This window comes from Mus musculus, chromosome 3, assembly GCF_000001635.26.
Source record: "Mus musculus strain C57BL/6J chromosome 3, GRCm38.p6 C57BL/6J".
Lineage (NCBI taxonomy): Eukaryota > Metazoa > Chordata > Mammalia > Rodentia > Muridae > Mus > Mus musculus.
The window spans coordinates 8,645,274-8,716,337 of NC_000069.6; the positions used below are offsets into that span (position 1 = coordinate 8,645,274).

The following is a 71,064-nucleotide window of genomic DNA, read 5'->3' on the forward strand; positions in this document are numbered from 1 at the left end:
CCTTCTAGATAGTGAACTTCTAGATAGACAAAATCATGCCCTGTGCCCTAAATGCCTGGCAAATAGCTTCACACATAGGACTGTCCAGGAGTTCTTTTTAGAATGAATACTGAGGAGAGAGACTTTGTCAAGCCCCTTCACAGCTCTGCTCCGTTTTCTTTGTGAATCTACAACACAGCTGATGTCTTGAACTCATTCTAATACTTCTCTGATTCTTGCCATCCAAAATGGATGTGGCTTCACATCACTGAGTCAGCCTGGCATGTACAAGGCAGGAATAAAAGGAGCTGATCTGCCAACAAGATTAAGTTCCCTTCTCAAATGAAAGTCCACAGATAAAGTATCCTTGAACTCAAGTGAATATAGAGGGCTCAGCTGCCTTCTTTCCGTATAGCCATCCTCAATCCAAAACCCATGTCATGGGTACAGACACTATGTCCTTCTCGACCAGTGGGAAGAGGAAGTGCAGGCAGACAAGATGAGAGCAGCTTTTGCAGCTCAGTTAACTTCACTCCTGGAATTGCCCCTTGGCCTCATGCTCACGCATCATTGGCTGGACTCTGGTCGGGTAAAATGTTACCCAAATACAAATAGCCCATCGTTTGGTTATCAACACAACATGGGAACCCCAGCATAGACCTCTATATGCAGAAGGCAGAAATGGCCCGAGAAGATTGCTATTGTCATTTCTTTCAAAGTCCTACATCTTACATCAAATTGTTGGGCAGAATTAAGCCCATGAGCAGACCTAAGAGGTGGAGCCTGTATAAACTGAGAAGTGCTATCCTCAGTGTGACATCCTGTTGCTAGCAGAGGCGAGAATGAGTGTGACTGCAGGCCAGGGAAGACTGGACTCACATGTAACTGTCATCTTGTTTCTCATTTCAGAATTTAGGAAAAGGGAGTGGCCACAGCTAATGACTCTGAAAGTCACCTCTGTAAACAGGTGAGGGCCAATACTATACAGACCAGTAATCCTAGAGGTCTTCTGTGCCTACAGGAAACATTTCCCTGTATATTTGGAAATTCACAAAAAGGGTAGATCTTGGGCTGGAGGTATAGATTAGCAAGTAGAGTACCTACCTAGCACATGAAACCCTGCCTTCTATCATTCTACCTTCAGAACTGTGTAAAGCTGAGCTCAGGAGTGCACAGTTGTAATCCCAGCACCTGGGAGGTGGAGTCGGGAGGACCAGAGGTTCAAATCATCTTGACTTCACAGAAAGTTGAAGGCTAGCCCAGGCTACAGGGGACCCCGGTGAGGATGTGGGGCTGAAGAGATGCCTCAGTGAGAAAGAGCACTTGCTATTCAATCTTGTTTTGTTTTGTTTTTTTAAGACAGTTATTCTGGCTGTCCCAGAACTAGCTCTGTAGACCAGGCTGGCCTTGAACTCACTGAAATCAGCCTGCCTCTGCCTCCAGAGTGCGGGGATCAAAGGTGTGCACCACTACCACCTGACCTCAGCTGTCTGAGCTTAAGAACCTGGGTTCAGATACAGCACCCACATAACAAGGTAGGAATGATCCCACTCACACCTTGTAGGCTCAGCAATGTTGAAAGTGAAGATGGGATGATTTCTGGGATTTACTGAGCGCCAACCTAGCTGAAGAACATAACTCCAAGCTAAGAGAAACACCTTGACTCAAAGCAATAGGCAGGTTGATAGGAGCTAACACCAATTCTACCCTGGGCTTTGTAAGTGGGTGGGTGGGTGTGCATCACTACATACATACATCGCACACACACAAAGAAGGAGGAGGAAAGAAAGAAGGAAGCAAAGAACATTTGTTGTATGTTTTTATCACTAAAATAAAATAAAGAGAACGGGAGAAAACTTTGGTGGCAATATCCACATACTTATGACATTGACTAACTCACCAAATTGTATGCAATAACTGTGTTTTTATATCAAACTTGTGTCTTAGTTTGGGTTTTATTGTTGTTAAGAGACACCATTGTAGGCTTAGGTTCTTCAAAACCTACGTTTAATAAGGGTAAGAAAATATTTTAACCTCCTTTCTAGCCGACCACCCAGCAGAAATAGTAGAAAGGAAAGGTTAATAGGGCAAAGGAAGATATGGGCCTGTTTAGAAATAGTTCTTTGGAGAGAATCCAATCTGAATTGTCAGGATATGAGCAGTTCCATTCACAGGAATCAACCAACAGTGGGATCCTGACCCACTTGCAAGCACCATTCACAAATCAGCAATGGCATTTCGGTGTAGAAGAAACTGCAAGACTGTGCCTGTCAGCCCAAGTTCATAGAAGCAGCACAGAACACCACCAGAAGTTCGTTGCTGCATTTCTCTCTATGAAGTCACGGCAAACAATGATCAGCAAAGAGTGACAAGGCAACCAATACCATACAGCATCTTCATTGCCTGATGCATTACCTGTTGGGTTATATATAACCTTTCCAAACATCACATGTTTTCTCAAGTGTCCACTCTAGCAGAACATTACAGGCCCTTTTCCAGGCAACTTGCAGAAAAACACAGCTTGTCTGGTCTCAGTAAAAAAGCCTCCCATGTTTTGTTTCAGCAAATGCAAATCCATACCTATTCAAACCACAACTTAACTTATCCCAATACCTTTTTTAAATCCCAAAAACACATAAGCAGGAAAGTCTTGAGGGAATAATGTGAATCTCCTGGAGTTGCAAGCATGTAGTAGTTACTGCACAGATCTGCAGGCTTCATGCCAGTGCCAGAGCTAGTTCAGCCTGCATGGGATCCTCTCACAAGACAGTTTCCAGAAAAACATCACATGACACAACTGAGTCTCCAAAGAAACCAGAAATTTCCACTTCATACCATGGCCAAGGCAACTCTTATAAAGGAAAACGTTTCATTGTAACTGGCTTACAGTTTCAGAGGTTTAGTCCATTATCATCATGGTGGGAAGCGTGGCAGAATCCAGGCAGACATGGTGCTGGAGAACAAGCTGAGAGTTCTACATCTTGATCCACAGGCAGCAAGGAAGGACTGTGTTCTACCCTGGGCAGATCATGAGCATAAGGGTCCTCAAAGCCCATCCCCACAATGACACACTTCCTTCAACAAGTGCTACTCCCTGTGGGCTAAGCGTTCAAACACACAAATCCATACCTATTCAAACCACAACTTAACTTATTCCAATACCTTTTTAAAACCCCAAAAACACATAAGCAGGAAAGTCTTGAGGGAATAATGTGAATCTCCTGGAGTTGCAAGCATGTAGTAGTTACTGCACAGATCTGCAGGCTTCATGCCAGTGCCAGAGCTAGTTCAGCCTGCATGGGATCCACTGTGATCATCTGCAGTTCTGCCAAGCACACAGGTGCGGCTGGCTGCTCTTTCGAAGTACTTAGAGGATTTCTGCTTCAAGCTGCAGTGTGATGGCATTGCTAGCACTGGGCTGTGGGAAAGGGGGAGTGGGGCAGTGACCTCAGAAAACACTAGAGACATCTTTCTTCCGTTGAGGATTCATTTGTACTTTCCTGTATTTGTGGGTGCTTCTGGATGCATGCATGTGTACCACAAGTGTTAAGGTGTCCATATAGGCCAGAATAGGACATCAGATTCCTTGGAACTGCCATATAGATGGTTGTAAACCACCCAGTACGATTGCTGAGAACCAACTCCAGAGCAACATGTACTCTGAGCCACGGAGCCATCTCTGCTGGGAACACCTTTACATTCTCAAAACTCACTTAGATGCCGATTTTTCTAATGGACTTTTAAAATACTGCATATGCATTATACTATTTAATTCTAAAGTAATACAGTTACATTAAATTGCTCGGTGTTTAATATAAAACATGAAGAAGGCATAAGTAGTATATTTAGAATGACACGTAGATAGATGTGAATTTAAAGGGAAAATAATCGACTTTGCAAGTCTTGCTCAATCACCAAATACTAACAGCCAGTCAATTAGAAGTACAGGGCAGGGAGAGCTGTGTCTGACCACATCACACAGGCCTGGCTGCTGCTGGAGAGTGACCAGGTGGGCATCAAGGATTGCAGCCACTCCTGGGCCCGTGATGCTGTTCTGATTCTTCTGAGTGTCGGTCATGATTCTCAGAGGTCTGAGCTCTTCCATATTCACATCTCACCTACCAACGCCCAGTGAGGACAAGACAGTTCAGGAGTTGGTTGGTTCCTTTTGGACTGTTGTCCAATGACCTAATGCCCTGCCGTCTCACAGGTCCCAGCAAAGAGTCCATACTTTCTCCTTTGAAGAGTTGGGTTGGAACCATCCCCTGCCCCTGCCCCGGCCCCGCCCCTGCCCCCGCCCCCGCCCCCCGCTGCTGCTGCTGGTGTTTCTGCCATCTAACTTTCCATGTGTCTCTTATGCCTGACCTTGCCCTGTACTCTGCACAGGGTTGGCTCTTTACTCAGATCCCACTCCTCTTCCCTTCTTGATTTACTAACTGTCTTCTTTCATCTCTCTCCTGCCTCTCTGCTATAGTGTTTTTAGCAGTGTACCTACCAGCCCATCACCCAAAGCAAAAATAAGGTGCTTTCTACAGTGCTGGAACAGGAAAAGAAAGCCTAAATAGATATGAGAAAATATTCTGGAAAGGCCTTTGTTACTTTTACTTTTTAAAATTCACATTTCCCACTGATGCTCATCTCCATCCAGTTCTGTTGCTGTGAGCACACCTGAGACTGCAGTTTATTTATAAAAAAAAAAAAAAAAAAAAAAAAAAAGGCTAACTTGATCTCAGGGTCCAGGAAGTCTAAGATTTTATGGCCATGTGTAGCACAGTCCTTGTGACACTTGGGCTCATGGTGCTAAAAGAAGGGGACAAACAAGCACATTCATCAAGCTTTGTGGTGCAGGGGAGGACCAGACTCGCATTCATAGCAACCCATCTCCCATAACTCACCCTGGAGCAGCATGAGCCACCCAGGACTCACCACCTTCCCTTGGGTGCCACCTCTCGGCACTGTAACTCTGGGAAGCCAGGCTCGAACACAAGAAAGGCTTTATCATAGCACCGTACTCATCCAGAAGAAAGAAGAGACGAGAGGAGCTCGGGGAAGAGAGTAAATAAGGAGCATCTAGACGATAAACCATCCCATTGCATGGAGAGACCTTGCACACCCATTTAGTGATGAAGTTCAGCAGACACACTTGGGCTGGCCTGTGTCAAGCAGCCAAGAAAGCAGTCCGGACAATCACACTGCTAGGGCACAGTGGAGTTGCTGGGCTGGGGAAATAATAAGAGGTGAGCTTCCTGGGCACGATTAGGGCACCTGGAGTTTCCATTAAGGATTGGATGAATCTCTGATTCCTGCTTTCAGCTATTTCCTACCTGATGGCACCCTGTCACCCTAATAGACCATCTCTCTGGTAGATACACACAGCAGACAGCCCAGAGGTGTGACCGTCCCAGCAATAAGCCCTCCTCTCCACAGAAGAAGTCTAGAGACTCTGTTGCTAAAGATGAGTATGAATAGCAGGGTCTCAATTAGCTGTCAGTGGCCAGATGTCATTGTCATGGGGACAGAGACAAGTTTCAGATCCACTGACAAACGAGGATTAAGTCAATGCAAGAGAAATGGTGAAAATCAATGTCAACAATGAGGACCAGAGTTTACCTCCCTCCCACAACTTTACTTACTGAACAAAGTCTACTGATCCATTAGCTACCTGACTACAGGTGTATGTATGCTTGTAGATGGCCAAAGGCAGCCTGGCTTGGCTGCACTCATGATCAGCCTCAAAAGCAAGCCCACTCTCCGAAGCTGGCCTCTCTCACGTCACCTGTCACTCAGCACTGTTTCTTATTTCAGTCTCCTAAAGTAGCCAGGATCAACCTCAGCTGCAAAGCCCCCACCCCAGGGAATTTTAAAAAGCACTGATGTTACCTCTGAATCTTCTGATTTAATTAATCTGGGCTGTGAACTGCCTGTCAAGATTGCCTGAATTTTCTCCCCAGTGACTCTGATTTGAAACTAGTTGAAATTCACTGTCCCAAAGTATTTTTAACAAGACCTTCTTGTGTATTCAGACTTTCACTAAAGCTTTTGGAGTTTATAAAAACATGACTCCAGCAGAAGATGGGGGAAAAATCTTCAAAATCTATTTTAAATATTTGTGTCTTAAAAATATAAAATTCTTTAGTCTATACCCTCCTTTAGAAAATTTGAAAGATGTGAGCAGCAACTTCACCTTAATTTCATCCCATGAGTCTCTTCCTTCCCTCAAGATCCATTTCTCTCCTACTCTTACACTCGCATCCAATGCTGGTGCTCCAGTATGCAAGATTCTAGGATCTCTAGGTAGCTGGCCATTATGTCTTTCACCAGGTGATGAGAGATCTTGCAAGAAAGCAGAGGAGACCCTGTGCCTCCCAGCATTCTCTCTGATCTCTGTTGCTGCTCTAGACCCTCCCACTCCACTTCCCTTTCCTCCACTACCTGAGCCCAACCCAACTGCAGAATGTAATTACCCCTAAACCAGGTGAAAATGAAGGATGAGCAGGAAAGAAGAGACCTGGTTGTTGTGCTCTGTTTTGAAGAATTCACCTAGGGGCTGGGATGTGGATGTCAGGTGCTTACTCAGAATTCTCAGGTTCAACCCTCATCACCACAGGAACCAACCATAGCTTAAATGTTAAAGACTTAACACACTGTACTGGCCAGTTTTGTGTCAACTTGACACAGCTGGAGTTATCACAGAGAAAGGAGCTTCAGTTGAGGAAATGCTTCCATGAGATCCAGCTGTAAGGCATTTTCTCAATTAGTGATCAAAAGGGAAAGGCCCCTTGTGGGTGGGACCATCTCTGGGCTGGTAGTCTTGGTTCTATAAGAGAGCAGGCTGAGCAAGCCAGTAAAGAACATCCCTCCATGGCCTCTGCATCAGCTCCTGCTTCCTGACCTGCTTGAGTTCCAGTCCTGACTTCCTTTGGTGATGAACAGCAGTATGGAAGTGTAAGCTGAATAAACCCTTTCCTCCCCAACTTGCTTCTTGGTCATGATGTTTGTGCAGGAATAGTAACCCTGACTAAGACACACACCAATAAAGGAAATCAAAGGAAATGTGGGTTAAGTGACCTATTCATGGATTAGAAGAATCCATCCTGTTAAAATGTACACTATCACCCAATGGAGCTATGGTGCAAGGTCTGTGTAGTTATACAAAAATAATCCTAAAAGTCACAGTTGTTAGGTAGAAAAGTCCCTCTGCACAATGACTACAGTTAATAATATTGTATTCATAAAAGTTTTAAAAGGAGGAGGCTGGAGAGATGGCCAGTGGTTAAGAGCACTTGCTGCTCTTCCAGAGGACCCAGGTTCTATTCCCAGCACCAACATGGTGGCTCACAGCCATCTGTAACTCCATATTCAAAAGATCCAACATTCTCTTCTATCCTCTGGCACAAACCACAGATATGTAGGCCAACAAAACACCTATGCACATAAAAATAGAATAGTTAAAATAATTTTCTTCCTTGTCTATGAAAATTTGATTAGGGGAAGATTTTAAGTGGTCTTACTGCCTACAAAAACAGGTAGTGAAGCACATATTAATTAATTCAATGGAGACAAGATATATTAATCATGATAAATATAAACAAGCTTTCCTTTTAAATTTTAGGGTATTTTTCTTACATGGTAGGGCATGGAAATTGCACCACAGGACACATATGAAGGTCAGAGGACAGTTGTAGAACACAGGACACATATGACTTCAGAGGACAGCTTGTAGGACACAGTACATATGAAGGTAAGAGGACAGTTTGTAGGACACACAGCACACATATGAAGGTCATAGGGCAGCTTGTAGGACACACAGAACACATATGAAGGTCAGAGGACAGCTTGTAGGACACAGTACACATATGAAGATCAGAAGGCACATGATGGTATGAAGTGGAAACTTCTGGTTTCTTTGGAAATGCAGTTATGTCAAATGATGTTTAGCTGGGCACACAGATGAAAGGATGTCTTGCTGAAGCAAACATGTGAAAGAATGGTTTCCTGAAGCAGACACAATTGAACAGATGTTTTACCATAACAAACACGTAAAAGAGTGCATGATGTTCAGAAGGAATATAAATAGGACCCGGTAGACCGTGGGAGCTTGAGCACTGGTTTGCTTTGCTCCACCTCACTATTTTTCACTAACGACAGGCATGTATTGGTTCGCATTACATTGCTGAGCTCTGCTTGTGGTGATGCCTTAGAAAGAAATTCGACAAAGAACTTTTCATGAGGTTTGTGTGGCTGCCTTGAGTCTCTTGGCAAGCCTTGTGGTTTCTTCTGGATTGACCTGCAGTTGCTGGTTCATGTGTAGTGTCTGCTGAGAAGACTGGATTGCAGTTGTTGATTTGTATTTGGTTTTTCTGCTGATATCCTAACATCAAAGATTGGACTTGCCCCCAAAGAACTATTGCTAAACAGATCCACTTCTCCCCATATCCTAATAACTTTTCTTTCCACTACCTCTACTGGGTGTTGGGTTAGAATAGAGGTTGGACACTTATTAAAAGTAGGTTGGAAAAAATGTATGTCCCACAGTACACCTCTGAAGGTCAGAGGACAGCTTGCAAGATCTGGTTTCCCCCTTCTGCCATATGGGCTCCAAGAATCTACCTCAGATCCTCAGGTTTGGCTTTGGTGCTCTTGAAAGCAGAATGTAAAGGATTTTTAGGCATAAATACTAAAAACTAAGTGATTAAAATATATTTCATGTGGAACAATAGATCACACATAGCCAAAGCAATGTTGACTTTTCTTTTTTTTTTAAATTAAGTATTTTCCTCGTTTACATTTTCAATGCCATCCCAAAGGTCCCCCATACCCACCCCCCCCCCAATCCCCTACCCACCCACTCCCCCTTTTTGGCCCTGGGGTTCCCCTGTACTGGGGCATATAAAGTTTGCAAGTCCAATGGGCCTCTCTTTGCAGTGATGGCCGACTAGGCCATCTTTTGATACATATGCAGCTAAAGACAAGAGCTCCTGGGTACTGGTTAGTTCATATTGTTGTTCCACCTATAGGGTTGCAGTTCCCTTTAGCTCCTTGGGTAATTTCTCTAGCTCCTCCATTGGGGGCCGTGTGACCCATCCAATAGCTGACTGTGATCATCCACTTCTGTGTTTGCTAGGCCCCGGCATAGTCTCACAAGAGAGAGCTATATCTGGGTCCTTTCAGCAAAATCTTGCTAGTGTACGCAATGGTGTCAGCATTTGGAAGCTGATTATGGGATGGATCCCTGCATATGGCAATCACTAGATGGTCCATCCTTTCGTCACAGCTCCAAATTTTGTCTCTGTAACTCCTTCTATGGGTGTTTTGTTCCCATTTCTAAGAAAGGGTAAAGTGTCCACACTTTGGTCTTCGTTCTTCTTGAATTTCATGCGTTTGGCAAAGTTGTATCTTATATCTTGGGTATCCTAAGTTTCTGGGCTAATATCCACTTATCAGTGAGTACATATTGTGCGAGTTCCTTTGTGATTGGGTTACTTCACTCAGGATGATACCCTCCAGGTCCATCCATTTGCCTAGGAATTTCATAAATTCATTTTTTTAATAGCTGAGTAGTATTCCATTGTATAAATGTACCACATTTTCTGTATCCATTCCTCTGTTGAGGGGCATCTGGGTTCTTTCCAGCTTCTGGCTATTATAAACAAGGCTGCTATGAACATAGTGGAGCATGTGTTCTTCTTACCGGTTGGGACATCTTCTGGATATATGCCCAGGAGAGGTATTGCGGGATCCTCCGGTAGTACTATGTCCAATTTTCTGAGGAACGGCCAGACGGATTTCCAGAGTGGTTGTACAAGCTTGCAATCCCACCAACAATGGAGGAGTGTTCCCCTTTCTCCACATCCTCGCCAGCATCTGCTGTCACCTGAGTTTTTGATCTTAGCCATTCTGACTGGAGTGAAGTGGAATCTCAGTGTTGTTTTGATTTGCATTTCCCTGATGATTAAGGATGTTGAACATTTTTTCAGGTGCTTCTCTGCCATTCGGTATTCCTCAGGTGAGAATTCTTTGTTCAGGTCTGAGCCCCATTTTTAATGGGGTTATTTGATGTTCTGGAGTCCACCTTCTTGAGTTCTTTATATATATTGGATATTAGTCCCCTATCCGATTTGGGATAGGTAAAGAACCTTTCCCAATCTGTTGGTGGCCTTTTTGTCTTATTGACAGTGTCTTTTGCTTTGCAGAAGCTTTGCAATTTTATGAGGTCCCATTTATCGATTCTTGATCTTACAGCACAAGCCATTGCTGTTCTATTCAGGAATTTTTCCCCTGTACCCATATCTTCGAGGCTTTTCCCTACTTTCTCCTCTATAAGTTTCAGTGTTTCTGGTTTTATGTGGAGTTCCTTAATCCACTTAGATTTGACCTTAGTACAAGGAGATAGAAATGGATCAATTTGCATTCTTCTACATGATAACCGCCAGTTGTGCCAGCACCATTTGTTGAAAATGCTGTCTTTTTTCCACTGGATGGTTTTAGCTCCCTTGTCAAAGATCAAGTGACCATAGGTGTGTGGATTCATCTCTGGGTCTTCAATTCTGTTCCATTGGTCTACTTGTCTGTCACTATACCAGTACCATGCAGTTTTGATCACAATTGCTCTGTAGTACAGTTTTAGGTCGGGCATGGTGATTCCACCAGAGGTTCTTTTATCCTTGAGAAGAGTTTTTGCTATCCTCGGTTTTTTGTTATTCCAGATGAATCTGCCGATTGCCCTTTCTAATTCATTGAAGAATTGAGTTGGAATTTTGATGGGGATTGCATTGAATCTGTAGATTGCTTTTGGCAAGATGGACATTTTTACAATGTTGATCATGCCAATCCATGAGCATGGGAGATCTTTCCATTTTCTGAGATCTTCTTTAATTTCTTTCTTCAGAGACTTGAAGTTCTTATCATACAGATCTTTCACTTCCTTAGTTAGAGTCACGCCAAGGTATTTTATATTATTTGTGACTATTGAGAAGGGTGTTGTTTCCCTAATTTCTTTCTCAGCCTGTTTATCCTTTGTGTACAGAAAGGCCATTGACTTGTTTGAGTTAATTTTATATCCAGCTACTTTATTGAAGCTGTTTATCAGGCTTAGGAGTTCTCTGGTGGAATTTTTAGGGTCACTTATATATACTATCATATCATCTGCAAAAAGTGATATTTTGACTTCTTCCTTTCCAATTTGTATCCCCTTGATCTCCTTTTGTTGTCTAATTGCTCTGGCTAGGACTTCAAGTACAATGTTGAATAGGTAGGGCGAGAGTGGACAGCCTTGTCTAGTCCCTGATTTTAGTGGAATTGCTTCCAGCTTCTCACCATTTACTTTGATGTTGGCTATTGGTTTGCTGTAGATTGCTTTTATCATGTTTAGGTATGGGCCTTGAATTCCTGATCTTTCCAAGACTTTTATCATGAATGGATGTTGGATTTTGTCAAATGCTTTCTCAGCATCTAAGGAGACGATCATGTGGTTTTTGTCTTTGAGTTTGTTTATATACTGGATTACATTGATGGATTTCCGTATATTGAACCATCCCTGCATCCCTTGGATGAAACCTATTTGGTCAGGATGGATGATTGTTTTGATGTGTTCTTGGATTCGGTTAGCAAGAACTTTATTGAGGATTTTTGCATCGATATTCATAAAGGAAATTGGTCTGAAGTTCTCTATCTTTGTTGGGTCGTTTTGTGGTTTAGGTATCAGAGTAATTGTGGCTTCATAGAATGAGTTGGGTAGAGTACCTTCCGTTTCTATTTTGTGGAATAGTTTGTGAAGAACTGGAATTAGGTCTTCTTTGAAGGTCTGATAGAACTCTGCACTAAACCTGTCTGGTCCTGGGCTTTTTTTGACTGGGAGACTATTAATGACTGCTTCTATTTCTTTAGGGGATATAGGACTGTTGAGATCATTAACCTGATCTTGATTTAGCTTTGGTACCTGGTATCTGTCTAGAAACTTGTCCATTTCATCCAGGTTTTCCAGTTTTGTTGAGTATAGCCTTTTGTAGAAGGATCTGATGGTGTTTTGGATTTCTTCAGGATCTGTTGTTATGTCTCCCTTTTCATTTCTGATTTTGTTAATGTTGACTTTTCTTAATGTGCTCTACCAACTGAGCTATATCCCAACCCATGAATTAGATATTTTTAAATGATAATTTAATAATAGTAAAGATAAAATGCAAAAGTAAAGTATAAAAAATGTTTTCTATTTGTTTTTAGACTGAGATTGGAGGTAGGGGCCGGGGCTGGAAGGTTGAGAAATACCTAATTGCAACTCTACTTCTAAAGGCGAACCTCAGCCCATGCACGCATGCGTCCTGCCCATCCATATATCTACCCACTTATCCATGCATTCACCCATCAAGTCATTCCGTAAATGTTTATTGAAGGCCTCGAGTATGGTAGGTGCTGCTTTAAAGTGACAGAACTGTAGATGTAGAAATCAGAAACCAGCCAAAAGCATACAGTAAGCAAATCATCAAAAAACATGTACTGTCACTTTTATAGTCAGATAATGCAATGCTATAGGAGGAACAAAAGAGGAAAGGGGAGGGGGTGGAGCAAGAAGTGTAGGCGTGGGATGCCTGTTTGAAACAGGATTGTCCTGGAAGACCTCATGGGAAAAGAAAGTTTAGAACACAGACCCAGCTGAATTCGATTAAGGCATGTCTTAATCTGTCTGCTGATGCTGTAACAGAATACTGCAAACCCTGGCTGATTTATGGATAGAAACTTGCTTGACTCACAGTTCTGCAGGCTGAGAGGTTTCCAGCCAGAGTGCCAGCATCTGCAAGGGGCCTTCATGTTGCAGCACAATATGGCAGAAGTGAGTGCCTCACAGAGAGAAAATGGAGTGAACTCATCCTTTTTGTCAGGACCCCACTCATGGAATGGTCAGCCAATTCTCCAAATGGCGGCATTGACCCAGCCATCTGTACACAGCCCCTCCAAGCTAATCACATGGCTGTCAGATGTGGCACTCAAACCATAGTAGGATGCACTAGTGGGTCTGGGCACAGGCTCAGTGAGGACATGGGAAGCTTGCTCTAGCAACTGCAAAGGGCCAGAGCATCTGGGCCAGCTGCAGGAAGAAGCAATGGACTCAGAGAAGATATGCAAAGGCTCAGGGGCATTGGTCTCTAGCTGCAATGGCTCAATTCTGCCTGGGTGAAGCTTTTCTATATTCCAGAAACAAATCTGTTCCCAGGGAAGAAAAAAAACAAACAAACCTGGAACTGGACAGATGTTCTGCTCTCGAACAAGACCCAGGCAAGGTTCCCAGCATCTGTTCCAAGCATCTCACAACGCACTGCAACTCCAGGTCCAGGAATTTCAGGAATCAACTTTCAGAGTCTCTGGGTTAAAATATGTTTTCATGTCTGCTCACTAAGTCAAGGCATAAACTCCCTACAAACGACAGAGTTTTCCGTTTTCAGCATGGTTCTTTAACTTGAGCACATGGCCACTTAACTTACAGAAGACAGTTACTGGAAAATGCCAACATTAACAGTAAAGGATACAGGAAAATGTTAAACTAATCTGTAAAGAACTCTGGCGTTTCGACCAACCAATACAAAGTCCTAAAGCCTGTCTCAGCCCTCAGACCCATCACCCAGGGACCCTTCTTTCTTAAATTTACCTGGTGCTAAGCACTGGGGAGAAGTCCTAGGGCAAATGCATATCAGCATCCATAGACAGTCGGGATTTCTTCCTCCTTGCCTTTTTTGTACCACTCTGGCTTACCACCGTCAACCCATGTAGAATACTGAAGCATCTAGAGGACCCTGCCGCTCAGCAAGCTTGAGATGAGCACTGTATTTCAAGCTCAAGTCCAAACTGCTTGCTTTTTGCTGGGACTTCTTACTTTGGGAAGTGGTGCAATGCGTGTGCACGTGCTGAGTCTAAGCCACCATGCTGACATCTTGTTACCTATGGCAAAGTGAACACAGGAGCAAAGGAAAACACCTTCAGGAGAGACTCGTGTCAACTGTCCAGACCATACATAAAGGATCTTCTGTTTCATTGCTTTCTCCTGGCTTTATTTTATTTGGGGATATGTAATAGCCTAGAAAACAAACAAGATCTTCTCCTGGTGTCAGCTTCAGATGCATAACTGATTCAGTGTTTCCTTTATTTGTCTAATTAGGCACATTCAAAAATAGCCATGACAAAAATATCAGAAAATTTCAGCCCACCAGGAAAGCAGTTCGGGTCATTGTCTGAGACACGGCTACTGCCCACTGGCCCGGTCTTGCCAGCAGACAGATTTTGGTAAATAAGTTACCAACCAATAAAAACTGGTTAATCCCACATAGAAATTCAAAGATGAGTTATGGTTTTAAAGATTCTATAATGTGTCCATTCATCAATTTACAGTAATATATTTAATTGAATACATAGATTATTAAAGACCTCATGATTATGATTAGTAAGATGATTCTACAGTTAAAAATGCTTGCTTGCCCTGGAATTCTGACAACATGAGGTCAATATCCAGAACCCATAGTGGGAGGAGCAAGGTTATCCTGACCAAGGTCAACCTCTAACCTCCACACCCAGGCTGAGGCACACCTATGCACATGCACACAAGGGTGGTAGTGGTGATCAATAACTTATTGTTATTAATTTTTAAAAACTTCAACAGTTGAAAAGCACTAGACCAAACCTGTGTAGGAACAAGATCTGATAGAATGGCTCATGAAAACCTATGCTCTCTCAACTGGCCTGATGCCTGCTTTCTTCCCAGTCAGCACATGTCCTTCTGAGCAGACACCAAGGGCCCTCGTTCCCTGCCTAGTCCAACCACTTTATTTGGCAGACGACCTAAATAGCCTCTACAAAATTTTCATGACCTCTCCAAGGTCATTCAAGTAGATAAAGGCAGAGCTGCAGCTGGGGTTCTAGCCTCTTTCCCAGGAGCCCACATTCCCTAGAGCTTGAGTTGTGGAAGAAACTGGGCCACAGCAACGTCTCAGATGATGTTGGCTCTGAAGTTATTTTAAATATAAATCAGCATCAGAAACTAATGAAGGCATCAAAGCTGTGGTACTGGTATAGACCAGAAGGACTGGGAAACTGTAACTAAGAGGCAGAATATTTCCTGAGGGACTTTAAATTTAAGTAATCTATATTTAAAATATCATGATTTTAGTGACTAGCAGTGGGAATGGGAAAATCTGAATAAAAATCACATCCTAATTTAGCAATATGAAATAAATTGGCTATGATATTTCTTGGATTTTTTTCTAATAGAGGGTAGTAGTTCATGCAAGTGCTCTCTGTAGCTTTCATTAACTCACAGGACTATATTTAATCAATTAAGTGAGTGATCAGTAAGGACTTTCATGATATTTATGACCACTAATAATTTTTCATAAGATAAATAAAGTAGGGGCTAGAGAGATGGCTCAGCCATTAAGAGAATGTGTTGCTTTTGCAGAGGACCTGGATTGAGTTCCAGCACCACATGGTGGTCCACAACCAGCCACAACTCCAATTCAGAGGATCAAATGGTTTCTCCTAACCTCCAAGGGCACCAGACACACATGTGGTGCACAGACATTCATATAGGGAAAACATTTATACACTTAAATATATCTTCAGAAAAATAAATATGTAAGTCATCTAAGATGCTTATTTACACTGGTAGGTCATTTAGTGTGGGGCAATGGGCTATTCACAGACAGGCTGGTCTACAGTTGAGCAGAGGTGTGGAACCCCGGAGAAACCCAGTAGTGATAATTCACCTACATGCGACGGTAGGTGTTCCCTCATGTCTCCTGGACTCAAGGCTCCTGTCACATTTACCGCCCCCCAGACACCCCCCCCCCCAGGAGAAGCTGTGGCTAGTAGTCACCTACACAATGTCCCAAGCTTCTGACCTTCAGGCTAGACTCCTCCCAGTTACCTAGCAACTTAGCCCACCATAAGAGGGGCTGCTTGGCCCCACCTCACTCTCGTCTCTCCCTCTTACTCTCTCTCCCTCTTATCCTCTCTTACTCTCTCTCCCTCTTGCTCTCTCCCTCTTACTCTAACCTTTCTTCTCTCTCTCCTTTTCCCCCTTCTCTCCTCTTGGCCATGGCCAGTCTCTCTCTCTTTTACCTTCTCTCTTTCCCCCTGCCTTTCTACAATAAAGCTCTAAAACCATAGACTGTCCCTGTTTATCAAGGCTCTCTGTGCTTGGATGATGGGATAGGCTTTCTCCTAACGAGCCATTTCTAATCTCCTGATTGAAGGCCTTCCTGTGCTCCAGTCAAGGCCCGGACTAAGTACTCTGGCCTGAGTGGGAACCTCTCTCCCTCTGCTCTCTCCTCCATATCCCCAAGGCTGAGGGTGTCGCCCCGGGGCCCCTGGTATGGGGGCTGCCCCTTGTCCACCACACCCCCCACTCCCCACCCCCGTTAAGTGGGGTCCAGTGACTTGACACAGCCAGATGCCCACCTGGGGCCAAGTGGAAAGCGTCTGGCAGCCCTCCCATGTTCGCCTGCCCAGAGCACAGAAGGAACTCTGGCCGGATGCGGGCTATCTCCCCCTCCCCCTCTTTCCCTACCCCCTTAGTAGTCCCACAATCTAGATATTTTTGTTTATGCAGATAGATGAATAAAAATCACACATGATATAAACATAGACTTGAGTCATTAATTGATGGCCCTGGTGTTCACTTTTAATGTGTAAATTCAAAACGGGAATTGTCATCTAACAGTTCTGCTGGCTCTTGGACATAGCAATTGCATCCTCCCACTCCATCTGAACCACCCAGGAAGTTTGAGGTGAGCCTGTGGGTGGAGAAGGGTAGGGAGACAGAGAAAGGAAGAAGAAGATGGTTCACCTTGCTCTCCCACAAGTACTCCCTCCCAGGTTATGACATAGCCATCAGCCTTGTGACAAGGATGACACATTAGATATCTCATACGTCCATGGCTCCTTCTGCAAAGCACATCGGCAGCCATCCAAGCCTAGGCATCAGGAGGTTGAGGGAGTGAAAGCATGCACAGTACTACGCTGCAGCACCACTGAAAGCCACGTTTGCTAAATTGAAGCATGCTTGGCAGGATGGTCCAAACACTTCCTGTCACAGCCCTGTGACAGACGGAGCATGTCTGCACAGGCACAGGCAAGGCTGAGGACAGAGCCGAAGACCTCAAGAGAGACCAATGGTTGAGGCCACAAAGCAAAAGCTTGAATGGCATCCTCACATTGAAAGCCCAAATCCTTCCCAGAGACCCAAGGGCTATTGCCCAACTGCAAAGTCTAAGCTTTTCTTTCTGTTGTCTTTGCTTTCTCATCAGGGAGGTCGACCACAGTTGTTGCCCAAAGTAAAGGAACACTATTGTCGCCTACCAGAGTGGGTTTTGCCTTCTCTCCTCTTTGCCACTTGTGGGATCAAGGCAAACTGCTTGAGTAGAGAGGCGGTACCCCTTCATTGGCAGGATCTTCAAGGCACTGGAAGGCATTCTTCTGTGGCCAATTACTGCTTCTGTCATGGTAGCATTTTGTTCTAACTTAAAGCATATGTCTGCTTCCTAACACACAGCTCAGAAGCACAGTGTGGCCCAAGGGTTAAATGCATTCCTTAGAAATTAGACAAGAGACGACTCCTTGGAAGTGTGCAGGTGCAGAATTACAGCCTGCCAACTGCTCATCATGATGCCACACCAAGCCTTCTCTGCAGGTTCAGCTACAATGCCATTGTAGTCCTGTTTTCCCATAAAAACAAATGCAAATAGAAACATGAAGTGTCTCTTTTGTCAGTTAAGAACCGTGCACACTGTGTGTTCAGCACTAATAAAATGATCAACCACAGCTTAAAGTGATTTTTTTCAAGTTCTTTCCAATAACTGCCTGAATTCAAACTCTGATCCCAGAGACAGTTGAGAGGCAGATCACCTGATTGACTATCAGACAAGCTACCATTCCCTCCCAGGAGGCCAAGCGGAGCTCTGCAGCCTAACAAAGTCACTCTGCTAGATGTACACATGTGCACGGCCTAGAATGCCAAGAATAATGTAACTGGGAAAAGGACGAAAACCAAGCATCGGGCAGAACGAAAACCAAGAAGCCGGAGATTTCCCAACCAGCACAGGCTCAGGAAGACAGACACAGTACATATATTGTTCTTTGCTTTTTATTTAGTCACAACACATCAATACAACAGAGGTCAAACCTAGTTCAGAGGAGCTGTTCAAATTATACCTTCTAAAGGGGTAAGCCTGTAAAACAATACTTTTAGAGCCCAAATCAAAATTTTAAAAATGAATGAGAAGGCAGAGAAGCCCTTTTAAGTACTGCAAGAACCACATTTTCATGCACCAAAAGGAAAACACAACATAAAAATTTCCACTTAAAAGAAAATATGGGAGTTCTAGGAAAATCGGGTTGTGTTTCACAGGCACCAAGCTACTTTCAGACTCCGATCGCTTACGCAGGTCGACACTGGTGAACGGTGAAATCCGTGAGACTGAGAGTGCTTAGGGCTGCCAAGTGCAGGCAAGGTCTACATAACTGTCTTGCTTGCTGCCAACGCTCCAAATGGGGACCTAGACTACCAGCAGCTGTTTCTAAACCTGAAATATCAGAAGAGAAAAGCCAAGCAGGCCACAGTAGCTGGTCATCTGGATTCAGGGCACAGACACCTTTCTCCCTTCACCTCACTGCTCTGAGAGGCAGAGAGAGAGCCAGTGCTCTCCAGTAAAGCTGCGCATCTGATTTGTCAACGCTTTGTTTGCAAATATAATGCTTTGCTGACCCTCCCTCCCCAAAGAATACCACTTATACAACACCTCGGTCCATCAAAGTAGTAACAAAATCGTGTTAACATTGAGCATAGTGGCGTGCGAAATTAATCCTCAAAAGATTACAACTTATACACACCAGGAAACAGACCCCAAACACTAATGTTAAGATTCCCCACGCTGAGGCAAACGGAATCATTCTCAGACAGACAGGTTTACAAAATAAATGAGGCACAGAACAAACAACGGATCAAAGTGTTGGTTCGTAATCACTACCTCAATTGAATCTTTTAAACAAAAATTAACAACTAATTTTTTAAAACTGCTAATGCATGACATGATAAAAAATTAAAGAGAAAAGTAAACCAACAAACTTTTAGTCTTTAGAAAAAAATTATCTGAAAATGTACCTTTTTCCTGACTTACTGGCGACTTTAGGGTGGTGTTGACAACCGTCCCAACACACCTGGGATTTTAAGCTTTCCCCTCCCTTGTTCTACAGCATCAGTTCTTTAGAAAGCTCCGATCTCTGTCCCCCAAGGTCTATAGGGCTTGCCAAGGTTTGCTGCCTGCGTGGGTGTCGAAGGGCTCAGTAGGTGGAAGGAGCTGAAGGAAAAGGGGAAGGCTGAGAGCGAGGCCACAGAGGAGAGCAGCGGTGGAGACAGTTTGGAGGCCGAGGTCACCACGGGAAGCACCGGTCCCAAGCCGCCACTAGGGGGCGCTCGCAAGGCCGGCGCCTCCGGATGGGCAGAAGCCAGCCTGCCCTGGTGATGCGGCTCCGTGGGTGACGCCGCGGTGCCAGCGTTCCCGTGGCCATTCTGGGGCAGCAGCAGAGGGTGTGCGATGTGTGGGTGATGTCCGAAGGCACTTCCCCAGGGAATGTGTCCGAGGCCACCGTGAGCGCCGCTCGCGGCTTCCCGCTGGGATGCGTAGTTGTTGAGATGGGAGACCAGGCGAACGCGAAGCGGGTCGGAGGCATCGAGTCCTTCAATGATGCTCAGATAACGGGCAACTTCGGCCAGGCATTCCCGAAACCCCAAACTCCGATAGTCCATAGCCAGGGCGTGCGCGTCAAAATAACCTGTGCACAAAAACAAAGGAAAACCTTCAAGGCTCTGCTCATTTCCTGAATTTCTTCCACTCCAAAGTTCTTCCTGGCAACTCCATACAGGATTACAGCACAGATCATGGGTCCTGGAAGCTCAAATATTTTGAAGCTGACCAAAATCTTTGCATTAATCAACAGTATATGTTTGCTAATGCAAGTTCAAAGCCCAATTAGAAGCTGCTGAGCAGAAATTGGAATTATACCCTACCAGCAGATGAAACTATGTTCCCTCCTTTAATGTTTTCCCTCAACAACAACAAAAAATACATCAAGGACAGAGAAACCACAGAGCAGTGAAATTCATTAGACACACAGATGTAAGTTATCATCGTGGAGCTTTTAGGCACTTGGTCCTTGGTGAAGAATCTGGTGGCTGGAGACAGACACGGGCTTCAGTCTCTCACCCCGTTAGATTTTTTTTTCCTCTCTATTTAGCCCCAACATGTCTCTTTCCTCCAAATTCTTTTGGCAGTTCGTTTTCTAAATCTGTATATAAAATTCCGACTATCTAGTTGTTCTTTTTAATAAGCCATTTCCCAATCCTTTCTTAAATAGCAACAGACAAACATGAGTGACTTGACCTAAATCAGGGCTGTCACAACCGGAGGAGCTCCGGGAGACAGGCGCTTGCTGAAAGGTGCATTAGCTCAGTTGAAAGAGGATTGGGGTGATGTATTCACTGCTCAAGAACCCATGTGCTGTTGAAGGTGCACTTGGCTGGCAAGCACATACTGCTCTCCCCACCCCACAAAGCAAAGCAGGCAGGGACTGCACCAATCCCAGACTGCGCTTGCTACCACCCCCACCCCCCACGCCGAGCACGCAAAGCCCCAGCTGAACTGGAGAGGAATACCTTTCCCTCCTGCAGTGTGCAGCATTTTCAGGTGATCCACAGTCATCTGCAAGATCTCAGCTTTTTCTAGCTTAGCAGATCCCTAAAAAGAAGACAAAAGGCTTATCTGACACAAGTGCCTTTGGAGAACTTAAAATATGCACACAAATATACATACATGTAAAATACAAACGTAAAAAAAAAAGCAAAAGTCACGTATATCCACAAAATCTGTGGGAATTTGTGTAAGAACATCCAACGACTTGGCACAAATGAGGTTAGAAGCACGGAGGGGAGGGAATCAGAAGGTGCCGATGGCTACACTCAGCGCTCTCATACTTCCATTACCTGCTTCTCAAAGGCACTGGGTACCAGCCTTCTCAGCTCAGACAAACTGTTATTGATTCGGTCTCGTCGGCGCTTCTCGATGATCTATGGGAAGCAGACAAAAACAAAGGAGGGCATTTACGTTATGACTGTACATTCCAACGAGAAGAAATGTGGTTCTTTCCGTTAGTTAATTAATTAATATAACAATGTGCATATATATTTAAATTATTGGGGGGGGGGGTACTCACGCCTCTCCGTCTTTTCCTGGCCAAAACCTGGGACGATGTCGTTGGGGACATGGAACACAGCGCCGAACTCAAGTTTCTGTAAGATGGGAAGCAATTGCCTTGAGAAAGGAAAGGAGAGCCCTCCTACACCAGATTTCTTTGGCAACTTGAGCTGGAGGGCTCGGGGACGATTGCTCCCAGCCAGCAGCTGCCGGCCCACGACTCCCGGCAAAGGGAACCCAGCATCAGCGCACCCCATCCTCTCCTCCCGCTCCGGATCGGTCGGACGCCGCCAACTCACCCATTCTCGTCCGCGCTCTCCTTTTCCACCTCGATGGTCTCGTCCAGCTCACTATCTGAGGAGCTGTAGTCTGGGTGAGCTCTCTTCATGGTGGCGGAGCGTGGGCTCCGAGGAGGGTCGCGCGGCGGGCAAGGAGGAGTTAACTGCAGTGGCCGCTCAGCGCTCGGCTGCGGGAGGTGCGTGCACACTGATCCCACTCACGCTCAGTCTCCGGTTAAAACTCAACCATCCCTTTCCCACGCTGCGCCCCTTCCCATGGATAGGGGGAGGGCGGGGAAGGCGGAGAGGTTGGGGCAGGGGCGGGGCCACGGCTCCCGGGTAACCGCGTGCCCCGGCCAATTGGCGCCTCGCTGCGCAGATTGGCAGCCGCATGGGGGCGGGACGAGCGGAGGCCGAGGCTGGCTGCTCCCCGCCCCCGGAGCCCGCCCCTGCCCGGCGGCAGTGCGTCGGCTCCGCAGGAGTTCGGCTGGGGGCCGCGGGCGGCGGTGGGCCGGCGGCGGGCAGAAATGGGGGGCCGGCCCGGGACACCAGCCCGGCGATAGCCACCGCCCCGCCCAGCCCCACCCCGCGCGCCCGGATTGGCCTGGCCGTGTGCCAGGGCCGCGCCTGCAGCGCCGCCGGTGAGCCGCACGCGCCGCGGGCCGTGGGAAAGTGCCGGCGCCCCGGCCGCCAGCCAATCCGGACGGACGGCGACGGCGGCGGCGACGGTGGCGGCGGCGGCGGCGGCTGCTCTGGGCGGCTGCTCTGGGCGGCTGCATGAATGGAGAAGAATAGCCAGGCGGGGGAGCCGGGCTGCACGAGGGCGCGCCTGCCGGGCTCCTGGTGTGAACCTGTAATCGGAGTCCGGGCGCCGGCGGGCCCCGGAAGCCACCGCCCGCGTCCCGTTCTCTGCACTGCTGCCGGTGCCCCGCGGCTGGAGGCGGGCGTAGTTGGCGGGTCCTACAGGAACAGTCGCCTGGGGCGCCGCTCCTTTGGATGGTGGCCACCAGCTCTGGGAGCAGAGCCTGAGAGACTCAAGGGATGCTGCTTTTTGGGTTCTAGGAGCCTCTAAAGCTAATCCTGCAAGGCTTCTCAGCTTTGGGACGAAATGCATGCCCCTATGCATGTCATTTCCGGGGAAGTAGAGCGCTTGTTTTCTGGGTTAGCTTGAGGGAGGAGTAGCTATCCCCCGAGACATTCATTATGTTGGGATTTTTGCTGTTGTTTTGTTTTGTTTTTGTCCTCCCTTCCCCCTAGTGTTGGCGGCCAGATCCTCTTAGCAGGCGACAGGGTGGCGGCCTGGGTGTTTGCTTCTGAGGCTGTGCGATCATCTGTGCGAGGATGCACGTTTCTGGCCCGCATCGCGCGCGCGCGGACACACACACACACCCGTTGGTCTCAGTTGGGAGGGGCGTTTGGGGTGCTATATGAAGTTCTGCACACCGCTCTCCCCTCTCCCCCACCAAGAAGGGCGACTTTAAAAAAATAGTTTAAATCTTATGGATTGTTTCCCTAGTTCAGCGTTCACAGAAGTAGACAACCTGGAGAAAGCCCAGTCTTTATCCTGCCCCACTCTTGGAGCCTGCAATCCCGTCTATGAAGCAAAACTTCATAACCGTTGAGAAGAATAAAAGAAACTCAACACCTTTGCAAGCAATTCTGTTTCTAGACATGATGGGTTCCATAAATGCAGACTAAACCGAGTTCCCAGGTCCAGTTCTCCATCCACACACTTTAGACCACATCCTGGGTCCTTTTAAAGTTCTCATTGCACTTCACCCTACTGTTCAGAGCCTCAGCCCTCACAGCTCCTCTGAAAAGGTGAGGTCCCTCCATCTTGGCTTTGTTTTTTCCTAGTGCACATATCCCACCACACAGCTTAGGAGTGGTCAAGCCAAGGCTCACTGCCTGCTTCCCTCTCCATGTTCACAGCTCGCTTCGCTCCTGTCACAAGCTGGAAGCTCACCTCCAGACCCCTCTCTTCATCCATCTTCTCCATCTTCAGAGCCTCATATCACCTGCCTCCCTTGACGCCATCCCATGTTTCCCCCTAAAGTGACGGAGCACCCTGCACCTGAACCAGCATGACCTCTACTGCATAGCTTTTAAGTTTTCTGGGTCAGTGGCACCTACAGTAAGGTCTTGTTTGCTTTAGCCAATGTTGGCCGTTGTGCAGAGAAAGAAACTAGCAGCAGATTGGCTGGTAAAAAGAAACGGTTTACATTGAGGGTGCTTGGTTTTAGATACCAATATTCCTCAAATTTACTGTGGAAAATGAGGCTATCCTGGTGGGCATGTGGTACTGTGTGCCTCTAATCATAGAACTTGCAAAGTAGAGGCAAAATTTCATGAGTTCCAGTCCAGTCTATGCACATAGGTTCTCCTGAATTGTATGTATAGCAAGACCTTGTACAAAACAAATGCTAGAACTCTGGGACCCAACACTTGTTTAGCACTAAAAAAAGAATACCAATGCTTATCTGTCTGTCCATCTCTTTCTGACCGTCTACCCAGTACTTCCAAAGTGTCTTCTGCATGCCTGGCACAATGCCGGCACCTGAGAGATAAAGGTGACAAGAGGTGATAAGCTCCACACTGTCTCTGAACTCACAGCCTCGGGAGACAACACACAATAAGCTGATACATAAGTGGGGTAGCTATAGAAGTCCGCGGGAGACAATACACAATAAGCTGATACACAAATGGGGTAGCCATAGGTGTCCCGAAGCCTAGTGGCACCTTCTGATAAGGAGAAGGGAGAGAATGGGAACACTTTTATGAGGTCTGGGGACGTTTTCAGAGCTGACCCTGAGTGTTAGATGGAGATGTAATCGGAGGCCAGGAAGGAAGGGGTGGTGACGGCTTCCCTTGGGTAGTGGGGTCTGAGAGGCTGACGGCATCAGGCTCTTTTCCCACGGGCTGCCAGCTAAAGGCAATTTTTTTTCTAGGAGACTTGGGGCTTCTTGTAAAGTGAATAGGGGTGCCCCAGGCCTGGCCTTTAAGGGAAAGGCCTTTGTAGGCTGAAGTCCCTACTCGGGGCTCTGCAAGAGACCCTTGCTCTGCACAGTGATATCAGCGCAGGAGATCTCACCGACTGCTGCTGGAGTTGACATCAGAAGGCAGAGGCGTCATCTGCAGCTCAGAAAGAGGAAAGGGCTGCTCCAGTCAGCTTGGATTCACTGTGAAGCAAAACGGCTTTGGGACAGCCTACCTCAGCTCTCAAGACGCTGAGTCAGTCACATCTCAAATGTGAGGCCAGCCTGATCAAACAGAGTTCCAGGCCAGTGCTATCCCTGTCTCCAAAACAGTTTTGTGTTAGAATAACTCATGGTGGGACAGGCCTGTAATCCCAGTCCTGAGACAGGAGGAGTGAATGTTTCAGGACAACTCAAGCTACATAAATCCTGTCTTGAAATGCAAAAAAATAACCAAGAAATTCTGAGGTGAGGCAGCAGGTGACGTATTTGAAACCTCTAGGGTTTGGTTGATTTAAAAATTCATGCCTACATGGTAGGCACTGAGTCAGGCCTGGAGCAAAGAGACTGAAAAGCCATAGTCTACATCCATCTCCTCAGAACTTCCCGACACTGGGCACATTATTTAACCTCTACATCTCTATTATCTGTGACATAAGGATATTGATAATAATCACCATCAAAAGCCAGTTACATAAAGAGCATTGATTATATCAGTGTGGCCATTGACCAACACTAAATAACACCCGGATACTGATGTGTCCGGTCTGTTGGTGAATGTAGCCATAGGTGACCTCAGCATCTTCTTCTGATATATCTCACAACTGCTGAGATTATGCAGCATAATCTAGTAACCAGATATATTAGCATAGCATCTCTAGAAAGCAGAGGAGTTTCAGCATTGTGAGAGGTAATTGGTGCTACCTATTTAAAGCAGCAGTTCATTTTTAGTCTCTTCTTAAGAGACATCCCCCTGAGCACAAATGCTATAACTAGGTATATAAATAAGCTTCACACTCAGAGAGTTCAGCTTTTGCTTGTCAGAATCGAAGCACAATGGCCCCAAACTGTCACAGAGAGTCTTGACTCCACAGCCATTTTCCTCTACCCACTATATGCATTGACCCCCAGAAACCCTGCATACATCACACAGCCTTGTGCCATGCCATGCCACAGACAAGCGCATGTCCATCTCAGCTCTCCTAATGTGCCATGGTGTTTGTTGGACAGGCGTGTTTAGTTGTAAACCCCACAGGACACCGTGGACAGTGGGCAAGGAGGGGAGATAAGTCACTTGCTTGGGTTCGAGTCACAGTGAGCTAGTCCTTAGCCATGCCCACACCTCAGTCCCATGGGCCTCAGTTTCTTCATCAGTAAGAACGATGCATCACAGCATCTGTTGGGATGGTGACAGTGCCTGTGGTCCCAACACTATGGAGATCATGGCAGGAGGATCAGTGCAAGGCCATCCTCGGCTACATGAGAAGTTGAGAGCTAACCTGGAATATATTAGACGCTGCTTCATAAACAACAAGAAAAGAGAAGTGTCCGGGAGAGAGAATGAATCCAGAGAGAAATTCATCCTATAAGTTCTTGTCACTCTAGAGGACCACAACTAATACAGCAACAGATTATTATAATAAATATGTGATGGTTAGTTGGGTCTTGGTTTTGGTTCTTGTTGGCTTGATACTCGCTAGGGTCATCTGGGAAAGGAAAACCTAAATTTAAGAAACACCTCCATTAGATAGTCCTGTTAGCAGGTCTGTAGGGTAAGCTCTTGGTTGATGGTTAATGTGAGAGGTTCCAGAACCCCGCTCTGGGCAGTGGCACCCCTAAGCAAGTGGTCCTGGGTGGTATAAGGAAGTGACCTGGATAAGCCATGAGATCAACTACTGACCACTGTTTCTCCATGGTCTCTGCTTCAGTTCAGACACAAGAGCCCGCTTGCTGGGCTCCAGCCTTGGCTTCACCTAATGCTGGACTGCAAAGAGCAAGATCAAAATTAGTCGTTTCTTTCCTCAACTTGCTTTTGGTCATGGTGTTTCATCACAGCAACAAACAGCAAAGTGAGACAAAATAAATCCAATTTTGAAAGGCCAAATATAGGAGGTTCTAGGTGATCCCCAGACTGGAAGTCACATGGAAGTCTATGGCTTTGAAACTAACCAGCTTCTAACCCACTGCCTATTGGCTAGAATTGATACTTCCTGGAGCTTTGATTTTAGAGTCAAAAGGCTTTCTTTATTTTATTCAAAAGCACAGGGTAGAGATGAAGAAGAAAAGAGAATTGCAGGTACGGATATTCTTAGCAGACAAAAAAAGTTAAGAGCAGAGTCTGAGGGAGCCAATAGATGATTTGGGAGGGGAAAGGAAGCATTGTTTGCTCTGTAAACCCTGTCCCCATCACCAACACACGCCGGGCCACACGGGTGCTCACACTCCCTACCACACGGCATCTTGGGAACAACTAGGGACAGAAGCCAGAGCCTTCCTGGGAATATGGATGAAGTTAACAAACAGTGCTCAACCTGATCCACAGTATGGACAGGTCCTCCCCAGGTGTGCTCAACCTGATCCACAGTATGGACAGGTCCTCCCCAGTATGGACAGGTCCTCCCCAGGTGAGTCGAGAGCCTAGAACAAGGCAGAATCTAAGCCAAGTAGGAAGACTGACTCACTGTAGCTTGGAGGAGGTATTTTCTTGTTGTTTAGATTTATTTATTATTTATTACTTACTTTTATGCATATCTTAGGGTTTTATTGCTGTAAAGAGACACTATGACCAAGGCAACTCTTATAAAGGAAAACATTTAATTGGGACTGGCTTACAGTTTCAGAGGTTTAGTCCATTATCATCATGGTGGGAAACATGGCAGTGTGCAGGCAGACATGGTGCTGGAGAAGGAGCTGAGAGTTCTACATCTTGATCCACAGGCAGCAGAAGGGAACTGGCACACTGGGTACAGCTTGAACTTAGGAAAGAAAGCTCCAAGCCCTGCCAACACTGTGATATACAAGTGTAGAGCCACCAAGGCCACACCTACTCCAACAAGGCCATGCCTCCTAATAGTGCCACTCCTTATGGGCCAAGCATTCAAACACTTGAATCTATGGGGCCAAATCTATTCAAACCACCACAATGCACATGAGTGTTTTGCCTGAATGTATGCCTGTACACTATATGCATGCTTGACCCCCTGAAACTGGAGTTACACACAGTTATGAGCTGCCATGTGGATCCCGGGAAATGAACCCGGGTCCTCTACAAGATAAGTTCTAATAACCACTGAGCTGGATCTCCATCGCAGTGTGAGCATAGATGTGGCCTCGTTTGTATTCAATATCTACTGGGACTCTGCAACCTTGTGCTACAGAAGGGGGAAAAGCAGCAAGTGTAATAGCTCCATAGCCTGAAGAAATCATGTTTGGAGAAGGGGCCTCTGCTGGCTGGTTTTTATGTCAACTTGGCACAAGCTAGAGTCATCTGAGAGGAGAGAACCTCAACTGAGAAAATGCCTTCAGAAGATTAGGCTATAGGCAAGCCTATGGGGCCTTTTCTTAACTAGTGATTGATGGGGTAGGGCCCAGCCCGTTGTGGGTGGTGCCATCTCTAGGCTGGTGATCCTGGGTGCTATAAGAAAGCAGGCCGAGGCTTCCCTTTAGCGGGCTGAGTGCCGCACAACTGTATCTATTCAGCAGGGGGCTACGATGGGCAGGACCAGCTGAATAGCGGGGAGCGCTTAGACATGGAGACAGAGACCTGGACTTTCATAGCCCCCATGAAGCTTCCCCGCAGTGCGCTTGGGATTACCGTGCACCAAGGCAGGATGTACGTCCTCGGAGGCTGCAATGGCCACACTTTTCTGGACAGTGTGACACCTGGAGTAAGGTGACCCGCATGACATCTGCAGCATGGCTGCAGCAGGGTGGATGTTGCTGTCACCATGGAACCCTTTTGGAAGCAAATTGATCAACAAAACTGTACCCACTGAAGCACTTGGAATACCTGAGCGCTGACAACAGGACAGAAAAACAGTCTTGTGTGTCGCTGCTTCTCTGTACTAAAGAAGAAGAAAACGAACCACAAACAGAAAACACAGGGCCAAAGAGGCGGCAGAAGTTATCCCTTCTTCCAGGAAGGGCGGCTGGGATGCCTTGTAAAGGACCTTGTGGAAGACCAGAACTCAAATCCATGGCCCATCTGTCATAGCCCTGGAGCATCCAAGTCTGACAACTGGAATGAGGTATGGGCGGGGCACCCTCACAGGTAAGAAGCCCCCAAACTCCCACCACCAGCACCCAGACCCCCTTTCAGGGGGGCAGGCAAAGCAGGAGATCACATGGTTTTTTTCTTTGGTTCCTGCAACTTGGTGATCAATTCCAGTGGACAAGGGGAAGAAGAGACAGCTAAGGCCAGACTGGGGCTCCCTCTCCAGTTGGGGCCCTAGGGACAAGCCTGCACAGAGAAACCTCTGGGCTGTAAGCCCTGAACAGTTATTTTGTTAAATAACCCTGTAAGTTTCCCATGGGAATAAAGAATTGAGTAGGAAAAAAAAGGAAGAGAGAGAGAGAGAGAGAGAGAGAGAGAGAGAGAGAGAGAGAGAGAGAGAGAGAGAGAGAGAGAGGAGCACGCCATGGGATTAACCATTAGAAGCACCCTCTGTGACCCCATGTCAGCTCTGCATTGTCCGCTCCTCATTGTCAGCTCTGCATCCAGGCTCCTGCTCTGTTCTACTTTCTGTCCTGACTGCCTTAGATGATGAACCGTGATATGGAAGTATAAGCAAAATAATCCCTTTCCTCTTTTATTTGCTTTTGGCCTGGTGTTTCACCACAGTGGTAGTAACTCTAAGTCAGGGCCCTTGGGAAGTAATTAGGTTTGGAGGAAGAGGGGGCCATCATGGTGAAACTGGTGCTTTGGTAAGAGAAGATACCAGGAAACTAGAGCTCTTCCCTCCTCCCCACTCCTTTCCCCACATCCTTCTTTACTCTCCCTCTTCCTCCTCTTTTTGTACCGACCACAGCAGACAGTAGCCAGACATCTGCAAGACCATAAGTGGGGGTGGCTCATTGGCACCCCATCATGCTGGGGTCCTCCTCTCACACTTCCTGTCTGTGATGGTTTGTATATTCTTGGACCAGGGAGTGGCACCATTTGGAGCTGTGGCCTTGTTGGAATAGGTGTGACCTGGTTGGAGTAGGTGTGTCACTGTGGATGTGGGCTTAAGACTCTCACCCCAGTTGCCTGGAAGTCAGTCTTCCACTAGCAGCCTTTGGATGAAGACATAGAACCCTCAGCTCTGCCTGCACCATGACAGCCTGGATGCTGCCATGCTCCCACCTTGATGATAATGGACTGAACCTCTGAACTTGTAAGCCAGCCCCAATTAAATGTTGTTTTTTATAAGACTTGCCTTGGTCATGGTGTCTGTTCACAGCAGTAAAACCCTAACTAAGACAGTGTCTCCAAGGCTAAAATGGGATTCTTATTGTCTACGTGACTCAGTCTGTAGGACTGAACTGATGATGGCTAGAGGTAAGATAATTCCTGTTGCAAAACTTTTTTTTAAATCTGAGATACACAACAGTGTTCTTACTAATAAATTCAATGTTTAAAGTTAGATATTAATTTTTTCTTATTTTCCATATTCATATTAGAAATTTATATTTAGAAAATCATTCTATTACTTAATGATTCAGATTATATTGTATAACACATTCAGCTTGTTCTCTCAAGATTTAGAACTCTTTAGTAGTTATGAAATTCTATACATGCTTTATTCTTTATATTACCATATGTATGAGCTCTTTTAAATGGAAAAAATAAGTTTATTCAGACACACACATATACATATATATGTACATACATACACACACATATATGTGTGTGTGGGGTGAAGAGATGGCTCAGTGGTTAAGGGTACATACTTGCAGAAGACCCAAGTTTGGTTTCCAGAATATTGAGCATGGTCACAACCTTCTCTTAATTCCAGCTCCCGTGATTCTGATGCTTCTGGGCTCCCCAGGCCCAGCACCTGCACCCTGTGCACATACCCACCCCACCCCAGACAGACAAAGAGACAGAAGACACTCTACCCCCCAGTGGAACACTTTTCAATTGCTGGGCAAAGCACCTTTGTGAGCTGGTCTGTCTACTTATGAGGATGTATTAGGATGTTACAGAAGTTTTGAAATAGATGATCCCCCAAACCTTATCTTCAATTCTGTTGTTCATTCTCTGGAAGATTTTGTCATAGCTCTCTTTAATGCTCATTAGAGTGAAAAGGAGATATATACATACACATATATATATATATACACACACACACAAATACATGTGTATGTATATATATATGTGTGTATGTATCAATAAACTTATTTTTCCATTGTAAAAGAAGTGATATATGTATATGTATATACATATATATATATAATTACTTTTGAAAACATCATTGAAATGGACTATTTTATATATAATTGACTGGGCTGAGCAAAGGACATACTGTTTTGCATGTTAAAGGCCTTATTTTCAGAGAAAGTCTGGTTTTTTTCTTTTTTTTTTTTAATTTTTCAATGACTTTTCAAATCCTTTAGGGATTACAAGTTAATGAACTAGGACAACTTTCTTTCTATATAAATGACACAGATGATGGTATTTCTTACATCTCTGCTTAAAAGTAGTTCGAGTTTTCAGCCCACACATTTTCTTCTTTCTTTCTCCACTTGAGCAGAGGAATGGATGGCCAGTTTCTCTCTGCTAGGTATCCCACTTTATAAAACTGGCCCTTCAGCCTCTGGCTGTACATTACATGAGACCAGGACCCTCCCTCTAAGATTTCAGCTCCCTCTACTTGCTGTACCGTATTAATTCCCCAGAATGCACTGCTAGCAGGATTCCTTTCTCCAGGTTTATAGTTATAGCTGTCTTTGCAAGAATAGTCTTCCCAATACAGTGGACCAGATGTTCAATTTCCCAGGAGCATACTTTGAGACACAGCTCATGTCTTGCTCCAGGTAGATCTCTATAACTTGAAGTAAAGGGGCTGATATTGGCACAAGACACCCCAAGACCTAATTCTCAGCACAAAGAGTTATTTTCTCCAGATGAACAAAGGCAGAAGGCAAGACATAGATGAAGGAGGAGGGAAAAGGAACAAGGGAGAAGGGGAAGGGGTATTTGTCCTGGGGCAGAGAGACAGAGGACTGCCTCTGGATGAAGAGGAGGCTGGTGTGGCCCATAGACGAATGGCAGTTTATAAAGGTAAAATGGGAACCTCCGTGTTAGGGTGTTTAATTCTTATTGGGCTTTTGATTACTGGGCTTCTTTACTTCGATAGGTGGTCCTTGGTAGTCAGACTCAGGAGGAGGAAGTGGCCAAAGCCAGAACAGACCTTGATGGCTAGCTTTAGAAACGTAACTTAACGGTTTGTAGCAAGGCTGAGGAAATGCAGCAGAAGAGAAAGACCTGGCAGAGTCCTGCTGCCATGCTCAGGCCGGCTAGAATCCGTTCATGAAGAAACTTCCTTTTGCTCTCTGCTATGTTTGATCTACCAGATCATCCTCCAAAGTGAACGCATCAAAGGTTGACTCCCAGTGCGGGAGGTGAAGTGACTTTCTGGTGGTGTGATTAAGAATGGCCCCCATAGGCTCCTGTACTCAAATGCTTAGTCAGTGGCACTGCTTCAGAGGGGTTGGGAGCTATGACCTTGTTTGTAGGTGTGGCCTTGTTGGAGGAAGTTTGTCATTAGGAGGTTGACTTTGAGGTTTCAAAAATTCAACAGGCCCAATCCCCCCCCCCCCCCCCCCCCGTCGCTCTCCCTCTCACTCTGCTCTCTCTTCCTGCTGCCTGTGGATCCTGATGTAGAACTCTCAACTACATCTCCAGCACTATGTCTGCCTGGGTGCTGTCATGCTCCCACCATGATGATAATGGACTAAACCTGTAAGCCAGCCTAGTTAAATGTTCTTTCATAAAAGTTGCTATAGTAACTCTTCAACGTAATAGAACACTGACCAAGACAAGCCTTTAAGAGGTGGAGCCTAGTGGAAGATCTTCAGCCATTGGTGAGCACTGTCCTGACCCCATTTCTGATCAGATCCAGGGCCTCGTGCACGCTAGCCAAGAACCCTACCACTGAGATACACCTTCAGCCCTTTGGAAGATAAAATCAATTTATTTTCTACCATATGAGGAAAAGTATAAAAACAGGGAGTTGAATTGGCTGAGTATGCCATAGATTTTTTTAAACACATGCCATCATTTTTATAAAACAGAATATACTTGGCTTGAAGATAGTTCAGCTTGTCCCTGCATTTGTATGTACAATTATGTCATTACCTCAGTCCTTTAGTCCCTGCATAATCACTGTAACAAATATTTAAAGTAACTTTTGGGGTTTTGGGTTTTGCTTTTGAGACAGACTTCACATGGTAGGCAAGCTAACTTGGAACTCAGTATATAGTCCTGCTAACCTTAAACTCACTGTGTCAGCCTCCGAGTAAGGATTTCAGACATGAGCCATGATGTCTCTCCTTTAAAGTTTTGTTTGTTTGTTTTGGGTTTTGTTGTTGTCGTGTTTCCTACCTTTATTGGTTCTTTGTGAATCTCACATTCACGAATTCCAATTCCACACATCTCCTCCTCCCTTCCTACCTAACCTCCAACCCTGCAACCCAAAAGAGAAAAACAAAAATCTCATTGTGCAAGCTGTAGTGTGTCAGTGTGTCCCATAGTATACACTTTTGTCCACGCTTCTTTGCTTACAAATATTCATTGCAATGACTGGTACAAGGCCTCTGGCTTGTGCTACTGTCAGTACTAGAACCTTCTGGGTATCCTGCTGTTGCCCCGTGTCATGGAGACCACACAGGTTTAGATCTGTAGGTCTGGCCCCTTCACACTCTCCAGCAGTTCATCGCTGGGGTAGATGCTGGGGTGGGCCAGCGCAGAGCCCTGGGCCTGGGCCTGAGAAGCATCTGAGCTGGGCAACCTGCCGGCTCTCTGCTCTCATGCCCCAGGCTGTCCCAGCTTTCCTGCCTGCCCAAGTGGCCTTTGGAGGGACATCTGCCTGGCCTTTCACCAAAGACCCCTGATACTGCAGAGCTAAAGACCCAGACATGGCCCTCAGTGGTATCACAAGCTAGGACCCCGCCATGATCCCAGATGGTATCACAGGCTACTCACATCAGGCTGTTCCTCACAGAACTGAATCTCCAGTTCTGCCTCTCCTCGTTGTGCCCACACCCTTCTGTTTCTCCTTCTCTTCCATTTCTCCACCACTTACTTGCTCCTCTTAGTGGAACCGGGGGTCTCCGAGTGTCTGGAGCCATCTCAGGAGTGGCCTCAGGAGTGCTATGACCCACTGGTGCACTGTGGCTCTGGGCAGGGGTCATCTCAAATGTGGTCTGCCCCCACCTCAGGAGGCCTACATGATGGTCATCTTGGGCTCATTGCTCACCTGGCCTGCCCTACTGACTTCCAGGGTCCCCTTGTCTCAGGCTCACTCCCACATAGTCCAAAGAGGGACTCTTCTAGTCTCTAGATTGCTCCCCACCTGGGATCCTGTCCAGACCTGCCTGGCTCTGGACTGGTGGTCATCTTAGGCTCACATTTTCCAGGGAATATTAGACTACTAATCACTCAGAAGTTCCTAGATCAGAACACAGCATGGACATAGTCTGTCACCTACTGATACTCATGTGACACAACAACCACACCTGCATTGCCTCTAGGGGCAGGTCCTTAAATTTTTTTATTTAAAATACCCACCTTTGGGAGTATATGGAAGGATAGCTAACACTAGAGACCTTTGGGGAAAATATGTGGAATCATGCTACTGTGGAAACTTCATAAAACATAAACATGTATAAAAAAGAATTTCGATGTCCTCTGGGACAGCAGAGGTAGTCAAAGTGCCAGGAATGAGGCCGTGGTTTGAAGTTGTTGGTCAGAGGAATATCATAAAGTCCCCATTACGAGCTCTTGCCGTTGTTCCTGGCTCCCCTCCAGAAGTTGATGGAAGACCCTATTGTTGAAGACATTGCATGCTTAAGTCAGAGAACACAGAGAAGTCAAGCTGGTACCCACCTGGAAATGTCATCCTTACTGGATAACTTCCTTAGTGCTGAAATCTTCTATTCATGCTTCTTGGGGAAGAAAAATAACCATTATCTCTACCCAACTCTGGACTGTATGATCTATATAGCTCCTGGCTTGCTAAGATATGTCCACTCAGGCAATAGTGGTACAAATAGTGGTAACCAACCACCTTCTGCTTGGATTTAAGACCTACTTCACAAAACAGAATTCATGTCTGGAACTATAAATACATATCCTATAAGCATAGTTTTCTATGAATTTCACATTTTGTCTGTGAAACCTGTCTCTTGGAGGATTTTTGTACCCCGTTTCAAGAGTTTCTGTAATATTTAGTGGTTAGGGGAATAACTTGTCTCCTGTAAGCTGGTCACTTTGGCTCATAGAAAACATTTTTATACCCTTCATTACTATCTTTGTTTCCTCTAAGATTTTGGATCAAAACACAAAGATTTGCTGTTTCCATACTACTGATTTCTGATTTGCAACATTTATTGAACTTTTATTTTTCTCCTTGAAATCTGACTTGGGAGGATTCATTCTTAACTTGACCCATATTCCTGTGTTACTTAATTCATTGCTATGACAAAATATCAAAGCAAAGCAGCTTGTGGAAGGCAGGGAACGGTCCAAACGGTGGAGGAGGCAGAAGGGAAGTCAGCTGTCAGTTACTGTGTCCACCTCAGAGAGCAAAACAATAAATTCTCATGTTCCTTCACTTTTTCCTCTTTATTCAAGAATCCCAAAACCTCTAGGGTGAGTTCCCCACCCCCACCCCCGCTCAGTTAACCTTCTCTATGAAATCCCTTATAGGCAAACCCAGGGATTTGTGTCTATGATGGTTACAAATATCATCAAACTGACAATATTGAACAAGCACAAGATTCTGCTTTCTAATAGGGAAATGTGTTCTACAAAGGCACTGTATTATATACTTTAAATAGTCATGCTTTGTGGAGTTTGCCATTCTTAAGATTTCTATAAACATACTAGAAACCTAGAACACGGTCCATGTTCATTGGTATTCCCTTCTCTCTCTCTCTCTCTCTCTCTCTCTCTCTCTCTCTCTCTCTCTCTCTGTGTGTGTGTGTGTGTGTGTGTGTGTGTATGTGTGTGTGTGTGTGTGTGTGTGTATGTGTGTGCATATGCCATGGACTCTAAGTCTCCACAATCCATTTTTTTTCTTTTTTAGTGCAAGCCAGGATTTCATGTTTAGATGGTGAAATAAGAAAGGAATAGTTCAGGTTCTGTTTTGATGCAAGAGTATATGAATGCCTTTGATCATATTATCTCTGTTTTGTGAATCATCTGGGGATGTGGTAGAGAAAGGACACCCTTCAGAGTAAGCAGGCAGGGGAAGGATGGCCCAGTGAGATGGGAATTATATAACCCTGTGGGCAAGGAAGTGAACTGAGTAAAATTATCTTAGACTGGAAACTGAGGGAGACTCCCAGTCTGCACTTACTTATAGTTGAGATGGTTTAAAATGACTCATAGAAGAAAGTCGTAGTGTTGAGAGCTGCTGGGAGTGAGTGTGATGAAGACTGCTTCCAGGGATGGAAAGAACATGGGAAATGAATTGTGAGAAGGCATTGAGCAGCACTCAGCCTGTCAGTGAATAGAAGTAACTACCTCAAAATTCATTTCCATGCTAGGCACTTGTAATCCCAACATTTGGGAGTCTGAGGCTAGCCTGGGCTACAGTAGTAACTTCTAGGATGGCCTGGACTACCATAAATAAACAACCCAACAAATCACTTTCCATTTTCTAGCCCTGAAACAGTGGCTAGCAGTATCTAGCATGCATTGCAGAAAGGTAAGGTAACTTTCTTGGTCCAAGGACCACATTTGCAATCCATTATTTTAAGAAGCTATTTGTCTTTGCTGGTGGAGAGCCTGACTCCAATGGGAAAGTTTAGAAGGAAACAAAGTTGCTTAGACTCAGTCTGTCCAGAGATCTTGAGATATACAGCACTCAGCTGTGTAGCTTTGAGATCTACCCAGTTCTCTGGAATGATAAGAACCTGGTACTTCCCCAAGGAATTAGGGATGTGTGTGAAAGTCCCAATTTAAGCCATTTGAATGTGGGTGTAGTTCCAGTGGTGACGGTTGGAGTTTGATGTCTAAGAAAGTTGCTGCCTATCTTGAGAAACTGTGACTCTCAAAATAAATTTCTCATGGGAAGGGTTCCACAGACAATAAAGGAAACCATTGTCTTCCTGTGTCAAATGAAATGCTCAGATATTTGAGTGCCAGATAAATGAGCAAGTAAAAGACAAAAGCATAGATGAGGCCACCCTTCAAATCTACAAAAGCAAAATAATTAAAAGTAAAGGGTGCGTTACAATGGTAATAATAGAGTTTAATAATATATACTAATTATATAGGCAGAAAACCTGTTCTTCTGTTGCATATAGTCCATAGTGTTCCTCTGTTGTCCACAGTGGGCTCTTTTTTCTGTGGTTTTTCTTCTTCTTTGTCTCACTATATAGCCCTGGCTGACCACCAACTGGCTATGTAGACCAAGCTGGTCTTGAACCCACAGAGATCCACCTGCCTCTGTTGGAATTAAAGGGATGAGTTGTCACAGCCAGCCTAGTCCACAGTGATGATCTATGATGTATCCAAATAATGAGAGGAGGGGTACAGACACACACACACACACACAACCTAATTTCAGAACCTAGTACTGTGCTGAAGGCAGCAAGAGTCAGACTCACACAGATTCAGGGATGCTACCTACAGGGAATCAAACTGGGATGGTTCCAGAATTCATCTCCCAAACATGTAGTCCCCAAAGGATGCTGCCACACCTTGCTTAGGAGTGTGCTTTAGAAACTGCATAAGTTAAGAGCCAGGCGGATCTCTGAGCTCGAGGCCAGCCTGGTCTACAGAGTGAGTTCCAGGAAATCCAGGGCTACACAGAGAAACCCTGTCTCAAAAAGAAAGAGAAAGAGAGAGAGAGAGAGAGAGAGAGAGAGAGAGAGAGAGAGAGAGAGAGAAAGAGAGAGAGAGAGAAAAAGAGAAAGAAAGAAAGAAAAGTGAGAGAGAGAAAGAGAGAAAGAAAGAAAGAAAGAAAGAAAGAAAGAAAGAAAGAAAGCGAGAAAGAGAGAGAGAAAGAAAGAAAGGAAGAAAGAAGAGAGAGAGAGAGAGAAAGAGAGAAAGAGAGAAAGAGAGAAAGAGAGAAAGAGAGAAAGAGAGAGAGAGAAAGAAAGAAAGAAAGAAAGAAAGAAAGAAAGGAGAGAGAGAAAAAAGAGAAAGAAAGAAAGAAAGAAAGAAAGAAAGAAAGAAAGAAAGAAAGAAAGAAAGAAAGAAAGAAAGGAAGGAAGGAAGGAAGGAAGGAAGGAAGGAAGGAAGGAAGGAAGGAAGAAGAGAGAGAGAGAAGCTCCTCAATGCAATTTTATAGTCATAGCTAATAAAGTTTAACCCTGATTAAAGTGCCTGGTTTCAGAAAACGTCTGTGTGTGGACAACACAATGCAGGTAGGGATTTACTGCCAGCTGATGGTCTAGAATTTCATAGGGTCATTTTTAATCACACAAAACACAGGAACAACTTGCCTACTACACACTGGGGCCTGGAGGTAGGAAGGAAGAATATCAAATGCAGTTGGTCCCTAATATGGGCCTTTTTGTCCAACTCCATACATTAGCTAGAAATACATTAGTAAATAATTAACTATTTCAGTCCCCAGCCCCCCAAATAATGATACTGATGCTTTTAGCAGCTGCTATAGTAAGTTGCCACTCATGACCCTTTTAGAATATACAGTGCAATTCACAGGTCTTATTTCCAGAAAGGCCTCAGAAATTCACACCAGAAAGAGTTTAGGGCTGATCCAATTTTTAAAATTTTATAATTGAGAAATCACTTCATATATTTGTTGTAGGGTGGCTGTAGTCAGAGGGACAGTCAACAGCCAGTGCTGATGAGGATCTGGAGAAAAGAAAACAGACTAGCATGGACTGTGGTTCAGAACCCTGAGCCATTGGAAGCTACACATAGCCAGGCATGGTGGCCCACGCCTTTAATCCCAGCACTTGGGAGGCAGAGGCAGGCAAATTTATGAGTTCGAGGCCAGCCTGGTCTACAGAGTGAGTTCCAGGATAGCCAGGGCTACACAGAGAAGCCCTGTCCTGAAAAAACAAAACAAACAAACAAAACAAAACAAAACAAAACAAAGAAAGCCAGACACAAATTTACCTCCAAACCAGCAACTTCACTTCTGGTTATCTACCCATGAGAAGGCATGTCAGGAAGTCCAAGTGAACTTCTTAACATGGCCACATTGTGGGAACAATTCCAGTACCCATCAACCAAATGTGATTTAAATCCCTGCAGTATAATAGTATTGTAGTAGAAAATGTAGGAAAATGTTTTTGGAATGGGGAAAAAAAAGTGCTGATTTGCATCAGAACCCAGAGGTACCCTGAAGAACCCGGTAAGTGAATGAAACCAACACAAAGATGACATAAAGTTCTGTGGTCAGTCTGCAAGACAACTAGAAATAGGAAGAGCTAGCTGGAGGTACCAGGTGTGTGTGTGTGTGTGTGTGTGTGTGTGTGTGTGTACCTGTGTGTGTGTGTGTGTGTTACAGTATTGGAGATTTGTGCGTATGTGGGTGTGTGCATGCATGCCACACTATTGGAGATTGAACCTAGGGTCTCCCACACTTGTGTTACTGAGCTATGCCACCAACCAAGATTTTGCCATCAGTGGAAAGAGAGGCCCATTGGTCTTGCAAACTTTATATGCCTCAGTACAGGCGAACACCAGGGCCAAGAAGTGGGAGTGGGTGGGTAGGGGAGTGGGGGGATAGCATTGGAAATGTAAATGAAGAAAATACCTAATTAAAAAAAGTTTCAATAAAAAAAAGAAAAGAAAATGAAAATATTCTACCATTACCTAACACTAGTAGGTAGTTGTGCATACGTAGGAAACCACTAAAATTGATCCAATCACATATTTTAAGTGAGTGAATTGAATATGAATTGTATCTCAATAAAGCTGGAGGTTTTAAAGTCATCGGTGTCCTGTACTGGAAAGTAAAGCTGAGTTTCCATTAGCCTCCATCCAGGGTGACCTTGACATAGGAGAACACTGAGTGTCAAGTGCCTAGAGTTGCTTTCAGACAGCTGATGGGCTCCCAGGACAGAGGCCCTGGTGAGCAGTGCCCAGGTTAGGGGCTACTGGGTTGAGTCTAGTTCCACAGGATAGGGACAGGGCAGTACCCCTCCTCTGCTTAGCACAATGAGCTGGTCTCTTTGTCATCACCAAAGCAGAGTCACTAAACCTTCAGGACACTGACCTGCCTCAAGGATATTTGGTAACAGTTGTTCTTCTCTGGCTCTGATCAACACTGACCTCCTGCTGCTGGATCGTGCAAGAGCTCTGGCCGTCACAAGCCTAGACTGAGGGAAGACCCTCTGCAGGGACACCGCCCTGGAGGCCCCTGGTTCTGCGCAGAGAGGATGGGGGAGGGGAGGTGGAACTGTGGCGCGGCCGGGGTTCCCACGCTCCTATTGTTGGCGACTTTGTTTCCAATTCCCATCACGTGTGCTAATTAGTTGGAGCTGCTGGCTGGCTGGAAGGCGTGTGGCTTGCCTGAAAGCAGAAAGATCGCTTCCTGTTGGGAGTCGGGCAGGCAGGACTCTAGCTCAGAAGGGGTTAGACAAGAATGATGACAAAGGTCCCTGCAAGCAGCCGCTAAAAGCTGAGGTGACCCGACCAGTGGAAGAGGGAAGGGGGGAGGAGGCGGGGGGGGGAGTGGGGGAGACTGGTCAAGAGAAGTTATCTTAATCTTCCTCTAACCTGACTCATAACTGTGTTCCGTGTGAATCTTTTAAAGATTAGGGGAATAGAAAGACAGGTATTTAGTCTGTTCATTAAAATTGTTTTTCACAATCTGAATAAAACAAGCATGTATTATTCAACAGGAAAGGAGAAGAAATGTGAAATGTAGGAGTCATGTTTGTTCAGGGCTCTCTAGTCCTCGGACCACAGTTACTGACTTTGAACCTTGGCGCTGAGCCCCCAGAAAGGATAGAGAAGACAGAGAGGATAGCATTGAACTTGCCATTGTAGGGCTTTCTGTGTGTCCCGTCTTATTATTGCATTTCAAGATCTGGATATGCTCTGATTCCACAGTGAAAGTCTCTGCTTTGAAGATACTATATAGTATCTAGCACCCTTAAAAATAAGAGAAAAGTCACATATATGAGGATTCATCCTACAAGCTTGTATGTGGTGGCATTAGAGGTGTTTGCATCAAAAGAGGCTGGCTTGTAGAGCAATAGAGAGTAGTTTCAGCCAAGTGAGATCCACAAAGGTGCCGAGTGAGCCCGGCACTGAATTGGGTGTGCAAAGGTAGACCATCTAGAACCTAGCTCTAAATAGCTTACAGATCTAAGAAAAGAGAAAGTTCCCCAGCCCTCAAGAATGACTTCCAGGGACAGGAATGTAGCTCAGTTGGTAGAGTCCTTGCCTAGCAGGTGTAGCCCTGGGTTGGATTCCCAGCATGGGGGTACTTGCTGTCTGCTGGCAGTGTCGGTACTGGAGAAATGGAGGCAGGAGGATCATAAATCAAAGGTCATCCTTGCTACACAGAGTTTGAGGGCAGCTTGGACTACATGAGACCGTCACAAACAAACAAAACAATTGTCTGAGACTTGGACATCTTAGGGTGGTGAGAAGACCCCAGAAGGAAAACTGGATCTAGGGGGGATTTTTATAGGATCTCCTGTAGTTCAGGCTGGCCTTTACCTTTTTGTGTAGCCAAGTCTGAGGATGATCAGCAACTTCTGCGTCCATTGCTTCAATATCTGATTACTGGGGTTACAGGCAGAAGCTCCCACATCTGTTTATGCTACATCTGGTGATTCATCTCAGGGTTCCTGGATATCAAGCAATGGCTACTCCAACTGAACTACAACCCAAGATCCAGGCAGGAAACTTGAAAAGGCTTCCTAGAGAAAGGATGGTTCTCCTAACACTTTTTAAATGGTAGATAACCATTGGCCAGGAGGAGAGAAAAGGCATTATCAAAACAGATCACAAGGTATTCAAGAGACCCACAGGTCTATAATACAGAATGGGATAGCGTATGCACAACTGTAGCATGGGACATAGACACAGGTGTGGGCAGACTGAACACATGAGAATCTTGAAGAGAATCTGTCCTAAAGATCAAGGGCAATATTAAATAACCCGGCAGAATAATTAGGATCATCTCTAACTATGACCACTTGAACAGGAGTTTGTGTGGTGATCTGGAGGGACTCAAGAAAGCAGACTGGGCACTGACTCAGTGGTCAGGCTTCAGGATTTGGGGCTAGAAATGCTCGGCAGCGTCTGTTAGAAGACAGAGTTGACAGAGGCTAGGAAGCATCAGGCTGCTTCAGGTTTTCAAAGGGTCAGCAGTAGCCTCGGTTGGGATGGATGCCTCAGGAGATGGGAAGCAATATTTGAACAGCAAGAGAACCAAATGATTAGGGCTCAAGATAGGAAAACAATTACTGATGGTATCAGCTGATAATGTCAGTCGTAATTTGTAAATTAAGTGTTTGAGAATGGAAAACTACGTAATTAAATATGGCAAACTACATGTACATTGTTACAAATAAGCTTTCTCTTTTAAAGTTTGAGACAAGGTCTTGCTATACAGCCCTGGCTGTCCTGGAACTCACTATATTAACCAGGCTGGTCTCAAACTCATAGATCTGCCTGCCTCTGCCTTCCCAGTGCCGGCATTGAAAGGATGGCACCACCACTCTTGGAAATTTTTTGCAAAGACTTTATTACACCATGAAAAATGCTTGCAAGTGGGGACCTAGGGAAATCTTTAATAGGTTGGAGGGCTGGAGCGATGGCTCAGGGGTCAAGAGCACCTGTTGCTCTTACAAAGGTCCCAGGTTCAGTTCTCAGCACTCATACAGTAGCTACAGCCTGTAACACCAGTTCCAAACTATCCCATGTTCTCTTCATATCCCAAAAGGCCGCCACATGGTGCACATATATGCGTGAATGCAAATTCATTCATATACATGAAGTTAGATAACTGAATCTTTTAAAATATCTCAAATAAATACTTTAGAGGGCATTTAGTTTGGTTGGTACAATGGCGGCCTAGCATGCAGCAAGCCCTGGGATGGATCCCAGGCACTTTGTAAAATGATGAGGTTACAGCATTCATGAGGCAGAGGCAGGAGGACCAGACATTCAAAGTCATCATTGACGACATAGTGAATTTTAGGATTGCCTGGGTTACATGAAACCCTGCTAGAAGAAGTTATTAGTACTGTCATCACTATATCAAGGACAGTCTGTAAGTAGAATAAATACTTGGAAGAAAATATATTAAATATTTGCTGTAGGGATTTAATTTTTGTTTGGGACCAGAGATGATTCCTTCCCATTTGGTTTTCTACAACTCCCAAATATTCATATTAAATAAATATTACTTTATAATGGAAAAAGTAGATTATATTCTTTGTTTTTTTCTAAAGAAGTACTACTACTGCTTTGACCTTAGAAGAGGTGATTTGGTAGAGGCCCGTGGGGCACTCCTGCAATCCCAGCATTTGTAAACCTTAGTATACCTGAAGCCAGTCTGGGAAGCATAGCAAAGTCCTGCTTTAAGGAAACAAGGCAATATTTAATGCAAGAAATGGACATAGCTCTTGCCTAACATGCTCAAGTCTTGGGCTCTATCTCCAGCACCACAAACAATAGCTTCATGAATAAATAAAAGCTAAAAATGACCAAGTGTGATGGTGTTCACTTTAATTTCAGAAGAAGCAGAGGCAGGTGATTTCCTTGAAGCCAGCCTGGTAAGTGAAGAAAGTTCCAGGCCAATCAGAACCACAGGAGACCCTGTCTCAAAATAATCAGTAAAGGAACTGATTGGTTAATAAATTTAAAGTAAGAATATTAAATTTTTAGTTCTCTGGGCACTGGTGGGTCATGCCTGTGATTTCAGGGCTTGGGAGACAGAGACAGGTGGATCGAAGCCACCCTGGTCTACAGAGTGAGTTCCAGGACAGCCAGGGCTACACAGAGAAACCCTGTCTCAATAAACAAACAAACAAACAAACAAAAACATAAAAATTTAGTTCTATCTGCATCTTCTCCTATCATTATGGATTTGCATTAAAGTCAAAACTGTAACAGTTTCTCAAGGACTGTTACATAAGTGACCTATAAACACACCAAAAGCAAAACATTTTCAAAGACATTGAAAGGCCTTCGTGTGAATATTTGCTTTCTCCTGTGTGGGAAAGGGAAAGCAGGAGAACTTAGTTCCAGGAGATGACATCACAGATGTTAGCTGATTTTGCACATTGGCAAGAGAAACCCAGGCCTTTCCTCTAATGGAATGTGAGGGTTAGAACAGGGGAATGGGCTACCAAGGCCGAGGTGGTCTTGGAGGTGACCAGCCCTGAAAGATGGTGCCATCCTCGGGGGTAGTGTGTGTGTGTGTGTGTGTGTGTGTGTGTGTACCTGTGTTTTTATGCACATATATGTGAGGTAGAGGATGTTGTCAGGAGTCCTCCTTCATCACTCTACACCTTATACCTTTGAGGCAGAGTGTCTCCCCATACCTGGCCCTCCTGTTTTTTGATTAGGCTGGCAGCTAGCAATCTGACCACCATCCCCCACCCACCCAAGTGCTGGGGTCGTAGGCACCCTAGCTACATGAGTATGGGATCCCAAATCAGGTCCTGGTAATTACATAGCAAACGTCCCAACCACTGAGCCATCACTAGCCAGTGAATGGGATTTTGATTCTGTATTCCATTTACTGGCCAAAGTAAACATTGCGTTCAAAACCTAAGCATAAGATTTCTTTTAGAATGCATTAAGGAAAAAGAAAAGCAGCCTGGTGTACACTGTGAGTTCCAGGACTACACAGAGAAACACTGTCTCAAGAAAGGAGAGAGAGGGGGGAGAGAGAGGAAAAGAGAGGGAGAGGGAGAGGGAGAGGGAGAGGGAGAGGGGGAGGGGGAGGGAGAGGGGGAGGGGGAGGGAGGGGGAGGGGGAGGGGGAGGGAGGGGGAGGGGGAGAGGGAGAGAGAGGAGGTGGAAGGAAGGAGGAAGGGAAGGAGGGAAAGAAGCAAAGAAGGAAGGGAGAAAGTATAGATTTCTTCTTAAGCATTTCTCTATTTGGGAGTGACTAAAGCAGGCCAGAGAATGCCTCCTCCACACAGGAGACTTGGGAACTCTCCTGTGCACAAGGAGCTCCTAAGGCAGACTCCTCTCTATGTCAGCACAAGGCAGGTTCGGAAACATAGGTACAGTGATTGATTGACGGCCTCATGGCTGATACAGCTAAAGCTGGGGCTTGACCTGGCCTGACGGTTGTGTCCCTCATTTGTGGTGTAAGTGCTACACATGGAGCTTCACGTTAGATTGGAGGTCACAGTTTTCTTTGAGAATCCCTAACACACAGCAAGCGGCACCTGGCTGTAACTGCATGGAAGGAGCTTTTGGAAACTAGCCCCGCCCACTGAAGAGTGAAGCAGGCAAGAAAGGTGATGCCTCTTACCCCAGCACTTGGGAGAGGAAGGCAGGGGAAGCAGGAATTCAAGATTACCTCCTCCTACCTATGGAATTTGAGGTCAGCCTCAGCTACATAAAACCTTTCTCTCAAAAACACAATCAATAAAATGAAAAAGATGAAACATAAAAGTGAGAAGACAACAGCAGATATCCATGCTCTACCTCATCAGAGCATCCAGCACGGCACTGAGGAGATCGGTGAGGGCTGGTGAGCACAAGGCTGAGATCGATCGGTGAGGGTTACTGAGGAGTGGCTATGTTTTTCCTTTCCTCAGAAACATGACCAAGGTGTGTCAGGACCATCTTTGCCATTGGTGGGTGAAAGCACAAAGCTCCTAAGAGATGATATGTCTTCCGGGGCCGTCCTCACTGGGCTCTGAATGTGGCCTCCAAAGTTCTTCAGGGAGCCAGTGTGGTCACCCAGGACTGTAACTATAGCTCTTGGGGGGCAGACGCAGAACTGTCACAAGTTTGATGCCAGTATGGACTATAGAGCGAGACCCCAAAAAGTCAAAATAACAAACAAAACTCCCCAGCAATCTAAGTGCGCTTTGGACTCATGACACTCTAACGTGCACACTGCCCACTGCTCCCCACACCAGCACCCCAGACTCCTTCCAATGTAAACTCACTACACTTCCTGGGGGCAATGATCAGCTGGTGAGGTGGACAAGCAGCCTTGAGGAAAAACCAAAACAACCCTAGGCATGCGGGGCAGAGCTGAGAGAGAGAGAGTGCAGGGCAGCCCACTGTAAGCCCCACAGCGGGTCCATCCCAAGAATGGCTGCTGTTCAGCACTTCCTTTTTTCTGACATGATAAAAGTTTTCTATTATCTGCAGAAGGGAACATCCCCACTGCATACGTGCTCACCCAAATCATCCAGTCTGGCATTCTTTCTAGTGCTGCAAACCCCAGGCTCACCTCACCACAGCCACCCCCCACCCCCACACACACACACACAAGGCCTCCAGGTAGAGCTCCCATCTGAGTCACTAGCACCCTCTGCTAAGTTTCAAGCCAGGGCAAAGGCTGGGGTGCCTATTTAACACTATCAAAGCAGATCTGGCTGTCAGGTTCTCCCAGCATCCCTCAGTCCCTACATGTTACAAAGTATGGCTCACATATCCCACCCTCTACCCTTCCCCTAACTCCAGGCCAGGGGCTGGGCTGCCCTTCCCTGAGAGGAACTTCCCTATATAATCCAGACCTTTTGGTTACGCATGCTTTTTGTATCTTCGGTCTCTGGCTGCTGCAGCTGGTTCCCCTCTCTTCTCTCTCCCTTTCCTTCCCTGGTGTGTCTGCCTCTGGGTATACATATCTATGACAAACTTTCTCCTCCAGCGTACGTATAGCCGTCATGTCTTTCTTTTCCTTTTTACTTCTCTTTCATTCACCCTCAACTTCACGAATGCTTTGGTCTTTGACCTGAAGACAAACAGAGAGGAAGAACGTGACAGGTGGAGTCTGTTCCAGAGACAATAGTCTCCTGTCATAGGCACACCACTTGTAAAGGCAGGGCTCAATACCAAGAAGAATGAAGGCACAGCTTCCCACTTCTAGTTCCTCCAATCTGGTGACACTCTTAGTGACCTGCTGGTGTCACCACCCAGACTCTTTCATGGTCCATGCATTTCTGTGGATGTGGCAACAGTCCCAAATAACAGCAGCCATGGTCAAGTCCAAGTTTACTCTCACCAGACCAGTCTTTCTGATCTGCCTTGACCTGCCTAAATAAATAAATAAATAAATAAATAAATAATAGTTTTAAACAGAAGAAGGATGGAAATTTCCAGATCACAAAAGCCTCCCATCAGAACAACCATTTTAAATCCTGCTTTCCCAAGCATGTCAGTACGACAAGTGTACTCAGTGGACTAGTCATGTCTGATTCCTTTGCACTAATGGTCAGCAGAATTAAAAATTAAACCCAGCGTTGGCAATCACTACCTCAAAGGCATAACGTACGTTGGCTTGTTTGGAGATTTAAAAAAAAAAAATGTTCTTGCTCCATCTGTACACAGAAAGCTGAATTCCAGGATCTATTATGGGGAGGAAGTAACTATAACAGAGCAGAGGGCAGGAAGTTCGGCTTATGTCCCCTTCCGTGACTCACATGTCCCTTTGCCTCTGTTCTCCCCTTCTCATCACCTGCAGGACCCGCGTGAACATGTATCCATCACACTGGAACTCGCATCCAAGGGGATGTGCAGGGCTTTCTGTCTGAGTTTGAATTCTTTTAGCTTATACTTTTGAGGAATATCCACTTTCCTGCAAATTTCACAATTCCATTTTCTTTCTATTTAATCCCATCAAATTAAAGATTGTTTGAAAACATAACTTCCACGACTACGACAGGTTTGCTGTTCTCATTCCTTTAGGAAGAGAGTTAATCCCACAATTCTTTTTTATTATCTACTTTACATTGTGGATTCCAGTGTCCATTCCTCATCATACCCCAGGCCCACACGGACACATCTTTCTCCCTGTCTGTCCTTCAGACCTCGGCTGTGATACCACAGCCTTTACGGGTACTGTGTTCCTTTCCTTTCTTGTTGATGTGATGACATCACAAAGCTTAAGGAAGCAAGGGTTTATTTTAGCTCACAGTTGACAGCACATGGTGGGGAAGGCAGGAGAGTGAAAGCCTTGGGTGTGGTTACATTGAGCGACCCTCAGGAAGCAGAGATCTGGAGAGTATCATCCTGAGAGAGGTAACCCAATCACAAAAGAACTCACATGATATGTACTCACAGATAAGTGGATATTAGCCCAGAAACTTAGAATACCCAAGATACAATTTGCAAAACACATGAAACTCAAGAAGAATGAAGACCAAAATGTGGACACTTCGCCCCTTCTTAGAATTGGGAACAAAACACCCATGGAAGGAGTTACAGAGACAAAGTTTGGAGCTGAGACGAAAGGATGGACCATCCAGAGACTGCCCCACCCAGGGATCCATCCCATAATCAGCCACCAAACGCAGACACTATTGCATACACCAGCAAGAATTTGCTGAAAGGACCCTGATATAGCTGTCTCTTGTGAGGCTATGCCAGTGCCTGGCAAACAGAAGTGGATGCTCACAGTCAGCTATTGCATGGATCACAGGGCCCCCAATGGAGGAGCTAGAGAAAGTACCGAAGCAGCTAAAGGGATCTGCAACTCTATAGGTGGAACAACAATAAGAACTAACCAGTACTCCCCAGAGCTCGTGTCTCTAGCCGCATATGTAGCAGAAGATGGCCTAGTCAGCCATCACTGGGAAGAGAGGCCCCCTGGTCTTGCAAACTTTATATGCCCCAGTACAGGGGAACGCCAGGGCCAAGAAGTGGGAATGGGTGGGTAGGGGAGGGGGATGGGAGGTAATGGGGACTTTTGGGATAGCATTGGAAATGTAAATGAAGAAAATACCTAATAAAAAATTGGAAAAAGAAAAAAAAGAACCTCTTGCTTCTTTGCTTTTCCCACTGTTATTGCTGTTGCTGTTGCTGTTGCTGTTGCTGCTGTTGTTGATGTTGTTGCTGTTGTTGTTGATACTACTGTTGTTGCTACTACTGCTGCTGTTGTTGCTACTGCTGCTGTTGCTGTTGTTGACACTGCTGTTGTTGCTGTTGTTGTTGCTGCTGCTGCTGCTGTTGTTGCTACTGCTTCTGTTGCTGTTGTTGACACTGCTGTTGTTGCTGTTGTTGTTGCTGCTGCTGCTGTTTGCTGTTGTTGCTGCCACTGCTGCTGTTGTTATTGCTATTGTTGTTACCTTGATCAGTTTCTCACACTCAGAGCAAAAGATGCAAATCTGTAGGGTGCTGTGGAATTTCAAGATGCAAATCTGTAGGGTGCTGTGGAATTTCAAGATGCATGGCCCCTTGAGGAGGAGTGTCCATCCTTAGGTCTTGGAGAGGGCATAGTGCTTTCAGGGAGCCTGTGGGACCCACTTCTCACCTTTCTCTCTCTGGCCCTGGCATGCTCCTGGGCTGGCCTCATCAGGGATCCTAATCAAGTGGCTTGCTTGATCCTGAACTTGAACCATAAGCTAAAATAAACCTCTTTACTTAGTAAGCAGTCTTTGTAAAAAGGTATTGTGTTACAATGACTTCCTGAAAGCTGACCGATAAACCATAAAGTTAGCATACTAGTGAAACCCTTGCTGGCAAGATGGCTCACCGAGCACAGGCTGCTGGGTAGCTTGAGTTTGATTCTCATAACTCACATGTGAGAAGGATATAACCAACTCTAGAAGATTTTCCACCCACCAAATCTCCAAACATGTATGTGGCATGTGCCCGTATAAATAAATAAATAAATAAATAAATAAATAAATAAATCCCACAAACCCTTATAAGCCATATTCCTTATTGGGATTTCCTAAAGCTTTAGCAAGTGGGCTGCTTCTGCTCACGCGGCCGTCCCTTAGCAAGCTCCCCCAGCTGCTCGCTTACTCACACGTATGTGCTGCACGGGTGCTAGCCTTTCTGGAGTCCGTACATGGAAAGCATGGCCCTGGTCCCTAAGCTGTTCTCCAAGAGGTGGCTCTGACCTCACGGATAAGCAGAAACATCTCAGTGCATCTCCTATGTAAGTGCCACACAACAGGCTAGCTGTGAGCTCTAAATAAGGTCTAATTTACTGAAACCATAGACAACATCTCAGGGGAAAAGAGAAAGCCACCAAATATTCAGCACTAAAAATTCTATGAAAGACATGTTAGGAGTATTTGTATCTTTAAGTCAGGATAAATGGATGCCTGAAGATAATTACGGCAGAATAGAAGTGAAAATCAGCCATGTAACTAAGGAACTGATCACAGATGGCTGTGGGCTTCTCCGAGCCCCATCGCTAGCAAAACCCAGGTGTTGTCACGCCCTCTGTCCTTGCTGCTGGGCCCTTTGTGGGAGCCAGGGGCTCCCTTTGTGGAGGAGGGCTGTGCCTCTGTAGTAGGCCATAAGCACGTCTAGTGTTAGGAGATCCAGGGGATTCATCCCACTAAAGCCTGCAGAGGAAGGGGGACATTCACTGGAACAGTGCCTTGGCCACCAGTCCCGACACAGCACAGCACAGCCAGCCACATCTCACACCAAAGAGCCTGCACCTTCTCAAAGAATGACTGTGTAGAGGACTGAAGACTTCCTGGCTCAGTCAGCCACCCTGGCATGGGCCTCTCAGGGAAGAGTCTAGTACATGTCCCTTGTCCTGTCTGGAGGTCAGAGGTCAACCTATGCTGACATTCTTCAAGAGCTATCTATTTATTTTTTGAGACAGGGTCTCTCCCTGGGACCTGGAGCTCTCTGATCAAGCTAGGCTGACTGGTATTCCAGCAAGCACCAGGGATGGACCTTCCTCCACCTCTGCAGTACTGGAATGACAGACAAACACCACCACTGCTTGCTTGCCTACCTGCCTGCCTACCTGCCTGCCTGTTTGCTTGCTTGCCTGCCTGCCTGCCTGCTTGCTTGTTTACTTGCTTGTTTTGTGTGGGTTCTGAGGACAGAACTCAGTCCTCACATTTGCAAGGCAAACACTTCACCAACTGTGCCATACTCTAGCACTCAACAGCTCCTCATTAAAGCCCAGACTAACAGGATAGAGATGTGGCAGTGGATATAATCCATGAATGCAAACACCTTCTTCCTCTCCAGCACCAGAACAAAGGGAAGGCTGATGGTTCACTCAGGGTCTCTCATCAGCAGGCAGTACAGACTCCATCCCCTCACTAGGGGACTAGAGGGCTCTGACTGGCCAGCATCAACCCTTAACACACACCACATTTGTCTCCCTCACCCCAGCTATGATCCTGCACTGACAGGTGCACCCCAGGCCTATTCTCTTCACATGCAGATGGAGTAGTTTCTTCCGACTACCTTAAGACAAAAAGACAAATATCCATGAACAACCGAAGGAGCAGGCAGCCCCAGCTGCTTCTATTTTGATCCAAAGCTGCAAGGGCATATAGCTCAGCAGTAGAGTACACTCTGACTACAGGTAAGTCTGACATAGACGGGATAGGGATGCAAAGGATGTGTAGGAAGGAGGTGGGGCTTCCATTTCCCATGCCAACCTCTTGGAGCATTCCAGATTACCAGGGGGAAATTTTAGAGACACTCCATTTGGGTCAAAAGCTTCATCTTGGAATTCTCATTTCTCAAACACATTTGTCACAGCCTATCATTAAATGACAGCAAATTCCCTTCAGTCACAGGGTCTGAACCAATATGAGTTTGCTGAATTTGTTTGGTGGAGATGACAAGTCTCCCAAGGCTGAGAGACTTGGAGAAGGTGGCTCTGCTCACTGAGTCTCTTGACCCCTTGCCCACATGCAGAGCATAGGGTTGCCCAGGGCAACCCACAGCCAGAGCAACCTTGGTCTGCAACGACTCCACCCAGAGATGCTCCAGAAGACAGCCACCCATTAACAGATCATTCTAAAGCTGCCAGGAAATCATTTCTGATTACTCCAAAGTGGCAGCCACTACCTATCCCATTTCATAGTCTGGAGAGTAGAAAATGTCAGAGTGACAGTGAGTCTGTGTCATGGCAGTACCTGATGGCATGCTTATTCCAGCCTAGAACACAAAATGTAGTTCTGATATGTGGCTCTCAGTCAGGACAGACAACAGGTAGCTCCCCCTCAATTTTGATTTTTAAAAACAATTTTAATTTTATTACCCATCTTAGTTAGAGTTTTCATTGTTGTGAAGAGACACCATGACCAAGACAACTCTTATAAAAGACATTTAATTGGGGCTAGCTTATAGGTTCAGAGGTTCAGTCCATTATCATCAAGGTGGGAGGTATGACAGTAACCAGACAGACATGGCACAGGAGAAAAAGCTGATATTTCTACATCTTGTTCCAAAGGGAACCAGGAGAAGATTGACTTCTAAGCAGCTAGGAGAAGGGTCTCAAAGTCCTCCCCCACAGTGACACACTTCCTCTAACAAGGCCATACCTCCTAATAGTGCCACTCCCATGGTCAAGCATATTCAACCATATCACCTTTAACTTATTTTGTTGTTTCTAAATATATGTATACACACACCCATGCCAGCGATACAGCATGCGGACTCGGGGACAACTCTGGGTTTTCTCTTGCCACTGTGTGGGTTTTGGGACTCAAGCACAACTTGTCAGGCTTGCAGAAAGCACCTCACTTGCTGAGCCATCTCTCCAGATCGCAGTTTTTACTACTTTTTAAAACTCTGCTTTTAGTACTAGTGTGTTTCATTCTTCATGCCTCTGTACTCATATTTCCTATGTTAATGTTATCATTATTTGATGCTAAACCTCCCTAGCAGGAACAACTAAGGATGGAAAGATTTATTTTAGCTCATGGATTCAGAAGTTTAAGTCCATCGTTGCTGGTTCTGTTGATTCCAGACAGTAAGGCAGAATGTAGCGTGTGGTACATATAGGAGACAGGAAGCCAAGAACAGAGGGGCCTGGAGCCAGGTATAACCTCCAAAGGCATCTCCAGGACTGCTTCCTCCAGCATAGCCCTATGTGCTAGAGCTCCCAGAGCTTCCAGATCGTTCCACCAGGTAGGGACCAAGCACTAACATATGCACCTCTGGGAGATACCCCTGCATACCCACTCAGATAAACACCCCTGAGTATCTACTCTGCCTTAAATAGGTGGTTTCAAGATAGGCATTGTTTTTTTAAAGATGGAAACAGTTTCCATAAAATCAGTGTCATTTAAAACAATTCCAAACACTTTCTCATTTTACAGAGCTTAAACTCCTTCCCCTTCCCCTCTCTCTTCCCCACCTCTCTCTCTACACACACACACTCTCTCTCTCTCTCTCTCTCTCTCTCTCTCTCTCTCTCTTTCTCTCTCTCTCTTTCTCTCTCACAAACAAACACACTTTTCTTCTTCAGGTCAAGGCTGCAAATGATAGAGTGCTTCTAGAATTTGCTTTGAGATTCATCAAAGCCCCATGACCGTGACACCTTCATTTCTGCTCACACCCTCCATATTTACAGAGGCCCTCTGTAGGCAGTGACCTCGCTGACCTTTAAGTTTGGTGCAGTAGCTGAGCCCAATCCACTCCCTGTGGCTGGCTGTAGCTGACGGGTTAATCCTCCTTGTGTTGAAGCCTGACACGGAGTGAAGCATCACCGCCCTCACAGCTGTCACAGCCTCTCACATGCCTGACAAGGAGCCTTCCTGTCTGACCTAAACCTCACCTGTTGCAACGTGACTTCACCTCATGGACTCATTCGCTTAGAGGCCACAGTTAAGTCACACTCCTGGTTGCAGAGGCTTGCTGTTGTCCAAAGCGCGGAGGAGCCTGGGGGTTGGAGCTCCTGTCCAGCTGCAGGGCCAGCACACCATAAATCACCAGCTGTACCACATGAGTTGTGGAGATGGGGGAGCTGGAGGTGCCGGTGAAGACTGCAGAACGGCTGCCCTGCGACTGTCTCTTTGGGCTCATGGAGGTGCAGGCAGAAGCACTATTTGGAGTTGGACAACAGCTGACACCTGCCTTCCTTGAACGCTGATAGTCAACGTTAATCTCCCTTTCTGTAACCAGCTCTAGTCTTTTCACCTCTCTCTGGTGAGGGCCTTTCTTCTTTCTCAGAGCTAAACATTTGCATCTCCTCCCCAGATTTACTAGAATCCTAATGCCTCAGGATCTGGGGAACTGGGGCCTTAAGGAAGATGCTCAGAAAGGGGTTCAGTGCTCCCGTGCACTGGGTTTAGTGCTCCCGTGAACTGGGATCAGTGCCCATATAAAAAGAGAACGCAGGACGTACCCCGTGTTTTCCCCCATGTGCAGCTGCAGTGAAGACAGTGATCTCTAGCCAGGAGCCAGGAGCCTCACCATACCCTAAGGAAGCAGCCTCCAGACTGTGAGACAGGAGCCTCACCATACCCTAAGGAAGCAGCCTCCAGACTGTGAGACAGGACCCTCACCATACCCTAAGGAAGCAGCCTCCAGACTGTGAGACGTTGGTCACCGCTGTCCACATGCTACCCACGCTATGGCGTTTTGTTTCACCAGCCCAAGACATTAAGATACTTCCTCTATAACGTGGGGTCCACAACACCTAGGACAGTGGCCTGCAGTCAATGCTTGTTCAGTAGAGACTTGAAGCCCATTCTCCCTGGCTTCGTTAAGTTGACATGAGATGATGTTAAAACTGGACTCCTATTCCTAACCCCACAGCTGAAATCTCAAGTTCTGCTTATTGCTGTCAGGCTCCATCACCTCCTGGTGCCTCCTGTTCTTTTTTAAAGCTTCCTGGTTACAGGTCCTCTGATCAGGAACAAGTTGCTAAAGACATAGCTTCAATATTAGAGATACCAACATGCTGGAGAGTTCTCTGCACACCAAAGCTTCCGATACACAAGGCCATAGCCACACCCATGAAGACAGGGAAAGAGTGATATCCCCCCCCCCCCCACGCACACACACACCTTGCAAAACCCCTGTTGCAAGGCTCCAAAGCAGCCCAGAGTTGTACCTTGCAAGTGGAAAGTTTGAAATAAAATAATGTTTCCATATTTATTTCCGGTGCCTTCCCCTTTGTATACAGTCCCACATGTGTGAAGGCGACATCATCTGAGGACAAAAGGCAGTACTCAGAGTCACTTCTACTCACTGATCACAGAGGCCTTGGAATTGGCATGAACTTATTAGTACAAGTGTTCCCTGGGGCCAGGGATCTAGAAGCTAAGCACTGCCCTCTGCAAAAGAGACAAGAAAGGACTCTTGGTCCACCAGGTATGCCTGATACCAGTGAGGTGTGATGGCCCTGGGGCTTGAAAGGTACCAGCAAACCCTTCAAATGAAGTGGAGCCTTGGGTTGACATAGAAACTTGTCCTGTCCATGATCAACCCTGTGTGTTTGTCATTCAGATTTTATGTAGTATTCTGGAGTTTATGAATGGCCAGGAAATCAGTCAACTAGGCTGGGTCTCCAGATATGGCTGATGACTGAATATCACCCAAGTACCTGGCATCTCAGTAAACCCAAAGGCATTCTGTTCTGCCAGCCCAGCAAAAGGTACCACCCTTCCTGCAGTAGATGGGGCCATTACTATTCCTCACACTCTTAACATCCCCTGATGTCACACTGCTTGCTGTGTATAGGATGCCGTCAGCTAAACTTTGATCATCTACTGCAGTGTGTGAGTATGCTGTGTGTGTAGTGCTTAATAGGAGGTGTGGCCTCATTGGAGTAGGTGTGGCTTTGTTGGAAAAAGTATGTCACTGTGGGGTTGGACTTTGAGTCCCTACTCCTAGGTGATAGTCAGTCTCTCCTGGCTGCAGTCAGATCAAGATGCAGAACACTCTCAGCTCTTGCTCCTGCACCATGCCTGCCTGGATGTTGCTATGCTCCCACCTTGATGATAATGGACTGAACCTCTGAACCTGTAAGCTATCCCCAATTAAATGTTGTGCTTATAAGAGTTGCCTTGGTCATGGTGTCTGTTCACAGCAGTAAAACCCTAACTAATACACTGCGTGTTTTGGTAATACATTTACAAGATAGAGACACATTCTAATTTTTTGCTATTCAATAATCAACAAATAGGCTTTGTTTGTTCTAGGGCTTTTGTTTGGCTGATTGGTTTAGTTTGCTTTGCTTTTTGAGGTGGGAGTCTCATGTAGTTCAGGGTGGCCTCAAAGGTGCTGTGTATCTCCTGGTCTTCTTGGTTTCACTTCTCAAGTACTGGGATTAAAGATGCAAGCCACAATGCTTTGCTAACAAGGAGTTGTTGAATGCTGACTGGGTTGTGAATTACTCCTTTCAAAGCCATAAACAAAAAAGATAATGTTGGGGCTGGAGAGCGGAATCACTGGTTAAGAAGAAAAATGCCACACAAGGATAAGGACCTGAGTTTCACACACACACACACACACACACACACACACACACACACCCCACACACACACACACACACAAAAGCTGGATTCAGTGCAGGCATCTGTCATACTAATAATCAAATGGGGAGTTGGGAAATGTAGACAAGAGAATGCCAAGAAGCTGGTAGGCCAGCTACCCCTGGCGTGTACAGTGCAGGCAGGCAGGCAGGCAGGCAGGCAGGCAGGCAGGCAGACAGGCAGGCAGAGAGGCAGGCAGGCAGGCAGATAGGCAGGCAGGCAGGCAGAGAGGCAGGCAAGCAGGCAGAGAGGCAGGCAGGCAGATAGGCAGGCAGGCAGGCAGGCAGGCAGGCAGGCAGGCAGACAGACAGGCAGGCAGGCAGGCAGATAGGCAGGCAGGCAGGCAGGCAGGCAGGCAGGCAGGCAGGCAGGCAGGCAGGCAGGCAGGCAGGCAGGCAGAGAGGCAGGCAGGCAGGCAGGCAGGCAGGCAGGCAGATAGGCAGGCAGGCAGGCAGAGAGGCAGGCAGGCAGGCAGGCAGGCAGGCAGATAGGCAGGCAGGCAGGCAGGCAGGCAGGCAGATAGGCAGGCAGGCAGGCAGGCAGATAGGCAGGCAGGCAGGCAGAGAGGCAGGCAGGCAGGCAGGCAGAGAGGCAGGCAGGCAGGCAGGCAGATAGGCAGGCAGGCAGGCAGGCAGGCAGGCAGGCAGGCAGGCAGGCAGGCAGAGAGGCAGGCAGGCAGAGAGGCAGGCAGGCAGGCAGGCAGGCAGGCAGGCAGATAGGCATGCAGGCAGGCAGGCAGATAGGCAGGCAGGCAGGCAGGCAGGCAGGCAGGCAGGCAGATATGCAGGCAGGCAGGCAGAGAGGCAGGCAGGCAGGCAGGCAGAGAGGCAGGCAGGCAGGCAGGCAGAGAGGCAGGCAGGCAGGCAGATAGGCAGGCAGGCAGACTCTGTCTCAAAGGAGATAGAAGATGAGGACTGAGGATTGACATCCCAGGTTGTCCTCTGATTTTCACACACACACATACAAATGAGAGCACAGGAACAGAGAGAGTGAGAGCCCTATTTATTCTCACCATAAATGAGCATGCCATAAGAAAGAGTGAAGTACACAGATAACTTGCTAGAATCACATTGCCCCAACACCCCGCCACCCACCCACACACACACACACACACACACACACAGGGAGAGGTCATGACCCATGGTCATTCAGGCTCAAGACATATCTTCATTTTAATAAGGTACCTAGAAGCCTGGAAGCTTGGCCAATAAGCTTTCCTTCCTAGACACTCCTCCCTGCAAAGGGTATTTAACCTCAGTTCTACCCTGAGAAAGTGGGGTACGGTTTTACTCATCCACTTCCTGCCATGACAATAAATGCCTTAAAACTATGGACTGCCTCTTTTCATCGGGATCCGCCATGAGAGGCTTGAAGAAGGCCTTTGCCTAAAGGGTTGTCATCTCCCGTAGAAGGCCTCTCTGTGCTCCCAGCCAGAGCTGCCACCAAGCCAAGCCAGCTGCCAACAAGCCGAGGACTCTCTCCAAGGGACCAACCAGAGCTCCACACCCCAGCCACGGGCTAGATCCAGCCTATGGGCCTTCATTCTGTTCTCAGCTCTTCCAAGGCTTCCAGCAGTGCCTGGATGTCCAAGAGCCTGAGAACCAGACAGCCTGGCCTCCTTGCAAGCCCAGGGACCCCAGCGACCCCTAAGGCAGCTCCAACTGTCCTGTACCTCCGACTGCACTTCCCCACTTCCAGTGAGGTATTCCAAAGCTTCTCCACAGCCCAACACCTGCCCAACACCTGCCCAACACCTGCCCAACACCTGCCCAACACCTGCCCAGCACCTGCCCAACACCTGCCCAGCAACAGTGTGGGGGAAGCACGGTCAACTTCCCACATCCTGCCTCCTGAGCCCTGTGCTAGAGCAGACTCAGGACCCATAGCCCTAAACACACTCAAACACAATCATATACATATACATATACATATACATATACATATACATATACATATACATATACATATACATATACATATACATATACATATATATGGATATGGTGGTCCAGTAATAGGGCACTTACTAGTGTGTGAAGGCTCTGGGTTCAGTTCTAAGACTTGCTGTTGCTGCTGCTGCTATTGCTTGTAGCGTGTAACTCTTGTTACCCTCCTTTAAGCTCTGGGAAGACCACGCTACCAGCCCCCACCCAGAGAATATTGGATCCATGGATGAAAAACACAGACATACACGTTGCTCATTTCAATCTGCTTTCTTGGCCCAGTTGCTGGGTTCCTCTAATCTACCAGCGGCTAGCCTGCCTTTCCCGATACTCTTAGCTCAGCACCCTAAATCTGCCCTCAGTTTAGTTACGGTTCTAACCTCCCACTGGAGAAGTGGCCGACGGCCCCTCCACCCTAGATCTCACATGGCTGGTCACCTTTTCTCCCTCCCAAGCATGGTAGAAAAACACTTCTCCTTCCCCTGTGTGTGTCTCCTCTCCTCCCCTCCAGGACCCGGAAGTCCCACCTTTTCTCTATAGAGTGTTGCTCTGAATGAAAGCAGGAAATGGGGTCAGTGGGGCTTGGGATGATGGAGGACTGGGGAGGACGTTTGTTAGGGTGCAGGTCCATAGCCCTGCAAACAGAGGACTGGATGTTTACTGAGCCCCTACTACATATCAGATAGATTGCAAATAAATCCCCCTTATTCCTCCCAGTGGAACAGCACAGAAAGCTAGGGCTTGGTTGTTTGCTTGCTTTCTGTACGACTGTACACTGAGCCTGGGGCCTCATCCACTGAGCCAGGGCAAGTACCCTACTACCGAGCTACACCCCAAGCTTGGTGTTTTGTTTTTATAAGACCTTCTTTTATGCAGCCTTGGGCAGTCTGGAACTCACTTTTCAGCTAACGGTGACACTGAACTTCTGATGGACCTCCCTTCCTCCATCTTCATGTGCTGAGAGCAACACCTGGTTCTTCAGTCTTCCTCTAACTCTTTTATTTTGAGAAGGGTCCCACTAAGTTGATCATACTGGACTTAAATTCTATAGCCAAGAACTCATTATCGTCCTGCCTCAGCCTCCTGAGTAGCTGGGATTATAGCCTGCGTCACCACACCCAGATAAGGTTGGGATTCTTCACCATATTGATGGTCATGAAAGAGACAAACTAGAATATTTGCTGGTACTGCCAAAGGGTTTCCTTGACTTACACTTCCATACCGCAGGTCATCATGAAGTCAGAGCAGAATCTCAAGGCAGGAAACTGGAAGCAGGAGCTAAGGCAGAAATCATGGAAAAGTTTGCTTACTGGCTTAATCCCCCTGGCTTGCTGAGTGCTTTCTCATAAAGCCCAGCGCTCCTGCTCAGATGTGGCACCACTCCCAGTGGGCTGGGCTTGGTCACATCGATTACTAATTAAATGTGCATACAGGCTTGCTTATAGGCCAGTCTGATAGAGACATTTTCTCAGTTGAAGTTCTCTGTTCCCCGATGACTCCAGGTTCATGTCAAATTGACAAAACCCAAGCAGCAGGGTATGGCTCTAACCTAGCACTCTTTTAAGGACTGATATCCTTAAAAGAGGAAATTGGAACATTGAATCACCCAGGAAAAGGATATCCTGAAGACTTGGGAGAAGAAAGACATCAACAAGCTGAGAAAAGAGGCCATAGGAAAACCAACCCCGCCAACTCCTTGACCCTGGAATTGTAGCTTCAGAAACCTGAGAAGGAATTTCTGGGCCTTAAGCACTGACTGTGGTGTTTTGTTATGTCAGCCCAAGCAGGCTCATAGTAAACAAACCAGCCCTGCACATGACTGCAGGACCTCACAGCACAGTGGTGGAGAAGCACCATGCCCACAACAAACCATCAAGCAATGGAGACCAGACCAGATCCACAGCAGAAGCCGGGGACTGTGAGAAGATGAACTGGGAGAATGAGTCCCCAAACTTCACGGAGAACCAGATGGTAATCGGGGCGCTCTTCGGCACTGGCCCAGTGGCACTCATTTTTTCACTAGTGTGTTCTCTTCAATCCCCTGTGTTTTGTCCCAGTTTGCCATTTTGTTATTTCATTGTTAAGTACATTCAGGAATGCAAGACAATTCTTCCCATTTTACAGCAAAGGAGACTGATGCAGGGAAAGAAAAGTCACCCCTGTCTGGGGCCACATAGGAGGCTAGGGCACAGTGTCAGCCCTCCTCTGCTGGTGGGGTAACAGGGTAGGGGGGATGAGTGCCGCCTGTGGCATGCTGGCTTGGAGACCTTCGAGCACACACCCACCTGTGGTATGCTTTTTCAGAAAAACAAACCGAACTCAGAAAGACATGTTCTTTCTCATATGCAGAATCTAGACTCACATCTTTGTGTATATACCCACGCATTCATGCATATGTGTGTGATGTATGCATGTGTGCATGGTAGTGTATATTGTCACATGTGTGAACACAGACATATGGGGGCCAGAGGTCAATGGACATCTGGTGCCTTCCTCTATGACTCCCTCTCTTGCTTATTGAATCTGGAGGTCACTAGTTCATCAAGAATAGATGGCCAGTGAGCTCCAGGGATGCCCTGGCTATGCCACTGTAAGATCACAAGCATGTGCCACTGTGACCAGCTTTTTATCAGCTGCTAGGAATCCAAATTCATGTCCTCGTGGGTATGCAGAAAATACTTTACCGAGTGAACCAAAAGGCTGTCTTGAGAGGCCTCTGCTGTGCCAGAGGTTCCTCTGTGGTCCACATGTTCTTTCCCTTTTCGATTGTCCTTCTATCTGGGCACATTGGTTTTTGATGGGGTCTGCTTCTGGAAAGAAGCACAAGTTATTAAGCATTGCTTGGTATATTTGATGAAAGACCAAGCTGAGCAGCATAGTCAGCTCAGAAATAAAGTGGCAATATCCAAGACTCGTCCTGGAAAGTAGCTTGGCTGGCAGAGACCACCACAGAAGATGGGCACAATAGATGGTACAAGCTTTCAGAAGGTGGAGGCAGGAAGATCAGCAGTTCAAGATCAGACTAGCTTGGGTAAAGACCTTGTGTTAGAAACAAAGCAAAACAAAATCTCTCCCTCTCTCTGTCCCTCTCTCTTTCTCTCCCTCTCTCTGTCCCTCTCCCCCCTCTCTCTTCCCAGGACAACCCATGAGGATGGATGACGGTGATCCCTCCCTCCCAGGCTAAGCCATGAGGGCAGATGGTGATCCGTCCTCCCAGGACAACCCATGAGGGCAGATGGTGAGCCCTCCCTCCCAGGATAAGCCATGAGTGCATATGCATAATACATCACTTCCTCGTTATAAAATAAACTCTCTTCTTAGCTATTTTGTTTATTTGTTCAATTCAAAATGTGAACAGTATAATCAGTGGATATTTTTGGTATTCACATGAAATTAGTACTTCATAAATATGAATCATGCTATTAACTATATTATGGTGTACTCTAATTATTGTCATCTGCATACTGCACAACTCTTATCTCCAATAGTCAAAAAATTAGAGGAAAATTTGAAAACTACACAGCACCTTTTAAAATAGAATATAGTGTATTATAACTTATTTTCAAACACACATGAGACAGGATACCTATGAAGACCAGTGTGGGGGAAACCCCCACCTAAATCAAGCTTTAGATTCCTGTGCCAACCCAAACATGAATCCATGGAGTAGGGAGAATATTAAAAATAGAGATTTTTTTTAAATATTTTCAAATTTAGTAGTCTTTTCCCCACTAGTTGAAATTATATTCTTTTCTACACTGGAAAATAACATGGCTTTTTTTTTTTTTTAAGAGGAAAAAGCTTTAAAAGATATGGGGGGAATGGGTGGGTAGGGGGGAGAGGGGGGGACTTTTGGGATAGCATTGGAAATGTAATTGAAGAAAATACGTAATAAAAAAAAGAAAAAAAAAGAAAAAGAAAAAGAAAAAAAGATATGGGGAAAGGGTAAATTTCTGTTTATGTCATTTGAGCAAGGAATAATGTGAATCTCTTAAAAAAGAACAGAATAATATATTATTTTCATTGTGAAATTTGGGCAGTGTTCCTAATACTTGTATATCAAGAGGCCACATACTGTAAAAATCTCCACACACCAAATCCATAACAAACTGTTTAATGGGAGCCAGGAAGCTTTGGAAGTCTTTACCTGTTGGGCTGGGGGTCAGATGGTGTAGGGCTCCCTTCAAATGGACAAAGCTCTGATCCCAGCACTGCATAAACCAGGCGTGATGGAGAAGGAGGCCTGTCACCCCAGTACTCAGGCAGTAAAGGCAGGAGACTTGAAAGGTCATCCTTGGCTACATAGAAAGTTTAAGGCCAGCCTGGGCTATATGACACCCTATGTCAAAAACACTTTTCCAAAATAATATAATTGCTTTCTGTCGTACCTCGAATTGCTGAAGGGGAAGCTCATGACATTGAAACAGGAACTGTTTGGGATATAGGAGAGGGTGGGAATGATGGGGCAACTGGGGTAAATGTGGCGAAAGCTCACGACAAGCACAGGTGGAAATGGCGTGCAAAAACTCCTTGCTCTGCAATATTTTTAATTTTACAAGGAATATGACTATTTCAGGAAATTTATAAGTTAGATGAAAACTGACTTCCCAGGATTCCCCATGTTGGAGTCCTCGCCCTGGCTTGCTGATGTTGTCTTGAAGGAGCTACGAGAGCTCAGCTGGGAAGACCAACAGCTTCTAGAAACCTGCCAGAAGACAGGCTCCTGAGGAAGGAGTAATGGGACGTAAGGTGGAGGGCTTAATTACACCACCTTGGAAGGGTTAGTCTTTGATGGTTACATTGCAGAAGGGCCCTAACATAAACAATGGGTCAATCTGAGCTTTTGGGGTTTCACAATAGGCCCCAAGTGTCACCCATTCAGTAGAAAACATACTTCAAAGTTTTAACTTTAATCTTTTCCCAGGCAAGAGGTGTGCAGTGTTGTGGTGTCATGTGGCTCTGTCGGTGGCAATGAGCACCCTGCCTGCCGTGTGAGACAGTGGATTGTCATCCCCTACTTTAACCTCAGGTAAGCAAGTGTTCAGTGCTACTGTGGATTCGCAAGGTGAGGTGGGACAGTCACCTACTGAGCCCGAAATTCACCTGATGCCAGGTTTTTCACCAGGGATGTAAAGACATCATGAGTTTCCTTATCTGCATGCGGCTTTCCATCCTCAAGTGGAGCCTCTTGAAAGCAGGAGTTGTCTTGTAGGCGACTTTTCTCCCCTCAGCATTGCTGGTGCTGAGGCCATGGCCACCACTGGAGAACTGCTCACACTGTTGGTTTCTCCTCCCACACACACACACACACACATACACACACACACACACACACACACACACACACACACACTTCTGTGGAGCCACGTTCCACCTGGTTTTCAAGATTCAGCTCAAAAGCACCCTCTCTGAGCTCATTTCTCCTATAAGCTAATGCAATGTTCTTTTGAAAAATCATATTATCTTAAAGAAACTTAAAAATGTCTGCTTCATGTTACAGTCACGTGTGTACATATCTGTCTCATCGCTGAACATAGATAATCATTCTAAACCAACCTTTTAAAAATGAAAGAAAATAACTTAAAATGCTTTGGGGTACGGATGTACAATTCTTTCATGTTCCCCCAAATCTTTATAGCTCCAATTCTGGGTAATGCGACTGTTTACACAGGAAGGAAATCTCACATTTCAGAGCGATTTAGTCTTTCTCCTAGGCACACTGGGGGTCCGCAATAGGGTCTGCTGGCTGGAGACACTTTCAGCAATTTGTGTGGTCTAATGAGAGGCCTCAGATTAGACATGAAGCAACCGGAATCTGCAGGAAATCGAGCCGTAAGGACTTTAAGTCCCTCGAGTAAGGAAGAAAAGAGCCTCACCCCAGGGTAAGGCCCAGTAGCAGGAGGCTTAATTGTTACCATGTCATGGTGTGAACCTGCCTCACCAGTGCCTCCGTCTGGGCTAATGGAAACCTGATGCTGTCAGCTTCCTGAAACTCACAGGCCCAACTTCAAACACAGCCCTTCTGCTGGGACTAGCAAGCTGCAATGCCCCCCCACCCACCCCCCCCCAACCCCCACCCCCCCAGATGCTTCCTCTCCTTACCACCCCTGGCCCACTGGTTCATTAGCCTGCACCAGGCCCCAGCAGACCCCAGCAGGACCTTAGGACATGAGGGCCTCTGATTTTCCCAGTTAGCACCACCCTCTGGCACCCTTGGAAGTCTTCCAGAATTATCTCAGCAGACAACCTATGGCTCTGAGCTTGCAGACTTGCTAGTGAGAAAAGTCCTAGAGACCATTTGTCAGCAAATTGCAACTTTGTCACGTGGGGGTGCATCCCAGGCAAGTGTGTGCCAGGGAATCACGTGTGGAGATTTGCTCCTGCATCAGATTTAGCTAGGCTAGGCAATGACAGTTCACCAAGTCCTAACTTTCAAGGTTGGATTCCTTTTCCTAGCAAAGGCAACTTACAGGATCATGGCAAAGTAGCTCAGCAGAGAATCCCTCCATTTCTGTGCCTGGACGTGCTTGCCTGAGGCTTGGGGCCAGCCCAAAGCCCTGGTGCAGTGGGGCTAAGGCCTGAAAGCATGCTGGTCTGCATCTCTTACCTCACTCTCCAGGGACCAACCAACCTTGCTAGTTTCCCTTTTCTGGGCTTCCGAAAATTCCCTTTTCTTTTCTCTTCTCTTCTTTTCTTTCCCTTTCTTTTCTTTTCTTTTCTTTTTTTTTCTTTCCCTTTCTTTCTATATTTCATTCTTCCTTTTTTTTTTTTTTTTAACAGCCCTTATTGACTTTTGCACTCCACATCAGGGTAAAAGGTAGGTAGGTGTTCAAGATAGGCTGCAGCAGCTGGGATAGACTGCCTCTTAAAAAGCGCTCCCAGACAAATGCATCTCTTAATATTGGGGGCATTTGTAAGCAGAACAGCTAGGAAACTTAAGAAGACTGTGCGATAAGCAGCCTATATCCTGTCCGTATAGTTTCTCCAATAACACGCCGATGAGCAATAGATAGCCTTACAGGTGGGCTTCCGCCCAGGCCCTCCTCCCATAAATCTTTATTCTTACCCAGGTTGGGTTGTTTTTGTTTTGTTTTTTCGGACTGAGCTCATTTCCCCTAAGGGACAGACCTGGAAAGATCTGGAATTCCTCCTGTTAAAAACAGCCACCATCTCCTTAGCCAATATCAGCACCATCAGAATAGATACCCTGTCAGGAGAGGTTTACATTGTTCCCAAGTCTGTTCGCAGGTGGCCATGCAAAGATACAGTTCCTAATCTGGGTTTTTCTGAAAGAGAAAGAAAATAGCCCCAGAACGGGACAGGAGTGCTGAGTTCTCTTTTTGACAAATAAGCTCCTTTTGTCCCATATTCTGCCTGGCTTTTCACACTCAAGAAATTTCAGTAACCTGAGAGTTAGAAAATACCTGTGCTTCCAGAGTTTCAGTTCCTACTGAAAGGGCCCAGCCATTGACTAAATACATTATTGGTCCTTTTGTTATCTTCATTTCTTTACCTGATAATAGCTCTCTATCGTGCAGATTATGAAAGAAATCATATATGTAAAATTAGCTCACAGCAAGCAATCAACGGTAAGTTCCCCATTCGATTTAACTCCTGAGGGGCCAGCAAAGGGCTGGGTGTAAGGTTTTAGGTACAAGCTCGTGTGCCTTTACATGGGTATACCCAAGTAGGTCCCATATTCTGGAACTTTCCCTGAACCCAATCTCTCGCTCTGTAAGATAATGATAACTCTCCTACTGTCAGAAAGGCTTATGGGACCCAAAAGAGCAACTAGAAACCTGCTCATAGACAACAGTAAATCACACAAAACATGCTAGTTATAATTAATTGAGTCATCATAATTGGATAAAATACAAAAACTATGGATATCACAAATACACTTAAAAACTTAAGAATGTGTATAAAACTAAAGAAAATGTTTATTTCACAGAAAATAACTACTGTGCTTCTTTTTCTGGTTTTGACTGGTTTCCTTAAAAAGAATTTTTTTGAATTTTTCCCTCATTTTATGTATATTTGTTTGTTTTTTAAAAACAAATCTCATACAGCCCAGGCTGGTTTCAACATGTATCTGAAACCAGCCTTGAACTCATGATCTGCCTGCCTCAGAGCTCCCACATGCTGGAATGGCAGGCCTATACCACACTGCCCAGTTGGGACCTTGATGTAGGCATGAAATACTCCATGGAGAATCTATGACCACTAGAGGCTCCAACCACAGACTCTTTGAGTAATGAAGAGGAAAACTAGGTCAATAGAAGCTCAAATATGTAGATGCCCAATAATATATGGAAGTTCAAACAGGAGATGAGCTGTGTCTTCCTTCTGCAAGGGACCTCACACTGCAGGAGCCAGTGTAGGTGGATCAGATGGACAGCTGCGTTGCCTCCTGATGTCATAGCTTATTGGTGTTGATGGACAGAGTCCACAAGGCTTTCCCTGGCTCTCTGGCAAGCAGAAAACACATTTCTGTTTCCATCATCTTTTTTGCTTCTTGTAAAGGAAGAGCAGCATTGTTTATGATTGTGAGGAACAGCCTGAGGCGCCAGTGCATTTCATAAGGAAGAGCGGTGGCTTCTGGAAGTGACACGCATGTGGGAACCCTGCTGTGAAACACCTTACCTGAAAATGGAGGGAAGTCGAAGAGTCTATAAACTGGATAACGCACTCACTTGTTACCTCAAGCAGATCCAGACATCGCAAAGAGAGCATGCACTGGTTAGAGCACCCGCTCTAACCACCCGCTGGTTAGTAAATTTGGAAGAAGCCACCATTCTGCAAGCTTTGGCTTTGTACTGCTGCATCACAAGCTTCCAATACATGTATGTCACAAGGCTTAGTAGAATTTCTTGTTAATTTGTAAGTCAAGAGGAAAATGTAGAGCTGGGAGCGTAGCTCAGTTTTTAGAGCTCCTGCGTAGCACACACAAAGCCCAGGGCTGGTTCCCAGAACTGAATCAACCCAGCAAGGTGGTCCATACTTATAATCCCAGCCCTTGGAAGGTGGAGGCTGGAAGAACAGAAGTTCAAGGTCACCCTTGACTACATAGCAAGGTCAAGATAGGAGAGTCTAATACAGAAAAGGAAAAGAAAAATTGTGCTTACACTTTTGGAGGAGTAAGATTTTATTTCCTCATAGTAAAATTAGCAGCTAAAAATCAATAAGTTAATATAAATATTTGTTCCATAAATATTGAATAAGCATTTGCTGTGTGTGTGTGTGCCCGATGCTATGCTTAGGAGTAAGTACAGGCTGACAGTGAAACCGTATGGTCACTGTCCGCAGCATTGCATTCTGGGTGTGAAGTGTCGTAGTTTCCCACTGCTTGGCCTAAAGCAGGAGAGTCCGGCACACACTCTCCATATGTCTGAGGCAGCCTTCAGAGTTGAGTCCCAGAGTCACCCTGCCCCGAGTCCTGATTGTGTGTCCTCCCACCCACGTGCTGGCTAACTGCTAAGCAGCAGCTCCTGGTGGTATTTAGAGGTCAGACTGATAAGGCTGCAGAGACTTAGGCACTCTGTTGGTCTGAGCTCTTGGGTAAGATATTTTATCTCCCTGTTAATCTGCAAAATAGGCTTCTATTACCCATCTCACAGGGCTATTGTAATGGCCAACTAAATGAACAGAGCCTGGGAACACAAGTGCTCAGTGAGTGCCAGCAATTGTCATTCCAAGTTGACCTCATCTCCGTCCTGGCTCTACACACAGCCTGGGGGTTTGGCAGGGTGACTTTCCTGTCCTATGTCAGCCACAGTCTCTCTTGCCTGCCACTCTCCCCATGTTCCAACCCAATGAAGGAACCTCGGGTTCCCTGGGCCAGGGGAACCTTCCTATTTCTCCACTACATACTTCAAGCTCACTTTCTCTAGAGAGCCCTCACGGTCCTAAGTGTCGCCGTGTCCTGCTCCCTGTCTCCTTAGGACTGAAGAGGACTGAATTCTCTGATTCAACATCCTCTCAAAAGGCTTACTCTCTTCTTTCCCACCAGAGCTTGACTGCCATGCAGCCATTGGTCAGGTCTCATCTGCATGCTAGATGGACAGACAGATGAGTGGAGGACAGACAGTGGTGGGATACAGGGGACAGAATGGGGCAGCACTTGAAACGATCTACTTGTGATATTCAATTCAGTGACAGCAGTGAATGGCACAGAACCCATTGGCCGTTACCTTCTCCTGACTCTATTGGACTGAAGATATAAGGGACACAGAAGCCGAACAAAAAGCTAGGGACAACTCACTTTTCATATGCTGTCACACACACACACACACACACACACACACACACACCCGAGCTCTAACTACACCAAGCATCTCCCAGGAGTCTCAGCATGGTGCCTGTAGCTGCATTTCTCTAGATGGAAGCTATACATATGTTACTGAGATTTCCAAGTTCAGAAACTCCATTAGATGCCCTTAGTAGCATAGTCTACCTCATGGTAGAAATTATAATGATTTTTCTTTTCTCTTCTCTTCTCTTCTCTTCTCTTTTTTCTTTTCTTTTCCTCTGTTTTCCTGTCACAGGGTCTCTTTCTGTAGCCCTGGATGTCCTGGAACTTGCTATGTAGTGAATGAAAGGAAATGAGGGCTCCAAGGCACGGCTGAGGGGAGGTTTTTTTGTTTGTTTGTTTTACTGTAGTTATGAGGGTGAGAACAGCCAGAGACATCTGGAACTGTCCAGACTGAACCAGGCCATGCCAGGAGAGAGGGAGGGTTAGAACAAGAGAGGAAGAGAAAAGAAAGAAGCAAGAGAGAGGGGGAAAAGCAGAGCAAGAGAGCAGCCATGGACCAAGAGGCCAAGAGAGCGCACATGGTTGAAATGGTAGGGATAGAGAAAGAGAAGAGAGGAAAGAGAAGCTGAGGAAGCAGAGGGAAGGGAAGGGAAGCCCTGATCCACAGATATTGAGTGAGCCTTGTCCTGGGTTGAACTCACAGAGATCTGCCTGCCTCTGTCTCCCAAGTTCTGGGATCAAAGGTGTGCATTGTATCTTGATATTGTAGGCACTTACCAAAAATGCATTCTTGGAGCATGGGAGATGACAAAGCAGGTCCGAGTGCAGGCTGTTCTTGCAGAGAACTGAGTTCAGTTTCCAGTACCCACATCAGGCAGCTTACAACCTAGGTTCAGGTGGTCAGACACCTTCTTCTGGCATCCTTGGGCACCTACCTACATGTGGTACATACACAAATATTCAGGCATATTATATAAGTAAGTAAGCAAGCAAGCAAATCTTTATAAAAAGCAAAACCAAAATGCATGCTTTCTTTCAGACTCTTCAACATTGAGCATGTTGAAGGTGGTTTTTGGTTTTCACTCTCTGGCAAAGCACCAGCTCCTCCCAGGGAAACAGGCCATCGAAGCGTGTGAGTGGGTAGGCCTAGGAAATAAACCAGCCTGGCCTTCAGCAACGGCTTCTCTTTGCACCTAATCTTAGTTAATGAACATCACCTGTATACCCCTAAACTCCTTTGGAACAAGAGCTCAATTAGAACTACCCCACACCGGTTGTTTCGAGACTACTTGAGACAAACTAGATGTGCCGACTCCAGCATTCCAGCAGCTCAGGAGTTCAAGGTCCTCCACACGTGTATGGTGTATTTGAGGCCACCTTGGGATCCTGCCTCCAAACAAGCAAGCAGAGTGCTGCTGAGTACGTAAAGCTCTGTTGTGTGGGTTTTGCATTGATCATCCCTACAATCTAATAAAATCATAACTGAATGAGAAAAAGAAATAAAAAGAAAAGGATATGCCTGCTCCTAGGTATAGTGGAGGAGAAAGTTTGTCATAGATAAGTGGGAGAGCATAGCCAGAGGCAGACCCATCTGGGAGAGTCCAGAGTGGGCATGACCCTGAACCATGTGTAGAGGGTGGCGGGGGTGGGGGGGAGAGGAGAGCCAAGTACAGCAGCCATCAGAGCAAAAGAAGGGACAGCGAGAGCAGGTAACCAACCTGTATGGATTAATGGGGAAGATCCTCTGGGAGAAGAGCAGGGCAGCTGCCCTAGGCTGGGAAGTTCAAGGTAAAGGTGGGGCCGGTGTGCCATCCTTACCTGTAACAGGTGTGGACTGAGGGATGCTGGGCAAGTCTGGAGGCCAGGTCTGCTTTGATATGTTAAATAGGTACCTCAGCTGCTGGGGAGGGGCCTTAAACTTAATAATAACATTCTCAACTTTGCTGCTTTGGGAAATCAACTTACTCATTAGACTTGAGTTCTCTTTTATTTATTTTATTTATTTATTTTTTGAGACAGGGTTTCTCTGTATAGCTTGGCTGTCCTGGAACTCAGAAATCCACCTGCCTCTGCCTCCCAAGTGCTGGGATTAAAGGCTTGTGCCACCACCACCCGGCAGACTTGGGTTCTCTTAAGGCAAAGAAGCAGTTTGCACCTGAGCCTTGGCTGCAGAGAGTAGAATGGGTTCTGACTTCTATCGTCTTTTAGTTCTTCCAAAACGCTCCCAAAATGCAACATCCTCTAAGAGCCTTCCTTGTGCCAGCACAGGAGGGCTGGTGCTGTCCTAAGCTGGGCACTTTTCTATCCATGGATCTAGATTGTGTACAGTCACGGATCTCTGTTCAGTGGCTTCATCAAGTGTAACTGAGCTGAAAGCTCTTAAGATTCTTGTGCTTCTTCTCTTTCTTATGAGTAGTATCCTTGAGCACCGAGCTGAGAGGGAGGAGGGGGGAGGGAGAGAGAGAGAGAGAGAGAGAGAGAGAGGGAGAGAGAGAGACAGAGACAGAGACAGAGACAGAGATAGACAGAGACAGACAGAGAGGAAAGAGAGCAGGCCCACCCTCAACAAGCCTCATCAAGAGCTCTGCTAATGCCCTGCCTTGCTTTGTCCTCTCCCAGTGGTTGTTAGCACTGAGCTGTGAATCAGCAGCCAGGCTCTCTTGTGGTGTACCCCAGAGGAGACATCTTGTGGTGTACCCCAGAGGAGACAGGCTTGTTTACTTGACAGAGCCTGAGACTGAGGGGAGCCAATGGCCCCCAAAACTAGCTTTGAAAAATCTTTAATATAAAGCAGTAGTTCTTAAATCCAGGAATCTTTTTCTGGGCTCTAAGAGCCATTTTTACAGACACAGTCCTAACAGC

General features: G+C 46.1%; 2 protein-coding genes, 1 long non-coding RNA gene and 1 pseudogene across 5 annotated transcripts; all 4 read right to left on the reverse strand.

The window, feature by feature from the left end:
• Positions 1 to 18,085: 18,085 nt before the first annotated feature.
• Positions 18,086 to 21,765, reverse strand: Hey1 (hairy/enhancer-of-split related with YRPW motif 1). Of its 2 annotated transcripts, NM_010423.2 has the most exons (5): positions 21,509 to 21,765; positions 21,229 to 21,304; positions 20,999 to 21,082; positions 20,672 to 20,753; positions 18,086 to 19,791 (listed from the first exon to the last, which is right to left on the reverse strand). In NM_010423.2, exons 1-5 carry the CDS (start codon positions 21,595 to 21,597, stop codon positions 19,223 to 19,225), a joined length of 900 nt encoding a protein of 299 aa, NP_034553.2. In that variant the 5' UTR covers positions 21,598 to 21,765; the 3' UTR covers positions 18,086 to 19,222. The 2 variants fall into 2 exon arrangements, with proteins under 2 accessions (NP_034553.2, XP_006530116.1); XM_006530053.3 differs by lacking the exons at positions 20,672 to 20,753; positions 20,999 to 21,082; positions 21,229 to 21,304; positions 21,509 to 21,765 and adding an exon at positions 20,400 to 20,609.
• LOC115489673 (translation initiation factor IF-2-like) lies at positions 21,651 to 24,415 on the reverse strand. Its single transcript, XM_030252957.1, has 2 exons — positions 21,951 to 24,415; positions 21,651 to 21,805 (listed from the first exon to the last, which is right to left on the reverse strand). Exons 1-2 carry the CDS (start codon positions 22,611 to 22,613, stop codon positions 21,665 to 21,667), a joined length of 804 nt encoding a protein of 267 aa, XP_030108817.1. The 5' UTR covers positions 22,614 to 24,415; the 3' UTR covers positions 21,651 to 21,664.
• A 9,670-nt stretch (positions 24,416 to 34,085) lies between these two features.
• On the reverse strand, positions 34,086 to 34,204 carry LOC115486217 (annotated as a pseudogene).
• Positions 34,188 to 47,635, reverse strand: Gm32561 (predicted gene, 32561). 2 transcript variants are annotated; one of them, NR_168326.1, is made up of 4 exons: positions 47,267 to 47,635; positions 46,645 to 46,845; positions 46,326 to 46,543; positions 34,188 to 34,490 (listed from the first exon to the last, which is right to left on the reverse strand). It is a non-coding gene; the product is annotated as a predicted gene, 32561 (long non-coding RNA). The 2 variants fall into 2 exon arrangements; NR_168325.1 differs by having other exon boundaries at positions 47,232 to 47,635.
• Between the last annotated feature and the right edge of the window lie 23,429 nt (positions 47,636 to 71,064).

Bases quoted from the DNA above. Each gene is read 5' to 3' on its own strand.
- Hey1 (NM_010423.2), bottom strand. From the start codon at position 21,597: ATGAAGAGAGCTCACCCAGACTACAGCTCCTCAGATAGTGAGCTGGAC. The intron at 21,083-21,228 runs GTGAGTACCCCC...TGCTTCCCATAG, and splicing joins CCAGGAAAAGACGGAGAGGC to ATCATCGAGAAGCGCCGACG. The intron at 19,792-20,671 runs GTATTCCTCTCC...TTTTGTGCACAG, and splicing joins GCACACTGCAGGAGGGAAAG to GTTATTTTGACGCGCACGCC.
- LOC115489673 (XM_030252957.1), bottom strand. From the start codon at position 22,613: ATGCATAGGGGCATGCATTTCGTCCCAAAGCTGAGAAGCCTTGCAGGA. The intron at 21,806-21,950 runs CTGCCGCCGGGC...GTGGCCCCGCCC, and splicing joins ACTCCTGCGGAGCCGACGCA to CTGCCCCAACCTCTCCGCCT.